The 65,366-nt window shown below is 46.2% G+C and overlaps 1 protein-coding gene across 1 annotated transcript; it reads left to right on the forward strand.

Annotated features, from left to right (window-relative positions):
* Positions 1-17,829: 17,829 nt before the first annotated feature.
* LOC146205954 (hemocyte protein-glutamine gamma-glutamyltransferase-like) lies at positions 17,830-53,809 on the forward strand. The gene is made up of 15 exons (XM_084590621.1): positions 17,830-17,975; positions 34,366-34,531; positions 35,985-36,182; positions 37,117-37,386; positions 38,095-38,213; positions 39,214-39,321; positions 46,033-46,210; positions 47,328-47,466; positions 47,730-47,833; positions 48,078-48,246; positions 49,050-49,147; positions 50,262-50,549; positions 51,896-52,056; positions 52,424-52,560; positions 53,504-53,809. Exons 2-15 carry the CDS (start codon positions 34,390-34,392, stop codon positions 53,643-53,645), a joined length of 2,253 nt encoding a protein of 750 aa, XP_084446747.1. The 5' UTR covers positions 17,830-17,975; positions 34,366-34,389; the 3' UTR covers positions 53,646-53,809.
* Positions 53,810-65,366: the final 11,557 nt, after the last annotated feature.

Genomic DNA, 65,366 nt, shown 5'->3' on the forward strand with positions numbered 1-65,366 from the left:
ATTCGATTTCTAAAATCGTATGTCATATTGCAATTTCATTAACACGGAATAGTATGTGTACCACACTGCTTGTATGTATTCATCTGTTGCTGGCGCTCTTTGGCCTTAGTTGCACCTGCAACAGAAGAAATGAAGGTCAACGCCAACGCAAGTTTTCATGCCCCAAATTGAGCGTACAGGACTAGTGTCTTAAAGAGGGCAGCGAAGCGGCTTTGCGGGCTCTTTGATTTTGGGTAGAAAAGCAGCTTCCGTCGGCACATGCATCCTAGACCATCACACGGGCGAGGGAAAAAGAAAACGCACTGTTCGTCGTTTGCTCGTCGCGTTGCAGGAGGAGTGCTCGCCGTCCGCTCCAAGCATACTTTTAACCCACTGTGAGGTATACACAAGAGGTACCGAAAATAGGCGGACATGAAGCAGGCGCCGTGGCACTGAAACCGGAAAAAAAAAAAAAAAAACACTGTAAAGAATTACTTGGGTGTAGCTGCGAATCTACTTGTTGTCAAAGTTTGTCCGTGATTTTTTTTTTTTTTAATCGTGAGAAGCAACTCAAAATTGCTTTGAATGCTCTCTGTCATTGCAGATGTGAGTAGACAGAAGAAGTAAACGACACTCTTCCCTACCCTCAAACTAAAAGCAGGAAGCGAGCAACTTCATAAATGATAATACCTCTGGGGAATTAATTTTCCCTGTCGTATTCGTTTTATCAGTATTACGGCGCAAGTGAAGTTTCACAATTCTGAATTCCTCATTGTTTCGCAGCGCCCCTCTTAGCAGCCATCTTTCCGTAGAATGTTTAAAATAAAAAAGCCCGGAACGTGTTCTTTCCGAAGCGTACATATTGCAGCTATTATTGACGGCACTGTTTTCACTTTCGCCGTGATTCCTATAGTTTCTAGCAGCAATGGTTAAATATGCCAGTAGTGGTACACTTGTTAAACCGTCATCTGCAGAGTATCTATGATACGGCAAATGATCGGGTGTAAAAGCAGCAATACGTTTATATACGAGAAATCGTCGCATATGCACACTGTCTTAATCATTTTTGCATGTGCAAAAAAAAAAAAAAAAATGTAGATGCTGTCGTTTCTTTGTGTTGCTAGTATTTGAATTTTTCTACCTTTCTAACATAAGCTGACGAAACCGTTGTGTATGCCTAAGTTTTCAGAAATATTTCCAGTCAGGGTCGCAGTGACCTGAGAATGCTGTTGTCAGTTGAGGCGCTGTGGTTACAATAGGCAGAATAAGAAAAGGAGCTTGCTCGAATAGTAATCGCTTAACGAGTGTTGCTATGTAAGAGCGAACACTTCCACGCACAAGAGCGAACCTGAAAATTTAAGATAAGGGGGCAGGACCAGAATTTCGGGTTGATTAACTTCCCTACCATATAGCTACCATATGTCCTAGGCTTCCCTTTTCTTAGACGACACCCCCCTCCCCCCGCCCCTCCTTTTCTGTGGGACGGGCCATTTGTTGCTTGGAACAAGGGCAACAGATACATTCTTCACGACAGCTAAATGGAGAATGGCAAATAATTATCTTCGCCGTAATGCCATCGGTTACAGCACACAAACACTAAATTGAGAAGCGCGCTGCAGCAGCAATTAGCAAGCCATCGGCAACAGAAACCCAGTGAGAAAAAGTTACGAAGAGCGGCCGAAAGTATGGATAAGTGCGGCCGTTAGTTCGAAGTTCGGCGAAAAAGCAATGAAAGAATGTGGTTGATATCTTGTAACGTTCTTGCGCTCGGTGAAGTCCGAGGCACAGGCAATTTGCTTCGTTTTGTAAATATGAAGACAACAGCGGAGTGATCATTGCGCATACCAAAACCACAGTTTACATTTATGCCCTGCAACATATCAGCCGGAGCATGCATGATGGCCGTGTGACCGCCGCACTCTCACATTATGGCTTATTTAGTGAGCATAGTAGTCGTTTACAACTGTCTACGTTCGACCGTATGTAGAGGAAGAGAAAGCAACAGCATCCTTCTTTTTCAAATTGACGCAGGCGGCGATGCCCCTTTTAACGCGTGGCAGACATCCTCAGCTCACCGTGGCAGGGGTCAGATTTGATTCCGGCATTACACGAAAACGCTCTCGATGCATCCAAGCGCGGATCAGCCAGCTCCGTGGCAGGCGTCCAAATCAAGGCAGCCGCTGCAGGGGTCAGAGGCGTCGCGGACCCCTCAGGCGGAACGACGAACGCCACTCTCTGTTCGTTACGTCGCCGTCCTTGGAGGACTCGAGCCTGGTGCCTCCGGCTGCCGTGGGCCGCGTCCAACTCTTACCGTACCTAACGTGACTCCGTCTTGCACAAAGCAGGCAGTTTATTTGAAACCGGGCACATATTTATGCGGAACCGGCATGTTTATGTGCGGACAGGCAACGCATTTTATGCGCTATACCCGCGAGTGATAAAGAAAATGTCGCGTGGGGAGAGCAATAACAAGGACGCAACCACCTTTTGGCTTAAGCGTCAAACTGTCCTAGAAATTAGTCCGTACCACGAACGCTAGTACCCCTTCTGCTTCGTGCAGTTAAGCGCGATCATTCTGTCAACTACCGTTTCTTTCTGATCATTCTTTCGCTATGCGTCTCAGTAAATGCATTTTCAAAGCAACGCGTCTGATGACTGATGACTGAGTGAACTTAGCTTCGCCCTCCGCAGGTGCGTAGATGCGCGTTACATGAGAATGACCTCAACGTTTCTAAGTGAAGCGTTCAATTTTAAAAGCTATGATAAACATCTTAGTCCACGAGCACCGTCAGGAGCTGCTTTACCTCTAGTTCTTTGCTTTTTTCCCTTCAGATAGGTGAACACGAGCAGTCAGACTCTGGCCCTTGTATACGGTCACGTCTTTGTTAATTAAAGTGTAGTTGCAACTCCGCAGTAGGGCCAAAAGGTGTCGATTGGGCCGTCTCTGTAGTGATTACGTCTGCGTTCCATCATCTAGCTGTTGCTATGCACACTTGTTTTTTTCTTTCTAGCAACACAGGGAGCACGATGCGCGAGTAACTTCTAGCTTCGCGGACATCCTGAGCATGGTGATATTGAAGCCGTACTATGTTGCGACATATTGGCCTTAGGCTTGTAGTTCACTCAAACAGCGATGAGACAAAGCTTTCGTGATAAAAAAAAAAAAAAAAAAAAAAGTCTTATGTATACCAGGTGGGGTGCACGTGCCGATTAACAAAACCCAGTGAGCATTCATTGCTCACGTTGCCTCGCCCGCAAGCTCAAAGAATAGAAGTAAGCAAGCAGTACGCACACTACTCGCTTTCTAGGTGAAGGTGATTTCTTCACTTTACCACAACTGCAGTTCGAAAAGGAGCTGGTTTCTCCTTCCAATTTCAGCAAGTGCAAACATAAAACAGTCCCCATGCGGCGTGCAGCGTGAATTCAGGGGACTTTCCCTTAGCCGACCTCGGATATCATAGCGGGGAGAGAAAAATGGGCTGGAGAAAGTATTGACGCCACTCGTGCAGTGCGTTCTCCGAAGCTGGAAAGACTGGAAGTTGCTCGCAAATCGTCGTGGTTCGCCGAGTGTGTCATGTCAAGACGATTTTGGTTTTTGCGTGCAACTTGCGTTAGCTATATATTCTCGTAGTCTGTATGTGGATAAAAGGAGGACCTTTAATATTCGGTGCTTGCCTTTCAGCCGGGCAACCTTGCTCGAAATTTGCGCACAGTCGCGCGCCCCATCACCCAGGACGAACAACAAGCATACAGTGGTCAGATTTCTCTGGTATAAGGGTGTGAAAGGAGACGTGAAATTCAGCCTGGACTTTTACGGTACCGGGAAAGCCATCCTACCGTTCAGGTCTCGCTCTATTCTACCTTAACCTATTTGAAAGGCTGCGGAATGCTTAGGAAGACCGTCGCTTTTTCACCCGTCTGGACCTGCGGGAAGGGGTGCGAGAGTGGATTCTCGGCCACCTGAAACTTTTCTCTTGTAAAGAATGCGCCAGTTTGTAGCCCGATGGACCAAGTACAGTGAAAAAAGACGACACAGTGCAGAACAAAGACGGGGAGTATTGTGCACCTTGTACCGTTGTGTAAATATGCGAATGGTTAGTGCACCCTCGCACTTATTAAAGGGTGCGATAAAAGTTTCGAAATATAACCAGTTTCTACAGCTTTATTCAAAAGTCAGAGAGAAAGTATGGGCACAGAATGGGCCATGATATGCATTTACATTGCACGGAATGGGTGTATTCAACGGAATACTTTTAGGATGCTGTAATAAGCAGTGCACTGACTATGAGTGCGGAAGTATTATATAGGCTTGTTCTGAAGAAGACATATTTGAAAAACCGCACACTTTAGCACGGCTTTTCCCTAATGCAATGTGTAGTGTAATAAATATGTTGTCGCGTTAACTGTTGCGACCTAGCGTCTTAAAGAAGCCCCTACCATCGCATCACTTTCGTATTGCTGTATTTGGCAGCAAAACCGAGTGAAGTCAGGGTGAAGGAGTAACTTGTGGACTTCCCCCACGGCGTCATCCGCTTACCCACTTGCATACTAAGCACAGAAGATAGCGAACAACTGGCAGGGTTATCTCCTTAAGCTGCTACTGCTCCTGTCGTGTGCTCCCTTCTGTGCGACACGAATCTTATCGCTGCTTCACTGGGAAGCGGGCAGTCGTACGTCGGCACTGCCGGACTCTTTCAATGTAACTCCGGTCGCGCCTAGGTGAACGAAAATTCTGCTTGCTTTTTAATCCTTTTCGAGCACAAAAACAAGATGGTTTCTTTCATGGGGCTTAACGTCCAAATGCGACTCAAGCTACGAGAGACCCCGTAGTGGAGGGCTCCGGAAATTGCGACCACCTAGGGTTCTTTAATGCGCACTGGCATCGCACTTCACACGGGCGCCTTGCTTTTCGCCTCCACCGAAAACTGGCCGCCGCGGCCAGGATTCGAGCAGTCGAGCGCCATAAGCACTGAACCACCGCGATGGGGCCATAAAAACAAGAAGCAACAGATGCAGGGCGACACGCTGCCAGCATGGAGTATGAGGACCGTCAGTGTCATCTCGTAGTGTAATTAGCCGCAATAACTAATTTGTATCCGCCCGAGTACAGCCAATTACAAGATTGTGAAGTCAGGAGCTCTAACTTACGACATTAGCGACCACCTCCCCATATTTTTGTTCTTACGGCGCAAAGAGCCCACGTGTAAACAGACACAACTGAGCATGCATCGTGCCATATAATATGCGTTGTGGGGCTAGTTGGTTCATACTGAGATTGGTTTTATGCGCACAAAAAGACGACACAAAAAGACGAGGGAGACAGGACGGCACGTCATGTCTCCCTCGTCTGCGTTTTCTCCACTAAAACCTTACTGTCAGCCTAGAAAGCTAGGGACCGATGGAGGGACGGGAGTTGATGAGGAAAACAAACCAAAAGAACAAACTTTATCAGCGGTTATTACAAACACGCGATCTGATAAAGTGGCTGGAATACAAAGCGTTTCGTAATGTACGAAACAGTGAAAGAGAGAAATTAAAGAAGGGACTACTACCACCGTATATGTTTGACGCTGACTGTCTACGGAAGAGCGACAAATTATGGAAGAAACTAAACAAATTACTAAACCCATCGAGCACCCTGCGCATTGATAGCCTCATCATAAATGACAAAGACACACATGACACAGAGCTTGCTGACTGCTTTAGCAATTTTTTTTTTGTAGAAATGGGTGGAAACCTCGGGTTTAACACAACCAACCACGCAAATAGCGATAAATCTCAACAGCATATTTCTTCGCCCAACCTGCGCTAGTGAAGTCAGTACTGTGTTCCAAAGCCTTAACAATAGTCGTAGCATGGACGCAGATGGTTTAGAGATAAGGCATATTAAATATGTAAATGATGACATTGCACCTGTGTTAGCCCATATATTTAATTCAGCACACTCAGCAGGTGTGTTCCCCAAGGACATGCAGTTGACGCGTGTTATCGTAATTCATAAGGGAGGTGACAGAAATAATATATATAACTACCGTCCAAGAATCATTTTACCAATATTTTCTCAACAGCAAGAAAAAGAAATTAATATTCAAAAGGATAATTTCAAAAACATAGTCTGTTAACTGAATGTCAGTTTGGATTCAGAAGAAAGCGTTCCACAGAAAATGTTTTGCTTATCAAAAAATATATTATCTTAGAAAGTATAGAAAAGAAACTAATAAGTTTGGGACTCTGTATTGATTTCAGGAAAACCTTTTGTCGTGCTAATCACAATCTAATAATAGACAAGCTAGAAAAGTATGGTTTCCATGGTATGTGCACTCGACTAATCCGTTCATACTTATCCTCACTCCTCACAGTTCGTTGAAATAATTGACCATAAGTCACAAATACGATCCATATAAAGTGGTGTGCCACAAGACAAAATCCTTGGTCCCATCGTTTTTCTATTTTATATAAATTATATAGTGCTAATTGATAATTTGTCTCAATTTGTAATCTACGCTGACGAATGTAACATATTCTTTAGTGGAAAAAATGTGACCGATATTCTATCACTCGCAATTGCAGTTTGTTTGCGGCTACAGGAGTCGACTGAGAATATTATCCTCTTATTAAATGAATCGAAAACAAAATGCATTGTGTTCTGAGAACCCAGTAAATGTCTGAAAATGCCTCAAAGTATCATCCTTGGTCCATATAAAATTAATAGAGAGACATCTGTGAAAGCACTTGGAGTTATTTTCTCTGAACACATGCTTTGGAACGACCATGTCGATCATCTTTGTTCAAAAGCGCGAAAGGTAGTTGGCATTCCCAATAGAAATCGACATTAATTTCCTAAAAAATATTATACAGTTTTTGTATAACTCCTCATTCCAGTCTGTGCTTAATTACTGCGCACTGATGTGGGCAATCACCAGTGCGCAAAATTTAAACAAACTAACCTTACTATAAAAAAAAAAAAAGCTGTTCAGGAAATAGAAAATATTTAATTCAACGATCATACTAAAACTTTATTCTACAAGTACAAAATAATGAAAGCCGATAACATATACAAGTGCAAACTAATAAAAAATTACACTGGAGCAATGCAGGGCAAGTTAGATAAATTCCTCTTACTCGTCAATCTCCATAAACAAGAATATGTATACCCTAATTGTCATAAGCTGCCATGGAAAGTTCCCGTCACGCGCACAGGTTATGGCCGCCAACGCGTTGAATACACACTCCCACACACACTCAATGACTTTGTGAAGCAAGACGTAGGCATTACGGCCCTTAACAAAGATGACATAAAGCGATTGTTTGTTAACGAGCATTCGTTTAACTAGACGCTTCTTCTTACTTTCTTTTTCGCTGCGATTTGCTCTTAATTTGTGCAGTACCTAGTAAATTGAACAAAAATCTGAAATGTTACAGTGCTGTTATTGTTGTCAGGGTGGTTGGAGCTTTGTCCAGCTGCTATTGTGAAGCTTTTTCACCTACCCTCTTTTTTCGCCATGTATATTTTTATTCGGTGAAAATAATATCGATTGAAAAAAAGAACATACGGCTACAAAGGAATAGCTATACATCCTTCACGGGGACTTCGTAGTTGATGAAAACTTGGTCCTGGTCCGTGGTTCGAACCCAGGATCACAGCCTATCGGGGGCAGCTGCTCCACCAGATAGCCTAATGAAATCCAATTTATTGACGGTATTCATCTAGGCATTGGACCAGCACCATTCCCACTTCGAGTTGTTGATCAATTCGAGCTCGCCTTTCCATCTGATATACTGGCCACCAGTTCAGCGAGACTGCTCTGGATAAGCGGAGATCCTGGGCGCGAACCCTTCGCAATAGGACAAGGTTTTCTTCAACGCTGAAGTTTCTGTGGGAACCGTACAGCTTTCCTCTGTAGTCTTATGGCTACACTTGGGTAGACGCTAATGAGCTATTACTTCTTTATTACAAATCTACTTCCACTTTGGGGATTATGCTATTGGACCAATAAGGCAAAACTTTGTATGGCAGGCATTTTAAGTTTATGGCGACATCGCAATGGGAAAAGGAGAGCGATGGAAGAGCATGCTGAACTAAGCCGCATCATTCGCTTTATATACACACACACACACACACATATATATATATATATATATATATATATATAGCTTCGAAAAAGAGTGGAATTGTAATGATTTAGTGGGTTCCCAGTGGTCGGACATCAACACTACTACATTGAAGTACTAAAAAGACTCCATGAAAAAATTAGGAAACAAAAAGGTCACAGTTGTGAAGTGGCGGATGGCTGCTGCACCAGGACAATGCACCCTCTCACACGGCCCTATCTGTCAAGCAGTTTTTGGCCATGAAAAACATTACTGTGATGGAGCATCCTCCTTATTATTCACCTGATTTGGCTCCGTGAGACTTTTTTTTTATTTCTTAAAGGTAAATCTTGCTAAAGGGAACCCATTTTACCTCAGTTGAAGAGGTTCAAGCAAAAACGGAGAATCTCCTGCAGGGCCTTCCAAAAACCTAGTTCCAGAACTGTTACCAGCAGTGGCAGCACCGAATGCAGAAGTGGGTGAATTCTGAAGGCGACTACTTTGAAGGTGATAATTCCATTCCTGTGGGGGGAGAAAACAGAAACGTTTTCGCTCCGGAGCAAGAAAGAATGGAATTGTGCTTTTTTTTTTCTTTTTTTTTTTGCGTATATGTTCGCAAGACAGGGTATGCCACCAACGCAACTTCTAATTGTGAGGCGACTGCGGGATCTTTCAAGCACCTATCTAGGTGGGATTGGTCTCGCTTTCGATGCATGGCTAAAATTTGCTTCTGATGATTGTTCTGCGATCAGGAAAAAGTAGTTCAGACTGCCATGTAAAACCAATGATGCGCGTTTATGATTATATTGCGTACCGTGTAAGGAATATTGCACGATACTTTCATGAACATATTCATAGAAATTGTTTCAGATTCCGATGCGTAGCAAAAGTTTTCTTCTGAAATTGGCCCTGTACTCACTATTGGTGATTAATAGTGCCAAAAAAATGGGCTGTGCTTCTTTCTCTCAGTAAATTGAAAACGACCCCTGCCGAAGGAGGAAACCTTTATTTTTTATTTATTTATACAATACTTCACACCTTAAATCGAAGCAGGGTGGCCTCACAATTCACTGACACACACACACACACACACACACACACACACACACACACACACACACACACACACACACACACACACACACACACACACACACACACACACACACACACACACACACACACACACACACACACACACACACACACACGCACGCACGCACGCACACACACACACACACACACACACACATACACACACACACACACACACACACACACACACACACACACACACACACACACACACACACACACACACACACACACACACACACACACACACACACACACACACACACACACACACACACACACACACACACACACACACACACACACACACACACACACACACACACACACACACACACACACACACACACACACACACACACACACACACACACACACACACACACACACACACACACACACAAAAGCAACACTTCAAAACAAGAAAATGCATTATAGCACTATTTGGTTAGACCTCATGAGGCAATGGTTCTTCTCTCATTCCAATCTGTTATTGTGCGTGGAAAAAAAGAAAAAGTTGTGTATGTTTTAGCGAATATAGGGCTAGACAACTGAGGTGCTGTTGCAGAGTTTGCCTGGTTGATGACGGCGTTAACTATAATGATATATCTAGACCAAGTTTTTTTATTTATTAATAAGAGGCAAATAAATTCTAACCTACAGTTTCTTTTCTATTCTTAAAGAGCAGTTTTAAAGTATATGAAGAAATACTTTCAGAAACTCTTTCCCAGAGTCAGTCCCAAATTTCTGGGCATGTTTCCGAAATGAAGAATGGTGAGACAGCTGCGGTAACTGTGTCATTTTGATATACATATATAATTTTGTACCTCTTGCAGCACCAAAAGCATTAAATTGAACGAAATTGCGCCTGCTGGTTTTTTTTTTTTTTTTTTTTTGCCCCGCATGTCCCGTCTTCCGTGGGTGTCAGAACATTCGAAATGGTTCTATTCCATTCGCACCACACCTACTGTATATATTCGGTGAATTGGAATTTTCGGAAATTGCGGGATTTATTTTGTGTCTGAACTCGCGGCCAATTATCGCAGTTTCTAAATGGCGTTCATTGGTTGTAGCATTTCACAATTGTCACATCAATTAACTGGCACGTCTTTCATGGGACCTACGTGTGCGGTAAAGCTACTTTTATAGGCAATAAAGCGGTGCTTTGACGGCACAGAGACCATGGAGTACTGCGGCGCAAGCGGGTGAGATGTGGGGCAGAGTTGTATACGTCATAACGTCTGGTCACAGTGCAATCAGTGAGTGGAGATAAACGGCGAATAAGGCCAGTTGGTGGCATTGCTTCGATCATTTTCGATTACTGTTACACAAGAGATGTGGCCCCATGCGGATCACGTCTTGGGAACGTCGCGAGTGCGTGCGCTGCTGTGGTTCGTTTGCGGCGACCGGTTTAATGGTACGCAAGCTTTGTAAAATATTGTCAAAAAGGCCCTCGTTAGTTACTACTACGGTGCGTGGTCCAGCCCATGCATGAATAAGATGGCGTCGGACGCTCGTTGTATCGGGCATGGCCGGGCTCGCATCAGTTAATTCGGACGGAGTGGAGTGGGTCGCATCGGTCGCATCGCACCCGCGCATGTAGTAATCGCCTATATAGCCCTCCCAAAGCTGAATTTAATGGAACAATTGTTCTCAGGCAGACACAAGTTTAAGTCCCCCGCTTCTAAAGTACAGCTGTGATCAGGCGCGCTCATCGGCCAGTCACGCCGTTTTGAATGCTACTCAGCGCGTCATCCGTTGTCGGCGACCTTAAGGAGACGCCGAGCTAACACCGAGTGCCAACGTCCGGGTACGTAACGAGATTTAACGAGATGAGTTTTTCGCTCTCTAAGTCCTCGTACAGCACCGGCATACAAACGCTATAGGCGCTGCCCAAACGAGTTAAAGATGCCATCTCAATGTTCGTTGAGATATCACTCAAGTTCTACGTTTAAAATCCGCAGGATTCTATTTTCTTATTTCTAATAACGCCGTGAAAAGGGCAGTAACATGGCACTACACACTTCATTACCCCCCGTTGGCTGTCAGGGGCCTTGAAGAGAGGAGCTCTGTGCAAAACAACGGCTTCCGCGGATAGGATAGTGCCACACAAATGCCCGACTGCTGCCATCTCGACCACCGGCATTGGACGTTCTTCTATGTGCGTCACACACTGCGTGACGCACATAGAAGAACGTCCAATGCCGGTGGTCGAGATGGCAGCAGTCGGGCATTTGAAATCAAGTATCAAGTATCCCACATTGCTAGGTGGATGTTAGAACACTCGAACGCGCTGCTTTTCCTACATTTGTTGTCAGGCCTGCGTCGTTTCCTGACCGCATACTCTTCTGCATCTTTGTACATTTCAGTGCCGTCACTGCAGCTGCTTAAGCCAAGCAATGGAGCCTGATTAAAGGAGAGGTATAAAAAGCATCTTGCCGGAAGCGATCGTTTCGCGAGCTAGATATACGTCATAGCAGAAGGCTACTCGTTCCTACCGACAACGCCATGATTATGCGGCCGCTCATGAAGGAGACAAGACTGCGATGGAGCCCTTAACCATTTTATGATATTCTCGATTACTGGTGGGGGAGCGGTTTTTCGGTAAAGAAGGCATTACATGAGCCTACGCGCGCTACAGTCCCAAAAGGGTCCCTGTAAAATATGCAATGCTACCGTTGTCAGATGGGAATGGGGCACTTGACACCCCAAATTGCTGTTCCCCACTTTCTCACCTCACATAACTCATCACATAACTCATCAGTCCGTCATCATCCATTCACACCTCTGGCAGCCGTGGCATTGAGCCAACGAGTCATTGGACCTTCATGATCATACAACAGGTGTTCCCAAGGACGACCGTTCCCTGTCATAGAATCATATCGCGCGCCAGCCATACTTGGTACGTGCACTCCACGAGCAAGAGAACGAACTGGGTAACGGCTTCGCCTGGCAACGGATTGAGGTATCGCACAGTCTGATACGGTATAGCGCGGAAGGTGGAAGACGTCAGTTACACGACGGAAGAGCGCTTCAGGAAGAAGACACTGCAAAAACATGGGCTTTGCTATGTCATATCGGTGTAATGTTCTGATCTTTCCACAACAAACTTCTTGAAATAAAATGACGACCTTAACGGACTCACGTTTGGAGAAGACAGAATTGCAGTTCAAAAATCGTCAGTTCATTAATAGTGCTGAATATGTGATCGCACAAAACCCAGCTTGCTGGGCAAAATAAGTTGTATAGTTTGTATCGCAGCACAGGTACTTTCAAACGTAGACCAGCTAAATTTTGTGAATGCAGTCTTTTATCAAGAAAGCACATGGCTGTTAGGTTATCACGACATCCTATATTGCGAGAGCAGAAAAACAAAATAACAGGTCAGGTGCAGCAACCAATTGTTTATGCAGGAAAAGAAATGAAAAACGGCGGCAAGCGTCTCTGATTCTTTTCTATTTATTTAAAGATGGTGGCATGCGTTAAAACACGCAGCCTATTTACCTAGCTTGCATCCATGTGCTTCCTCCAGTAGGCTGAAACTGCGCGCTGGTCACGCGCTTCTCACAGTCCGTGCAGAGAAGCATCCCCAGAACGCGACGGAGCCGAAGTCCAGACGACGGACCACGGACCTGTTCTGGCCCGCTGATCAAGCGTCACGTGACGTTCCACTTCCAGTTTATGAAGTCCCCGTCAGTTCCACGGACCGCAGCAGACAATAAATGGCTCAACATTTTTTTTTTTTTTTTTTTTTTTTTTTTTTTTTTTTTTTTTTTTTAAGGGGCGCGGATCACGGACTTGGCAGCGTCTGTGAACGGAGGGGGCACGCTTGCGCCCAATTAAAGCGCATAAGCTAGCCCACATCAACAAAGTGCACTTTGAGCACGTTTTCAAGAGCACCAAGTAACATAGGCAGTGTCTAGAGTGGTGTCCGACAGCGTGTTTACGCAGACTTCAAGCACCGCCCGACGGTATACGTGCAGCACTGCTGCCCCGTCGCGTCCCGCATGGTTCTTTTCAGTGGCGTGTTTAGTGAAAAATGTTGAAAAAGATCGGCTACAGCTACATCAGGAAGTAGAGAAGTTAGCAAATGAACACTTGCCACACAGAGTTCCGCGAGTTTGCTGGAAAGGGGCCGTCGCGAGCGCGGCGGACGACGGCTGCCCGCGCGCTACTCCGTAGTCGTCGTTAAGCCTATACATTGTTTCGCTCGAAGTCACAGCGAATGGTGCTTGGATTTGACCAGAGCTATAGTAATGCTCTGCTCATCGAAAAAAAAAAAGAATGTCCGCCACTATCTGGTAAAAAAAAATAAGATATGGTCATTTCGGCGAGGCCTTAGCAGCGGAGCTAGTGGCTGAGCCGGCGCTGCACAGGCGGCAGCTCCTACCAGAAACTTGCTTGTTATCGTACCTACCAGCCACTATGTATGAGCTAGCGATACCCACAAAGTCGTCAGTTGGGACACGCCTTCTTTATGCCAGGCTTCGCTACGCACGCTGACGAAGGGATATCCATCGCGTCCGTACTGTTGGCGACAGCTTGTGGGTGGCGCGGCGCGGCGGTAGGGACAGTGCGTCGGACAGTTCTTGAGTTGCCGGACAGGTCGGAAGCCACCGCACGCACGCTGTTATAAATACCTAAGACATTTGTAAATGCAGCTTCGTTATGACGATCGCCCAAGGGGCAACGGTCGCAAGCTGTGTATAACAACAGTGAACTGCCATTCGCGCTTTTGCGGTTAAGTTACGGGAGCCTCGGTTAAGCGTAACCAAGGTTAACCCGGTCGCTTATGTGATGCGGTCCTTATCGCCTTCGTGTTTGCCTCTAGAATGAAACGCAGGTACGTTGTTAGTGATCTAGGTGAGCATATGTATAGACAAAGCCATGTATACTGCACCTGAATATCGCCTAAATGTATACGCTCAACTTGCCATTGTGAAATAATGATTTTAAAAATGCGAGGCAGCGTGCTAGGAACGTATCGCGACATTGCGAGGTCAATATATAGAGCTCCATTTGGCCCGCCCCTGATCCGACTTGTCGGCTGCTATTTTGCCCGCCGTGTGGATTTTACCTCGGGCCGGGTCGTGCGCGGTCGACACCACTGGGATGGCCCGCGTCCCAGTCTGTGGTCCGTCGTCTGGATGCACCCAATTCCTCTGCGATTTTAATGAGGGATTGATCGCACTCTCTCAAGCTTCTTCAAAATGTTGATACTACTGTTACAAGATGATTACATTTCTGTTCCATAGCTGCTCCAAACGCATATTTTCTTGCCCCTGGGCTGCTCCAAAACTTGTTATGGTCGTCCCGCCCTTGTGAAGAGTTATTCGCATGTTGCGCTGTCATTGTCTCACACGAACCGAGGTTGCGAAGGAGCTTTCATGAAAAAAAGGGCGAATCTTACTGCTTAATCAGTGTCGGGCATTAACACGGGGAAGATACAAGCACAATGCGTATGCAAGAAGCTCATAGAATTAAGGAATAACGAAGGTAATGTGAACGCATCTGCGACAGACTTAAAAATAAATGGCGGGGGATTGGCGGCTTTAAACGTTTAGGGTTTCTTATAGTGTCAAGTCACTAGAATCTGTATTTGCAAAGGAGCAAATTTTATGATAGTACATTTTAAATCTGGAACAAATGGTGAAAAGAAAACCAGAGAGAGAAACCCTGAACCCGGTGCCACCAGGCGCCATTCCGTAGCGAATGAAAAGCTATTCAAATATAGTCAGGCATCAGCCCAGTGGAACCCATTATTTATTATCCAGTCAGCCAGGAGCCCACACACGATGCCAGCTCTGAAGAATGGGGAATTTTTACTTCCAGCTGCGATTACAGTCAACACAAGAACAAAAACAGAAGTCCTGTACTCCTTCATTCGAATTCCTGCGAAGACGACTTGTCACCGCTGGCGACGAGTCGCCTTTAGCTCTACCTTGTGCGCGACTGAGCGTCGCTTCGGTAGCGGTACGGCTGAAGACAAGTACATCACGTTCTGATCTACTTGAATCAGCCTCATGCGTTCTAAAAGTAAGCACTTCTTCGAAAAAAAAAAAAAACGAGCCTCGCAGTTCGTGCACCGATATAACTGCACACTCCATATCAAAATCGTACGCCAGTATATGTTCCGTATCGAGTGGGGTTTGTTCGCTCTTGATAAACGGGGTGAAGCAGACCTTATTCTGTTAAACCGACTGACTGGCTGAGGCTTTCAACGCCGCACAAAAATCTGTCGCTGTCCTCCGGCAGCTGTTCTCAATGTAGTAATCTTTGCCCCCCCCTCTCCTCTTCCTTCTTTGCGTCCTCTCCTCCTGTGAGCTGTTGCTTCCCCGAGTCCCATAGACCTCAATCGAGTTGCTTCAGTCGTCTTGCGCTTGTCCACCACAACGCGTAAAAACATCTGAAATCGCCCTGAAAACATCTCCTTTTGTGCGTGTTCGTGTCTAAATTGATTCTGATTTTCTCTGGATCTGCGAATGGTATTGCAGCAGCAATGGTCTATACACGCAAAATCTGCCGTTGACTCCACGCCTGATATTTCTGCTATCAGCCTTTCAGAGCGCACATTGTTTTTTCTTTCTTTACTTTTTTTCGACGTATTCATGGCTTAGACACTCAGTATTTCCGCTATTGTTTTTCAGATAACAATAGCATAATGTGCAGAAATTAAACATTCGGAGGCATTCGCATACGTCGGGGTGTTCTGGAAATATCGTTTTCTGGTCCTTTCTTGCGAAGTATGAGCCTGCTCGATGTTATTAGTTCGACAGCGTTGAAGGCGCTGTTCTGCTGTTAACCCGACGTCTGCGCTGTGTACGCCGCGTAAAACCACGGGCGTGAGGTGGTAGTTGGCTGGTGACATGGCCCCGCAGTACACTGATTGGCCGCTGGGTAATGTGGCAATGTGATGTCACGAAACCACATGACATGACCGAGTTGGCAAGCGCTGCCAACTTGGTCATCGCTTTTGAAATGCAGGGTGAGATTAGGGTCCAGCCTTCCAGGAACCCCGAGATTTCGAGTTGGACACGCTTCATCCTAGGCCCTTCCCTAGGCCCAGGCAGATTCGTAAAGACTGATTAAAGCTGAGATTTACACCAACACCGGCTGGTGTTTCACATCATGTGGTTGCTTATAACTGTAATGTGTATATGATTGATGGAGGCCGATATATAAGATTACGGAATAAGCGAGTGTAAAAATGCGCGCGCGTAAGAAGAGTTGGAAAATGGAAGTCATTAATGCTGTCTGGTAATACTGTTGAAGGCGCGAAGCTTAGTGGCATCCCAGTACTTTTATTTATTTATTTATTTATTTATTTATTTGTTTACCAATATAGAGCTGAAAAAAGGCATGTGATGAGCTTGAAATGTTATTTCTTCAAGGAATCCCTGCCCGTAAAAAATCCGTTCAAACTCGTCTATTTCTTTCGTCGAGTAATTTCAAGAGAGAGAGAGAGAGAGAGAGAGAGAGAGCTGTTAAGTTTTCAAAATTGAGCGCCTCTCATTCTGAGTTGCTGAGTCTGTTGGTTTCTTAAAATGGAAGAGCTGACATGTTCAGCGAAGTTACGGAATTCCCGTGAGAGTATATATGAAACAAATTCAGCAAAGTGTCCGGTCGTGCGCTTATAAGGCCAATATATGCTGACTTAAATTTATTGCTCGGTAATTTTTTTGCTGTATGATTTCTTTCACAATATTGATGAAGCTTGCTCAATATACTAAATTCATCGACATTGTCTCAATTGTCTGCATCATGGTCGTTGCTTCTAATGAAGATCAATCTCTGAGCCCGTGAAAATTGGCCATGTAAGGAGGAACAGTCGAACTTGTATGATGAGATAGAGCGAGAAAAAAAGCAAAAACAAAAGTCGTGGATAACTTGATTGGAAAAAATAATAATGAGGTGGATTACCCTATCGGTACTGCTATTGATGCCGTTTCAGGCAAAGGCTTAACACTTGGTTTTTAATGCAGTGAAGGACGCCACAGGGGAGTAAAGTGCAATGTGAATGAAATTAAAATCTATAATCCCTTATATAAGCCTTAATTATGTGCAATCTTAATCTCTTGGTTTTTTGTTGCTTTTTTTTCTTCTGGCTTAGATTCATACTGTGCGGAGCTCTATTGTTCTTGTGTACTGTCCAAGTTCGCCCATGAATCGAACTTATTACTTATAACCGAAAGTGTCAGTCTCCATGGAATAAATGAATAATAAATGCAAGTTCGAGAAGAGGTTGCTTGGAATGACTCTCGAGGTTGCGACGCCTGGCACACCTTTTCCACGTGCGTACGTGTTCACTAGCACACACGCACTCACACATAGAGAAAGATATGTCGAAAGTCAATCCAGTGACGCGCTCCAGAGATGCAGAGTGAGCCCGCGCGCCTTTCACAGGGTGCGCGAAACGCTTCGGTACATCGCACCAGAAACGGAGCCTCCCCGGCGGAGTTCGCGGTCGTGGTGCTTCCGGCGCCGTCGTTTCATTTTGCGCCTCGTGCGTCCGTGTTTTACGCCGACTTCCCCGGAACGACAACACCTTGGCCCGAATGACGGCGGGGGCCCAGCGCTCACGGGGCGCTTCCGCGACCGCGTGACGTCAGGGCGCCGCGCGATACCGGGTCGCTCATCCCGGGAGCCGCATCGCCACACCCATCGCATCGCGCACGTGACCCGCGCAAAGAGAGGGCCTCCGGCGCTTGAAAGAGACCGCGCTGCGCTTACGCTCCACACTCGACGGAAGCGTGCCGGCACGTCCATTCAGCGCGGAGGCGACCAGCAGCAACTTTCGCATCTCTGCCCAGGTGAGCCGCGCGGCGACCGCCCTTGTCAGACGGCCTTCGCTTGCAGGGTACGCCGGCCAGACGCTGTTGCTTAACCGAGGAGCAGCTTGCATGTGTCCCAAAGTGCGCTTACCGATGAGTACTCGTTTGAACGCGTAACCCTTTGGGGATGCGACGGGCTCAGACCTGCCGGCGGCATGCCCGCAGTGATCACGCGCAGACCCGTTGTGGTGTTGCGATCTGTGCGTGACCACTGCTTGTTACGAGTGTCAGCGCAGCTGGATCTGGTTCTTCGCCGAAGGACTCCCAGTCCACGGCGCACTGCTCCCGCACTTATTGTTCCCGATTGAACGGCTGTCCCGTCATGCACGGAGAATCTGTCAATGGCGGCGGGATTTTCTTTGTGGGCATTTTATGGACTGATTTCTTCCACCTGTCGCTTCTCCGCACTGCTGCGGGATTTTCCCCACGTGCCCTCAGGTGCCAAGCTCTTACAGACCACAGTCACATCCCCAGAGATTCCACTCTGCCGAATAGAGTTCTCAAAGAGAAGGGAGCTGTCACTGAAACTATAAAAAAAAAAAGGGAGGGGGGTCCTACTAGCTGCGGCGAAGAATTTTGCTCATAGGGGATGAATAATACAGATAAGGGCTTGCGTATGCGACGTTCCAAGTTTTCACATCGCGAGGATATTACACGAGAGCGCATGCAGATCGTTCGGTCGAAAAGCCGTCGCTGTACCCAGTTTCGGCTCGAGTTGTAGGAAGTGGTGAGAAAAATGAGGGCCTGTAATTGAGGCGGTGTGCCTACCTTGATGGTGCGGTTGAGGTTTGAACCGCGAACTCTGATAGATACTGCGCCTTTACTTTCCTATAAGCCAATTCATGCATTAAGCGTAGCTGTTTAGCAGAAAGTGAGAATGCATCTTCCTTCCCCAAAAGCCTGCTTCAGCAAAAAAATATTTCTTTTTAAATACCACTGAATGAAACCGCTAAAAGGCGCGCTATCTTGAGCGTCCCCCTCATTTTGATTAGCTATTGTGATATGCTGTTCTTGATCGCGCCTGGCATTTTCCAACCACCCATGAATGTTCGTGTGACGTATGCGCTGGCTACACATCTGTTACTCGCACTTGTCACACCTCCGTAACTAAGACAAAGCGCACGCTCGCTTTTCTCACCTTTATCGTTTTAGGCGCTTTTTCCTTGCACAGCTGCATTGCAGTGTTCAACCAACTGAAATGGTCTTCACGTTTTTAGAATTTCTCACAAGACTGCGCATACCTTTAGAAAACCTGTCTTAGCACAATCAGGGTAATTTTGTCTTGGCATGTTGTCATGATATGCATTAAGAAACAACTTCAGTTGGCACAGAAGGTATTCACTTGCAGTTAAATAATTTTAGGATGGCACAATTATAAAGCGTATCGGTTAACTGAAAACTATGCACTCGCAAATCACAGGGTACACGCATAGACTACAGTTTTACGTTGCAGCCCGTCGTCGCCGCGTCGCTTTCGCCGAAGTGACAAAATACACAACAACCGCATCGGAGTTTTTTTTTTTTTTTTCTCTAGACTTTTCTTCTTACCATTTAATTGTATGGATTTAACGGCATTTAATTCAGCAGTCATTCAGGAAATACATTTGGGTACCGGAATGCATTCGCTGCAGGCACCGTTCTGAGACGCACGTGTACGTATACTTAATGCGCCGGCGAAAAGCGGAACGCCATCATATACCAGTTAACTTTGTTGCCACAGGAAACGAGCCACAGTGGACATCACTAGGAAGTACTACTATTCCTGGTTTCATACACTCTCGTTTCAACTACATGGAGCACCGCAGTCGTTTAACGGTTAGCATGCTCTGCATGCTGCTGAGTACGAGGGTGCGGGATCAATTACGGCCGCGTTTCCGGCCGAGGTGAAGCGCAAGACTCCGCCCGTGCACTTTGCGATTTCAGCGAATGCTTAAGAGCTCTAAGTTGTCGAAGTTGTCAGGAGCTCTCCATTACGGCGTCCCGGTAGTCCCCGTGTATCTTCGAAATGTTAAACGCTTTCTGCCAGGTGATTCAGGTAAATGAAACAAAGCTTTTAAAAATATCGGCTTGTCCTAGCCGATTGGAATCAAGAAAGCTTTCCAGAGTAGCGTGGCCTAGACGGAAGCATTTTTTCGTTCCCCGAAGTTAATTGCTAGTAATGATTAATGAACCAACTTTTAATTCTGGGCCTAAGGACCAACGTGTCTCTTCAGAAGTTGTAGATAGTCTTGGAAAAAAAAAAAAAAAAAACAGCTGACTGCAGTGTTTGCACCAAGATATCTTGTACGCAGCTTTATTTACTGTCTTAAAAAACAAAGAAAAAAAAGCCACCACGTGACCAGCTTCTGACGCATACCTCTCGCCAAATGATCACGCAGAGCTCCATCGGCTAAAGCATTCCTCAGAAAAGCGAATTTTCTTATTTGAGACCCGTCTTTGTATGTTGCAGTAGCTCCGCTCTCACGCACAACCCTTTTACTTAGTTTTCTTTTAAAACTGGTAGCAATAACAACAACAACAACAACAACAAAAATGCTTACATGCATGCCGCGTTGATGCAAACATGTCAACTATCCGTTTTTCAAAACGATGTACAGACCTTGACACTTTGATCTTCAAGCAAATAATTACAATATTAGCTAGTTAGTTCTTACTAACCATTTACCTTTAAAGTATGCAGTTTCTCTCTTTCTGGAATATGCAGTAATATAGTGCAGGCTAAGCAACACGGCTATGAATTAGCGCTAAGTTGGTTTCACAGAGCTCAGTCAATCTGCCCTTTTTAAAATCTTGGTTTCGTTTAGTTGGGACGCCCGGTACGATCTCATCTCATCTACTGTACACAGCGTTTCGGTATATTACTGCACGGAATTAAAATAGAGAGAAGCAAGAAAATAGGACACATTGAGTTTAAATTATTGTTCTAATCAGCTGCTGGATATATCCTGGCCAAGAACTTCTATGTTTCCTGGCTTATCTTATGAAAGTTGGGCTCCTTTTTTTAGTTCTGACCGAACTAAACTTCATTCTCCGTTTGCGTATTAGCGTTTGCATTGCCGACCTTTAAAAAAAAAAAAAATTGCGACCAAGTATCGGATATTCCGTCCTCAGTACGTAAGTATCTGTTGTTTCAAAGACGAGGACGTATTGAAGAAGGACAGGCCCCATAGTTAATGCGACTTTAAAGAAGAAGCGCAGAATGTTTGATAGCGGTGCGCTTACTGAACGAATTCCGGTGACGTTTGTTGTACACTGAAATGAGATGGTCATCGTCAAATGACTAGTATCGCATTTCTTAAATGCCAAGTTTCTTGGCTGACGTATAAGGGAGATCATGTGGACCCTTTGTCACAGATACACGTACAGGCCCCAAGCTTTGCTTCTCAGTCATGCAGTGTATATATTCATGGGTATATAAAACTGGGTGAGTTGGATTGGATTCTTCTTAAAGCAGCGCGAAACACAGGACAAAAGAACAGGAGACGACACAAGTGCTTTCTAACAACTGAATTTTTATTCATAGAAAGGTATGGTTATATAGGAACCAAACACAGATAAAATCAAGACGAGACACGTGAAACCGCCGCGATGCCCTTTAAAAACAGTACGCGTGCGCAAAGTGAGGATTGAACACGTCAACACAACTAGCAAAACTATCAACCTCCCACATGACAAACACCGGCTAACATCTCGTCGCCAAATATTCACCGAGAGCGTGAATCTCTTTTTCTTCAAGATTAACGGAAGGTGTAGCTACGCACGCGTCAAACTCTTTACTTATCAGAAACGCCTCGACCAGCCCTCTGCATATCCGATCAGGGTGACTGAACAAGATATTGGTCCTGTCCAAATGGGGGTAACAATCTTTACACTCCCGGCAATGAGCGGCAAGGTTGGATGACACAGCTCCTTTTACTGATCTGCGGTGTTCAAACAAGCGCTCATTAATACATCGACCTGTCGGGCCAATGTACGATTTGCCGCACGAAAGCGGGGTGGAATATACCACAGCCATGCCGCAGTGAGCGGTTTTCTGTGCCTTACCGTGCACTTCATCCTCGCCTGGGCGCCTTGGGAATCCAGCTTCCTCCGTACTGCACTAAAAATGTTGCCCAGCTCATTTTTAGCTGGGAAAGGTACTTTTAAACCGTATCTTGCTACCACCTTTTTCAAACGCTGTGAAATTCCGTGTCAGTACGGAATCCCCTCTGTTCTTGTCTGCTATCTTTATCAAACTCTTTTGCAAGATTGGAACCCCTATTCATTAACTATTCCGATACTTGTACCAACGCAAAATTCGGAAACCCAGCGTCTCTAAACCTTTTAACTTGCTCCTGGAAGCTGGCCTCAACCATGGGAGCACGACTTCACCAATGAAGCCTTGAGACAGAAAGTCGCTATGCCTGCCTTTACCAACTTTGAATGTCCTGAATTGTATGCCTTAGGAGCGGCTTAGCTGTTCTTGGGTTATACTCTTCGGAGTATTGGGCATTGAACTACCCTTCCAACCCTGGCAAAGGCTAGAAGATGCAGCGGTGCTGCAGGAGCTCCCCAACATCACCTATATTAGCGAACCCTGTGACCTATAAGAAAGTGTATAGTACACCTCTTTGCAAGCACACCAGTTTGGAGTACTGTCCGCAGGCTTTGATACGCTATAGCGACGCATTTCGAGCTTGGTCCGGGAAACTTGCCGCACCACGAGCACGCATGGACTTCGCAAGAAATTAAGCGAACACACTGAGCCCGCCTTGCAGGCCAAGTTTCCCGGCATTCAATGGAGATAAGCTGAACGCCCCGAACCATGACCCCCCTGCCGCACAGAAATACCCATGAACCAGCCACACGACTCCGAGCCCGCGTTCTCCACGGCCTGTGCGAATGCATATCTTGGTCGACGTTGTGTCCAATGGCGTTACGATATATTGTATACATTCTCTCCTGAGCATAGATGTCGCAGTTTTGTCCCTGCAATGTGCCACATTCTGGCGTTTTGCTATTGCACAGTTATTACACTTGTCCAATTTAATGGCATTGTGCTCGAAGGTACGGCAAAACACGCGAAAAAGATGTGGCGCCGCGGGTAAGCGCCAATTTTCTCGTCGGCACACACGTTCTGTACCCTTCATTTACTCTTAATTTATTTACATGATTTGGAGTTTGTGGAGCGTAAAAGCCAGCGTCTTCTTCCCAAGACATACACAATTTAAACGTTGGCAGATGAACAGCGAATGCATTTATATGTTCTTTTGGACTCGGTCGGAAGGCAGCACAGGGGCTGACCCAGAGATTGGTTCTAAGAGGGGCAGACGGGCTCCGTTATTCTAAAAAGAAAATAAAAGCAACATTTTTTGCTTACTTTTTATTCGTACAACCATTTTTGTTCACTCTGTTCTTCAACAATAAATGGCAAACGGCATAGATGTTTTACAGCAACTCATACTTTGAATATTCACGGTTACGCGAGTAACGTTTGTATACAATAATTTTTTATTTACCTTACAATATTATAACTTGGATGATAGCGCCAGTCATGAATCGCAAAAGTAACGTGCTGTCAGCAAAAAGTAAACAACACAGCCATCTTTTCGCCTCTCTACGTGCTTCATGAAAGCCCGAAAACGGACGTTCGAGAAGATGTCCAACGGCTTCACCGAAAAGGGGGGAGGGGCGGTGTAGTTTCCCCCTTCCCTTTAGGCCGTCACTGAGGCAGCTAGATTTCTCCTCTTCATGCCACCATCTTGTGAGGGTGGAGGGTAGCAGTTGCTGGGCTGCAAAATGATTCCATGTGTAACCATATCGCTTTTCTGATTGAATAAGAGTCAGTTAGCAAGTCAGACAGAGAATGCAGTCTTACTTTCATACGCGGTCTTGCTTCCCAATATTTTCGCGAATATAATTCCGTGAAGAAAATATGTGTACTAACAGAACCAAGAGAAACAAAAAAAAAACAAAACAAATATAGCTTTTCTTCTTTTTGACGTTGCATTTTAAAACAGCTTTATAATCTCGGTTGGGAATTCAAACGTAAGTGCTACGAGAACTTCGCAACCTTTGACAAGCGAAGAATTAAGCTGCCGGGTGTGACACAGCGCCTCAGCAGACCTTGCGGGCGTATAGACTTGGCGTCTGTATTTTTCGAACACTTCACATAAATTAAGCACCTTGTTAAGTCGACTGAATTGTGACAACACCGAGAGTTGTTCTTCCTGAGTGGGATCATTGTATGACTTAAAAAGTACATTGGACTCCAAGGCGGGGCTAATATGGCAATTCCGTTTTTATTCTATGGAATGTATCTCAAAACAAAATAGAATAGGATTGAGATCAAATCATGACTTTACCTTGGCATGGCTAACTTTGCCTTTTACCATGCTTACGTAGCTTTTCTCTTTCAAAGTTTCCCAAGAAATAAAGAAATAAAGCTGGTTCATAGCTGAAAGTCTACATACCATGCCCCACATATACATAACTTATACCACTGCCTGAAGGGATCTCGACAGATATACACCGTGTCTCGCATGACTATAGGCTGATAAATTTTCATTCATTGGCAAAGGTCGCTTACTGATGTACGGGTATGTGCGTTCTGGATTTATTACCCCTACCTCGCACGTTTTCCTGATGCTTGTCAGCGAAGTTCGTCGTAAAGTGGTTATTTGGATGCGCGAAAATTAGACAAGTGCAAAATATACAGGCCGCGGCAACAGTTTATAAGTTGCTACCGCAGCAAAAATCCCGCTCGCCGAGAGGGTTTCGATCGATGACGATGGGCAGGAACTGCGTCGTGCTGCTGCACTGCCCCGACATCGTTCCCTGGAATCGAAGGAAAACAAAAAAGTAATTGCATTTCGCTTTCCTTTAGAGCAGAATAGCGCTTTGTAAAACGAGGCACGTAGCTGTGACGCCTTGAGCAACACGTTCACCCAGTTATCCTGTTACATGATGTTTCCGGCGCTCAAACAAGGCACGGGGCAACCGCCTCCGTCTCTCCGCCGCCCGCCAACGGCAGCAGCGCATGGCGACGCGGAGCCGCGGAATGCTATGGCACGGTGCCACCCGCGGGGCCCACTCGTGTTGAGGAACTAATCGCGGAGACCAATCTGCCCATTTTCCTCAAACTATACCGCACGCTCTCGGTGGGCCAAAAGCGCTTCTCGCACGCGCAGAGAGCGTCTTCGCTCTGGGCGAGATGGAAGAAAAGAAACTGCAGACTGACAGCTGTCTGGAAACACGAGACACCGGCGTCGTTGTCATGAGCGATAGCAGCAGAGGGCACGCACACTGCGAGACAGTTTGTCTTTGTTCGTTTCTTGCTTTTTTTTCTTTCTTTGTCAGTTCGCTAAAGATTCCCAGTGGGCGCACCCATCTGCATTTCGTCTGACGTCGTCGGGCTGTGCAACTCCTCACTGCGCAATGCGCTGCTTTCATAACCATTTCAATTAAGCCCGCAGTGGATGCAGTTGAGCGATACGCGTCATTATGTGCATTACATCCTTACGAGTCAGTGAGTCGTCAAGTAAGAAAGACCTCAAGCCGCGAGCAAGGCCGCTAGGTGTCACGGTTTGGTTGCGACATCAACTTGTTATAACGGGGAAACAGCTCTCTAACCGCATCCACGAACGCACACTGGGAGCGGCTCGTTCCGTGCCTCGGAGGACTCTACGGCGCGGTCGATGTGCGGTGGCAGCAGCGCCAAGGTGCACAAGCTTCCAACCTCGACGCATTGGTCGTGTTGGGGGCGCCGCGTCGCCCACGGGACGCTGGCTCGTCGGCCCACGGGTGCGCTTTGCGTGACCAGCGCGAGCACGCGGCGCCCAAGGCGGCCCATTAGGCGTGTTGGCGCGGGAGCCGGCATTAGTGCACTGATGCTCGTCACGGGTCGAGCAATAAGGCGAGCTGAAACACGTTCTCGAATATGAAAATAGCCTTGGACGGCTCGCAGATAGGCGATCAATGAGGACAAAGTACACCTGCAGGGTATGCTCGCAGAATTGAGGAAAATATATGTTCAAAGAAGAAATAACGAACCAGGGGCAAGCGTGAAATAGTTGAAGCAGCGGGTTTTCAATCTTTGCAATGGCCAAGATACCTCACCAAACTGGCAACTAAACGCTATGAACTCGGAAAAGACTGGGAGTAATCAATGAGGCAGAGCGGGAAATATCCAAAAACAAAGCGCGTATAGCAGGTGCCCTTCCGTAAGCTTAAAATGAATATTAAAAAACAAAAAAACAAATGTGGGACGTAAGTTTCTTCGCTGGTTGTTCCAGGTGAACACAATGAACGCAATTCTGACGGCAAAGCGACCAAGGACCAATAATAACGAAATAGACACTACTTCTGCACAAGTCATTGACGGGGCGGTAAGGCCATCCGATGCCTTCGTCACCATGACTGGAACTGTGAGAGTACGCTACGCGGTACACAGTGTCTGCTGCCACGGCCGCTGCAGAAAGTAATGAGAAACATGCAGAGCGGGCCTCAGGGAGAACAGCGTTACTTGACGCTGTGTGGGCATTGTTTTTTGACATTGATGAGAACATGAGATGCGCGGCCTCTTTTCGTTATATACCTTAAATGTAAAGAGATATCTCGCTAACGTGCTGCAAACCAAAAGTTCGACGTCCCAACATGGTTCACGACTTTGAGCTCGCGTGTGCACGCTATAGCGTTGTGGGCGCTTTTCCTTGTGTTGTTTTAGCAGTTCTGTCAGCGGATCTTTAAAAGGCGATTTACAATTATGCCGGCCCACACGCTTCCTCTGAATGACGACCTGCACTCTTCACTCTGCCAACGCATTGCCGCTCAGCGTTGTGGGTGCGAATCGTTGTGTGCATGTTGTATTCGCACGGTTAGTTCCATAGCAAATGTCCCAGACTTTGCGCTCTACACTACAGGGACGTCAGCACCTTCTTCGTGTCTCTGGCGAAGGACGCATTACGTTTCAGAGTTCCTGCTTGTGGAAATGTGTGCACGAAACCGTTGCGCAAGCAGTCAAGGGCGTGTCTGATAGGTACCGCGAAGTGGTCTGTTTGGTTTGCGAGTCCTTTTACTTGGACAGACTTACCATTTCACGCCTGAGTGAAAAAAAAAAAAAAAAAAGACAGCTGCAACGGAACGGGCGCAGGGCGACTACCGAGTGGGGTTTCCCAATCTGGTAGACGTCTGGGTCGGAAACCGTGTTGCGCGGCCTTTCCCGACGTCGCCGACCACCGCGGCGTTGCACCCTTGTATCCACAAGCCGATGCAGTACAGTCAACACGCTGCTACGACCTAGGCCGTGTTCCTTCACGCTGTGGGTCCCCTTCTGGCAGCGAAATAAGGAGGAGCCGTATGTACAGCATGCATCGCCTTCCACGGTGTGCCAAAAGCGCAAGCACATGCATTCTGGTGCCTAAACACAGCGGCCGCTCATTTGTTATGTCTGGGCGAGAAGTGGACAGTGATTAATGGCCTTGCGCCGATGGGGTAAGCATAGCACACAGACAACGCTCCACTGCAGGTAGAGCGGCGATGTTGACAGAAGCTAGAGTGTGCTTTCTATCCCAAACAAAAGAAGAGAGAAATGTTCACTGTAACCAATCCTTCGAATAACAAAAGAAAGGAGCACCGTGAATGAGTGCCTCTCAATTAATTCTTACTAATTATTTGAGTCCGGCTTTGTAACGTTCGTGCCATCGCTTAGTGATTTTATTAAAATGACGCAGTACTTTCACAGACATTTCAAGGTCTGTGTAAGCGACACTTGCAAATATGTCCAACAGAGAGTTTAGTTCGTCGCACATCAGAGACTCCGAAAGCAGACTGACGCAAATGGCGTTATACATTGTGTTAACGTTCTTCGTAATAACGGGCAAGAACATTGATATAAAAGCTGTAAATGAGGCCCGTTTAGTGATTTATTAGTGACTTATACTTGTGCTTGCACTCTAGCAATAGAGCGCTGATTCTAACCAAGTAACCAACACTGCTGCACTGAACTGTATTGTTCCCTGGTATAGTTGAACACTAATTCGCAACCTACGTAGCTACAACGTTCAAATTAAGGTTGTCTATGCTTGAAAGGGAAGCCTAGAGCAAAATATAATTTTAATTTGAAATATAGACTCTTAGCATATCGCACGTGAGAATTCTCAAATTCTACTTCACTTGTGGCAGAAATGTTCGTGTCAATTCTGTAAAACCAAGATGCTTCCATAGTGTCATTCGAAACTTAATAACCCTCCAAAGATATGTGGAACATATGATTTTGCATCATTCTGCGTCACGAGAAAAAAAAAAAAAAAAAAGCCACTTGCTTGAAATTCAGCCCCACGCGGTACGCTAGCTAACTTGCCTCAACATCTCCACGCTTATTCGCAATAAAGTTTTATCAGCCTCAGTCAGCCCTACGAGCTAAATTAAAACCTTATTAGCAATATTCGAGGTAATTTTCAGTCCTTCATTTGAGAAAAACACTCTTCGTTTTCAATTTTATGCCCGCCTTCCTAAAGAATTCATAAACAAAAAGGATTTCTAGGTCTGCATCGTCAAGCCTCTTACAATGCTGTTCCGGGAAAACGCAACTCGGGCTAAAAATAACGGACGCGTGCTGTTTGAACAGAATCCGGCACGGTCGAGAGCAGTGCCGGAGATGTTTGACGAAAGATGATTCATGCAGGTTTCCGTACCCTCACTCTGCACTTCGAGGGCAGCCTGCGTTTGACAACGCACCGGATTACCCTCGCTTTTGTTTGATCAGCGCGCGTCTCTCCGAGTGTGAGTGTCTGGCTTGCGCAAAGGAGGATGCGCGCGTTTGTGGGCTCGCGAGGCAGCCCACGCGCCCGGGAAAAGGCGGCGAGCGTCGCCCTGCGCGATGCGGAGGCGCGCTTCTCTCCAGCGCAGTGAGCCCCTTCGGGGAGACCCCCTCTCTGTGTCGTCACGATGTCAGGCATGCCCGTTGGCCTAATAACTGTGTTGCAGAGAGTGTACCGAGAAAAATGGAAACTTCTGCAACCATGCATATGGCAGTACAGGGTTGATATGCCAGAAGTCGGCGTCCTGCAACGTTTCCTTGAAAGTGACGTGAGGAGGGTAACTAGTGTGACGATTGAAGGGGCCCCACCGACAAGAGATGAGATTTTTTTTTTTTTCAGCCGGAGCGCTATATAAAATGGGCACCACTATATCAGACACATTGGCTTACTTTTCACTGCGAATTGCGAAGTTGAACGGCGGAACTTCATACATTGTACAGGTGAAAGCCAGCCAGCACGTTGCATTGCAAAGAGGCTATAGTCAGTTTCTCTGCGTTCTGCCTTCCGAAGAACCAAAATGTAGGTAGAGCCCCAAATTAAATGGCAGCTTTCGTAACTATTTATATGAGATGCGATACTTTTTAGGGCTCTCCCGTTACTGAACAGTTACGACAACTCAGATCGAAATTTCTACAATGCAGTCGCGGGGAGAGCTCAAGGCTAAAGTTAGCGTAGCCGGCAAGAGCATAGCTTAGAGAAACACAACCACTTTTGACGGGGTTACACATGTTAAGAAAGGGGGAGGCTTGAGCGCTTTGAGAACTTCTCTTCGTGGTTCGAGCGTCCAAAGAAACCTCAAACGGCTTGCGCCTACGAGCTAGCGATTTTTCCTGAACTAGCAACAACGCTTCTAATTTAGTGCTGGTTTTGTTTCGACAGGAATCGACATGTTTGATGCAACTTTTATGTATCTGCTGCCGTCTCTTATTAGTGTCCATGAACGAGCGCATTGTAATCGCGCTTGACGTGCCGATTGTGACTTTAAATGAACCCGGCCACTTGTGTCCTTGTGGACATTGCGGGCGTTGTAATTAATAAATGTGCGCGATAAATAACGTCTTGCTTCGTGTTAATTATTCCTAACAGAAAGGGAGCCGCGTACGTGGTTTTGTGGACGAGAACAGTGTGACTAAGCTATAACCATGTGGTCACTGGTCACGCGCAGCACTTTATACCCGCGTTATCAACGTGATTGCGGGCTCTGCACCGGAAGGTATTGCAGCACAAGGAGCCCAGCGGTGCAGGCTAATGACTTCGCAACGCGCGAAGAGAGCCCCGAAGCGGTCTGGCAGCCGGTGAGAACGAGCGATGGCGCCTCGTTAATTTATGCGAGACGGTATAATTGACGATGCCCGTCCGCTCCGTGCTCAACAAACAAGGCAACTGTTTATGCACATATCGGCCGTGACCCCTGAAAGGGGGCGCACACGTGTTTCTATGCGCGTAGGCGTCCTGCTTGTTTCTTCGGACAACGGTACCCCGAGGGGTATACCTTCGGCACTGTTCCGCGACAACAGTTCGTTTCGAAATACTCTCCAATTATTGAACGCTTAGAATGGTAGGGTAGGCAGGAACAAGTAATGAATGCTCCGGAGTAGACAGGTCATGTTAACATTGTTTAAACAAAAACACCTTTTCAGAGAAAAATACTTTTCAGCTAGAAAAGAACGACTGGGCAAGTTGATACTGATTCCTCTTGAAATTGATAATTGAAATTCAGTTCTAGTCCCTTTGGATCTTTTCACGTTGGAATTCATTTCTTAGCTTGGTCGTCAGATATAGATAAGCTGCTACATGTCTTCAAGGTAAGAAGAAAAAAAAAAACTTGGCTGCGCCGTCGCAACCGGTTTTTGTTTTTTTATTTGCGTTATATACAGCTCTGCTGATGGTTAGCTTGTGTTGCGTTATATATTTAAAAAAGGCATTCAGTTTGAGACAGTACGAACATAAATTTCAATCCTCATGAGAGTGTGTTCGTAATGTCACACTTCGTAATGTCAAAGCATCATGCAGATAAAGTTTTAGCATCCTTGGTTCGCAGTCAGCATAATTGATAATTTTGCAGCCGTTAAGCAAAACGCGACATCGCTCTTGAAGTAAACTACCTTTGTATTTCACTGACATCAAATAATAACTTGTCCGCTGCTTATAAACAGTAAGAATTGAAATTTATCGTGGATCAAACTGCATAAAGAAAGGAACTGTTGACTGTACACAGGCGAAGAAACAAAAAGTTTTCTTCCGTCCTCAATCATGAGGCTCAACTGCAGATCACAGAGAACAAGGCGAAGGGACTTTAATTCTTGTAAACCAAACCAAACCAAGACAAAGCATTCTTTAAAAGTAAAAATGCGCGAACTCAAACGGCCACACGACTTCAAGGTGACAACACGATAGATTAACTCTCGTCGATGAACGTCGTATTGTTTTTTTGTCATCGTGTAGTCACACTACATGTTCACTCATGTTCACACTTCATGTTCACACTACTTTACTTTTAAACTGTGTCGAACAAACTACTCCAGTGATACGTTTTACTGAAATGGATAACGACATACAGAGCAGACGGCTGGGACAAGATTTAAACGGGATTTCCTCTCTCGTAACATACCACTACAAATCCCAACGTGGTTTGGGAGGCAACTTGCAGTTTGGCTGCGATTTTTTTCCCACATAGGTAATAGCTGTACATGCATCTGTTGCCCTTCTCATGTAAATCTAACTGTATAAGCACCAACCGATATATCACCCCTTTTGTTCCTTGACCGCTGTCCTGCGGAGGACAGTGAGCTATTGTGCGGCTATTATGCGGGAGATAATGCACTGCCTGCGCATCTGACAGCAGCAGCAAAATCGCTTAGATGGAAGCTACTCGCACGGCAGTAGGCCAACGCTTGTAAATGTAGACGCATATGATAGGCGCGGCGATAGGCACCATTAGGAACGATTACGCGAGGGGGCCTCAGTTATCGCAGAATCTAGGCCATGAGCAGAGCGCCGTGATGGAGGACGTGGCAATGCTGCATTTGAGACAGGCTCTCTGTTCGCTCAAAATAAACTCCCTCCGGCAGCATTCCCCGTGTATGTGGCTCAGGGAGCGCCGTGGGAGAACCCCCTTTTTTAAACCTAGTTACAAGCCTTGCATCGCGGTTAGATGGCACGTGCAGGTCAACGTTTCGTTATTGCGCGGATGTTTTTGGCGTGCCGAACCAAGAATTGCGTATATTGTTGCAGAAAGTTAGGAGAAACCTTTTTCGTGAGGATTATGTCTTTTATAATTATGTTCGTGACTTCTTTACCGTACTTACCTGTCGCAGAACTACTGTTGCTCTCTTCAGAGGCAGACTTTGTAAACGACCCCGGCATCTCTTCGCCTCCCCCCCCCCCCCCGGCCAGAACCCCCCCCCCCCCCCCCCCCCCCCATGCTAAGAATTACACTCACTTCTCTGCAAGCCTTGTTACGAATATAGTCGAAGTGTGTGGACAATGTTGCATCCACTCTATGACTATACCAGTATTGGGATATGTGAGTACTCAGGACAAGTTAACGTAAACTCTTCATAAAGGCTGTCCGTGGGCCACGGGTCACGGCCCAAATAGTTGCGCCGATGTGGCAGTGATCCGTTCCGCCATCGGACAACAATAAGTCCGCCTCGCGCAGCAAAAGCCCACTATGTGGCCCTTTTTCCCAAGCATTTCACCCCAGAAGAGCCGAGCATCAGGCCGGGGGAAAGCTTGTACCCATTGAAAACCAGTGGGTACCCGGCGGTAGCAGGAATCGAACCCAGTACCTCCCGAATGCGAGGCGGATGCTCTACTACAAGGCCACCGCTTCGGTTAACGTGGTTAAGTATGTGTACTTTGAAGGAATAATTAGTTTTAATTTGCAGACTAAGGTCATTGCAGCCGACTGCTGCCGAACGAAGCTTAACCGACCGGAAACATCTATAAAACCGTGTACACAGTCAATTTGTCCCAGTTTGCTGTCCGAAATGGGCGCACTGTTCTCAAGTACATTAGCGGCAGCAATTAGCGGCGCTCTTTAGCGGTCCGTCTCACAGCAAAAGATGAGTGGAAAATGATGAAGCTGCCGCTGGCTTCCTTTCTTCACGAGGGCTGGTTCACACACATCTTGCGGCTGCGTAGAAGAAAGCACAGAAAGGGCAAATGAGAGGAGAGTGGGGATGCAGTTGATGAAGACTAATGGTGCTTTTCACTACAGGCATGAGAACATAACAGCTTTTCATTCGGGCGCGCAACCAGACGTGTAACACTTTGTGGCACTTGGCTCTAATTAGCAGTCGCATCGCATTTTAGCAGTAAGGCCAGAGCCTCATTGCACCGATCGGGCAAATGTGCATGCCTACCCAAAGGGATAGGCATAGCAATATGAATTTAATTTGACAGCATCGAAGTTGTTTCGAGAACCACATGCAAGACGGGCCCACGTCTCAACCATTTTCAATGAGCAAAGCATGCACGCCTGGTAAAGATAAAGAACATGACCTATCGCAATCACCTGTTAATAAAAATTGTACTCTGAATTCTAAACCACATTTTCGCATTCCTAGGGGTTGCTGGAGTCAAATGGCATAGTGAACGGCTACATTCGCACTATGCTTCGCTTATATATCAGAGGCAGTCGGCCACATGGTAACCCTGCTCTCCACGCAGTCCGGTTTTCGCAATTCGAGCATGATAGAAAGAATTCGGTGTAACGCATTGAGCCGGGCGGCATTGGACGGCTTCCTTAGCGGACACACCGCGCGTATATTTCAAGCACTCCAACCGACTAAGAGGGCAGGAGGTGGTCAGCAGCACGGCGGAGGCCCCGGAGCCGCGTTGGCTAGACGAAGCCAAGCGGGCACTGTTTATCTTGGATGTCTGGAGGCTGGCACGCGCGCCATGAAACATATGATCACCACGGAGCTCCTAAAATACATCTCTGCTGCGCGTTGGTTTTCGTTTGGTGCCAGCGCACGAAAAAGGGCCACTGCGGCAGAGCGGAAAGAATGCCGCGGCAATAAACAGTGAGGGAAGCGCCGCAGAAAGGAACGTAAAATAAACGTCTTGTGTTGTCCCGTAGAACACGCGAAATTAAAAAAAAAAAGAAAAAAAAATAGCTGGAAGGAAGGCGCTTTACAGGGGCCAACCGAAATATTCAACACACGTAGCAATAAACGGCTGATGTTTTCCTTGGGTGGCGGTCACACTTTGTAATTTATTGACGAGGTGTCACCTTTATTGGCTCTCTGCCGTGTTATCCGCGCGGTGGTTCATCGGAGAGGTGTCGGATAACATTCTGATAACTTATATATTGTTGGCTGAGTGTAATGTCATACAAAAAAATATGCGCCATGTGCACAAACATTTCTTTTCTTTCTGGTTGCTTCTGGACGCCGCTAATTTGGCAGCCCGTGGAAACAAACAAAACACGCAGTTTTCCACCTCAAATACAGGGTAGGGTACCTCGAGAAGAACAGAGAAGAATCCTAAACTGGTGCGATGGATTCTGATTTGTATATCCAATATGCGCCCGTTTCTCTTTTCCTATCCCCTCCTTCTTGCAGGAAAGTGACTAGAGGAGCACCAACATGTCTGGTCACGGAAGGCGCCATCTGAACGACCCAACCTCGGACGCCTACAGGGCGCACATGGCGGCCGTTCTGGAGCGCATGCGCAAAGAGTACGAGAGGAAGCAACGAGAAGAAGCGGAACGCCGAGGAAAGCACCGAGGTGATTGCGAACGATGGGAACCCTCCACGCGTGTCGCAGCTCTCCGGAAATCCTATTTGTCACAAAGCTGTTTTGACTAGTCGGTGCTGGCGTCAAAAAACAACCGTTTGCGCCGCACAGGAGGTAATCGCTGGCCACTGTGTTCGCCTCCTTAGCACTCTTTCGAGAGGCGCTTGGCTCGGCTCATTCACACTCTCCGCTCACGTAGCGAGACACTCGCGCTCTTCAGGAGAGCCCTCGCACAATGCTATCGCTTATTTCGATAGCGCGGGTGTGCTGAGTCCTTTCGTCTCAAGAGCAAACACTCTTCTTGCTCATTTTTAGCTGGCGTTAACATCTGTACACTGCGAAATACAGAGAAGCCGCTTCTGTCTGCTAAGGCAGAGACACCAACGGCAACCCTTTGATGATTTCTTTTTATTAGCGATCGCAGTGCTTTCTCGGAGTAGAAAGGTTCCAATTTTCCGAGCCAATCCAGCTAGCGCCGCGCCACACGTTTCCTCATATCGAGTTGTGCTATGTCAAGTCCACTCGAGTACGCGCGTGCAAAGCGACTTTGCGATGAACTGGAATCACGCTCCGCTTTAAGCTGTACTCGAGGTACGTAAGTGTTGCAAAATGAGCTTCGTGCCTCGTCAGGTTCTATAATATACATGCTAAATGATGACGGAGTTCTTCAGCCGCATGATGGTTTATGTGTTGTATACAACATATATGTGCTAGAAGCTGACTTCCTTTCTCATTTAAACATGCGCTAACGCTCAGCATGAGTGATTAAATGTTTGCCCGTTTGTATTTCGTCCTGGATTTAATACAAGTCAGTTTGCCTAGGTATCTCTGAGTAATGCGGCATTTCAAGAGGGCAGCTCCTGGGCAACATATACGGGCCTACGACGAAGCTGTCTTTTATTTTGCTTTTGTATGTAGCGCTGAATGTCATTAGATACGCAGGTTTAGGCTTACGTTTAGCAGGATTATTGTTAACTCAGAAATCTAACAACAGCTGCATCCTAAATATTTGTGGCGTAAACTGTTGTGCATGCAGCGGAATAACTGCTTTCGCGTTGAAAATGAAATTAAAAATAAAGCAGATATTATGCCATCCTTTAACATTAGGATGCTACTTTATAAGTATGAATGATTTTGCTACGTTTCCTTATTTTAACACGTTAAAGGTGTACCGGTTCAAGTAAAGCAAATGTCTTAATGTAGAGGAATTATGAAACACTACCCACGCGGTAAGTTATGCCCACCATTGCCAACATTGACCCAGAATGCGAGGAGGAGAAAAAGGAATAATGACTTCTCAAGCATGTAACCACGCAGAGCAGTCGTTAAAAAAAAAAAAGGGAGGGGGGAGGGGGGGGCGAAGAAAACATGAACAGTATGAAAGACACTTTAACGAGCCGATGAAAAATGACATCTGCAAACAGTGGTGGTGACCTCTGCGCAGGCGATGCGATTAAGGTGGACGCCGTGGAGATGTACGCCAAGGACAATGCGAAGCAGCACCACACGGAAATGTTCGACAACCTGGAGTCGCGCGACGCACCGCTCATTATTCGTCGAGGCCAGTCCTTCTTTCTGGCCCTGCGCTTCAAGCGGGATTACCAGCCAGGCACCGACATCGTTAACCTCGACTTCAGCATCGGTAAGATCACGTACACCTCCTGGATATTATTCTTTATGTAGGGTACTGAAAGAAAGAAACGAAAGGGTCTGTCGATAACTGATGAGAAGGCCGATATGATGCCTCATTTTGACATTACACCATACTTGCAGAATGAATTGCCTGAAGGACTGCAGTCTATGCTTGATACCTTATAAAGCCCTGCAGTTTTCTTTCTTTTTGTTGTAACGTATTAAGAGTATCTGATCAGCTAGATGAATACCTTGTACTTTTAACAACGAAGTATTTTACTAACCAACTGTACAGGTTGCAGATCGATGCATTCTACAAATCATATTGCTATTTAGTTTAATAGAGAGAAACCTGCAACGACGAATAAGATTTACAGCGTGTCGCAAATGGGCGTAAACCAAATTTTGTTTTACGGCAAGCGTTTTTGTGACTGTAACGTTCTTGCTTCGGCCGCACATGGGGTAGCGAGGACGTGGAGTATGCGTACGGGGGCGTCGTCTTGCTCGGCCTTTTCGTTTAGGACGATGCCAACTAGGCCACTGTTCCACAACCTCAATCTGTGGGGCGCCACGTTATTCCGAAAGGCCGCATCATGAGAGAAGAAATAGACCAACGCGGTTGCCGGGAATATAAGTCTTATTTGAGGTAAAAGTTCAGAAACTTCACGTTCATACGACTGGTGTGAGTAATCAGTGTGGAACAAAGTAACCTCATCCAGCCTAAGACATTATATTCTCAACCAATTCACTTGAACGCATGTTTTCAGAGCTAGTCAAGTTAAGCGGACTAGTATAATTTCGCGATGCGTGTGCGTTCCCTGCAACAGTCCACGTGCTAAATCCTGTTTTTTTGTTAGGCGATGTGTATGGCCTATTGTTGATTACCTTTATGTTTATTATTTATCGATTCTGATTGTTCGTTGGTCTCTGGCACCGTTGTGCAGGTCCCAACCCCGAGATGAGCAAAGGCACCTTCGTGAGCCTGCGTGTACCAGACACCAAGGGCGACTTCACGCGCCCCCGGCAGAGCTGGGACGTGCGCGTGACGCACCACGACCGCGCCGTGCTGTCGCTCCAGGTGTTCGTGCCTGTCGGCGTGAGCGTGGGCTTGTGGCGCATGGCCGTGTTGAGCCGGACGAGCGCCGATCCAGAGGCCAGAGACAAGTTCCGCCACCCGTTCGACATCTACGTGCTCTTCAACCCGTGGTGCAAAGGTGCGCCGTGCTTCATCTCCTAACAGCATTTTCGTTGCCCTCTTTCTCTCATCTTTCCGGAGATCAGGTTGCGTTTCAGTAGAGGTGATGCGCAACGCTGTCGCTGCCTTCAGTACGCAGCTGAAAACTATCCACGTTCATCATCCGCTGCAGCATGTATTTTCATTCCTCTTCGTTTAATTATCATTATCATTCTACTCAATCAATGATAAACCAGAATGGTGCTCCCTTTCCAGACACTTGTCGACCCATGCTAACGACGTATGCTGTCTAAAAAAATATATGAGTGGTAATTCAACCTTTCCAGTTGGCTAATGTTTCAACAAAATCCTGATAAATATCGTCCCCGTTTGTACGGTCAGAGCATGATGCAAGGCGTGTCATTCCTCTTTTTCTCACCCTGTGTATCAAGCATGTTCCTTACGTCGCTTTCCAAAAAAAGGAAAAGATTTTTGAAAAATGTATCACAAACTCACCCGCCTAGTTATCTTGCGTCGCTGCTTTCTAAATATAAAGAAGGAATAAGTAATCCGCTCAGCGTGAGAACCAATTAGAGGGCAATTCATGGACACGTAGCTAGTACCTCTGCTTGAGAAACGTTTTGCTGCGAAGAAAAAAGAGAGAAAAAAAAAAATCTGGCTTTTATAAAAGTGTAACTTGAAAAGCCTTGCGTGTGTAAGGTGTTCTAACCTCGAAACTTTGCTTCAGACGATTTGGTGTACATGGACAACGAAGACTGGCGCCGCGAGTACGTCCTGAACGACGTTGGAAAGATCTACATGGGATCCTGGAAGCAGCCAGAAGGGCGGCAATGGATTTTCGGACAGGTAAATCTGCCGACATAAATGATGCTGCACCGCACGTATTAAGACTAGCATCATCATCCAGAAATAGCTCACTTGCAAGTCATTGCATCCGCTCGTCCTTTGAAAAAGAAAAAAAAATCGAGAAAAAAGCAAAACGAAGATCCTTAACGTAACTTAGGGCATTTGCATAATCACAAATAAAACTGCCACGACATACCCTGAGTTCACTACAACAATCGTGCAAGAGGGAGCAGGCTGGAGAGCAGAGTCATAGCACTGAGCAGCACTGGGCGCATATTGAATCGACGAAAAAGACATAGGTAAAATTCTTGGCTAAGGGCGGGGGGTTTCTGTCACCTTACAAAGATCCCCGACACGCTTAAGAAAACAAAGCTGCGTTGAAGACAAAAGCCACCCCCCCCCCCCCCACACAAAAAAAAAGTAATAATGAAAAAACACATATGAAGTACTTCTCAAAAAACGTGTGAGATAGCTTGTAGGTGCAGACGAAATCCATACTCTCAAGTATATATTTCAAGTATGCCCAAACAGATATAGGCTCGAGTGCCAGTCTCACTACTGATCTTAAACCTTTTCCCGGCATTTGTGGAGTTTTCGTAGCGTAAAAAAAAAAATATATATATATATATATATATATATATATATATATATATATATATATATATATATATATATATATATATATATATATATATATATATATATATATATATATATATATCTGCATTGTGAGCTAAAGCGTTTGCGCTCATATATAGTTCGGCCATTTCTGCAAAAAAGCAAGGTTAGTCATCAATTCAAAGCAGTGTACAAAAAAAAAAAAGTTGTTCCTCTTGCATACTCAGGCACTCCGGTTCTCACTGTGAATTATAAGAGGACAAATAGCCCAATCGAAAGAGGGCAAACAAGAAAGCTGTTTATAGTCGGACAAGAAAGAGCAGCGAGTCGCAAATGCTAAGTTGTTGACGGCGCTTCCGCTTTCCTTTCGCTCACCAAACAGTTTGGAGACATGGTTTTGCCCGCGTGCTCGCTCATCCTGGACAAGTCCAACCTCACTTACGCCGCCAGGGCCAATCCGGTGAAAGTGGTTCGAACCGTCTCTGCGATGGTAAGTGGGCCTTTCTGGAAACCGATCGGCCGTTACGCCTTCACTGCCTCGCTGCCCGTTTTTGCTGACACGCGGGGGGCAAGAGCGGATGCTCCGTACGTCGCTGACCTGGGGGACCGCGCGTAGTAACTTGTGGTATAGAATGTAACGTAGGCATGTGGCAGAAAGTAACATAGAAAAATAATCGCTCTGAAACCAAATTTTTCATGACAAGCACCTTCTCATAAATCAGCCATTCACTACAGGAAATGCGCTATTTCTCGAATTTGCAAGCGACTTTGCCTTGTGTGAGAGGCAGAGATTGGTATCGCGTAAGATACGAGTAAGGAGCAAGTCGTATAAGAAGCGCGTAGCTACTCATCTTTTAGACGGCTGTTTGATTCTGCCGAAAAATGCTGGCGCATATTAGCAACGTGGCTCTGAATGTGTTGCGTCATTATTTCAAGTTTTTTCCCCCGTTTTATGATTACCCAGTCAGCGTAATATGGAGGCGCCACGTACCTGATCAGAGGGCTCTGTGAAAGCCGTCACAAAACTCTGGGACGTTATTGCCTTCCATGAAATTATTACTTTTTTTGTAGACACGTCTGCATCTCTACCGAACGTCTACGAGTTGGGTTGCGTTGACCCCGCAAGAATTATTTAAGGCAATCTCTGACATCCCTTAGCTAAATCTGCATTGCGCACTTTTTATTTATTCTTATTTTTATTTAGCGTATACTGTCAATCCCTACTGGAGATTCTTACCGGATGGGTTCATATACAAGACGTATACAAGTGTACATTAAAACCAGATGAACCAGTGTGTCATCGGGTCACGCAGGAACAGTACAATCAGGTATACAATGAAAAGAGTTGCAAAAACGTTTGTTGTTGACGTATACATCAAGTAAAAAAAAATTTACACACTGACCATCAAAGTGCGCTTTTGTGCAAGGGCTGTCCAGTATACTTAAGAACAGATGAACCGCATTTGGTGCCATCGTACTTTAAAGAATTTACCACATTTTATTTATTCAAGCTGGCCCTTTTGAGTGCATACTGAGGCAATCGTTCTAAAACTGAGTTTAGTCACATCATATAAGAATTAACCGGTATATAATGAAAACAAATTTGCCTATAATCAAGAAAAAGAAACATAAACCCTTGAGGAAGATCTACAAGAAAGCAAGAACTTTGGCTTGTTGACAGCAGCGACTCCCTAGCGAGCCTAATAAAACTTTCCAGCGTATCCTACGATGTTACAAAGCTATCCAGAGCGTTCTATTCACGCACAGCCCGAGGGAAAAAAGAATAATAGTGTACATTGTTGGTACAAGAGTACTCTTCGAGCGTGTAGTCATGGTTGAGTCTTGTTGCTCTAGAACGGCTGAAGCTGACATAAATTACAGTATTTATTTTCAGCGCATAAAGAACAAACGTATATAGGAATTTTAATCTATGCAGGGTTGCTCGGCTTGATAGTGTGGTTAGGCCTGCGCGTGAAATTAGCTCCGTGGGAGAGTCGGTGCGCCGATACTTGTTGTCGATAAAGCAAACCGCTTTCCATTGCACCGACTCGAGCATGACTATATCTTTTCGTAAAAACTGGTCGGTTTGGTCGGTTTGTGGTGTTTAACGTCCCAAAGCGACTCAGGCTATGAGAGACGCCGTAGTGGAGGACTACGGAAATTTCGACCACCTGGGGTTCTTTAACGTGCACTGACATCGCACAGCACACGGGCGCCTTGCTTTTCGCATCCACCGAAAAGCGGCCGCCGAGGCCGGGATGCGATCCCGCGTCCTTGGGTATCAGTAGTCGAGCGCCGTAACCACTGCGCCACACCGGCGGGTTTTCGTAAAAACTGGTACCAAACGATGTTCGCATACTCTAGAATTGGACGGATGAAAGCCTTGTAGCGAGCAGTTTGATTTCGTGAGTGGGGTAACATAGGACGCGTTTAAGAAAGAATAGCCTCTTCATCGCTTTTTTTTTTTTTTTTTTGGTGATATGGTGCACATGAGCATTGGAACCAAGGTCTTGTGTAATCGTTACACCCAGGTATTTCTTTTCCGTTACAATTTCAAGAAAGAGGTTGCCACAGCCATAAGAGAAGCTAAGCTTCAACTTTTGTTTTTTGTTACTGATATAGAAACAGTTTTTTTTTTTTTTAATTGATAGACATTTGCCAATTATTGCACCATCGCACGACGTTGTTGAGCTCCGTGTTCAACTTTGCCTGGTCTTTGGGAGCGTTAATTTTTTTATAAAGCACACAGTCGTCTGCGAACAATTGTATGTTAACCTCCAGGTGATGCGCTATGTCATTTAAAAAAAAATAGGAATAAGAATAGTGCCAGCACATAGCCCTGCGGAACGCCAGATTCAACCGAGACAGTATCAAAAGCGCGTGGTCTCCATATTGCACAAACTGCCGGCGTTCGGAAAGTAGTCGGCTATCCATCTGACGGGCTCAAGTGCACAGTTAAGCATAAAGAGCAATTTAGCGTGTGAGACTCGGTCGAAATAAAGGTCGAAGGCCTTCGAGTGGTCTAAAAATATTACATCTAATTGACTTTGGTTGTTGATTCCCTGTGCGAGGTCATGAAAAAATTCGACAAGTTGGGTAACAGTAGACAGACCACAGAATCGGTTTTAATCACAGCTGATGAGAGGAGGGCGTCCTGTTAGCGCAATGCATTTGTGGGTGTCTCGGCGCTGAAAAATTTGAATTTCCCATGGTTTTCTGGTGGGGGGCTTTTTCACCGAATATCCGCCACAGCGCTGGAAAAGATTTGTAATGTCTAGCCTTGCCCGAATCTCGTAAGGAATCCGTAGAACCGTAAGTGAGACTTCGATAAGCCGCTTGCGAGCTGAAGGGCGCAAAAAGAAAAAAGAAAAACAAGAGACGCCGACCTTGTCGCTGCATTCCACTGCCCTATGCATTTCAGGCTGGTGATAAGCGGTGGCTCACCCGCAGAGGCAGCCGACGCAGTTAGGAAAGGCACTACACTGTCCTTAAGTTTTAGGCATTGTCTATAGTATATTGTGTGCATATACCTGTTCGACATTCAGTGCCCTTTCTGAGCAACGAGATAACGGTGTGCGCGAACAAAAAGAGCACAGAGACTGTGGCAGTATTTAGCTGCCCTGGCCCCCTTTGCAGCATGCGCTCTTCATACAGAAATAAACGGCACGCGCCGCATTCTTTTTTAAACAAACAACTTGCCTCTGGTAAACACTTAGTGGGTGTGCAGTGTAGAAGCTAAGAATACACGAAAGATGTAATGCGCCTCTAGCGCTTTGCCATTTGTAATTTATATTTTAATGGCTTCTTCTCGAGTGTTCTGTGAGTTTCCAGAAGTTCAGTGTGTTTTCCCTCTTTTACAGCGTTAGCGCACTGTAATCCTCTTGCAAAAGGGCTGCTGTATGTGTCTCCCCTCCCTCCCTACTGTGAAGCCTCTATGTAGTAATCCTGTACGTGCTCCTGCAATGAGCATAGTTTCGCGAAAGTCCGCCGGTCGGCGGGTAAGCCGCTCCTTTCGTTGTATAGAAGGTAGGATTCGGCCATCGCCGGCAGGGTTCGGTACTTATACCTGTGCTACACGAGTATCTTCGAATGACATTCGAGTCGATTGGCATTCGAAATTTCGAATGATATTCGCGGACTCAACGGGCTCCCGCGGCGCTACACGACAGTTTTCAAACACATTTCATTCATCATTAACTCGTGGTATTGCAATGGCACTGCTGCATCGAATTTTGGTTCTTGATATTCGCTTGTTTTCAGTTCGTACAAAGTACAACGGCGCAATGACAGTGGTTCCCACGGTCACGCTAGACCGACAGCAACACCAGCACATCCTAGTATAGCGTACACAGACACACGCAGAAGAATAGCGCACGCCAAAAATATCGTGATGCGCACTGCGCATGCGCTATACGATACCCGAGACCGAGCTCTTTCGTACGATCGGCCAGCTTACACCGAAACTTGAGTTTATCGTTCCCGGCCCACACGTACGATGAGAGATCAGCGTTGACAAGATGGCGGCGTCCAAGCCGCCCGCTTCAGAGTGAATTTGTCCTCGTTACCGCGTTTTTGAGCGCGCTGCCAATTATAAATGGCACACGGAGTCTTCTCTTTGCCTCGTGTAATATTCAGCTCAAATAATTAGTGAATAATTTGCTTTGTTTTTTATTTTGAACGGCGGCAGCGCAGTCCCTAAGCCTGACGAGTAGCCTTGGTTTGACTGATTACACGCTTGTAACCGTAAAAATATGCTTGAGAGTACGGGGCTGAAAGGAGGCCGGTACTCACCATGACGGCAATACAAGGTAAAAGTATTCAACCCAGGAATACCAACGTTGGGGAGTACAACGAAACTGCCGCAGCAAAGAGACTGGCTAAGGTCCCGGTCCGACTTGGCTAGTTTTGGCTTGAGAGTTAAAAAAAAAAAAAAGCCTGAATGTGGTTTTTTTATTTTAAATCTAGATGTCGCCACCGTATATTTCGTTCGCGCTTTCGTAGGGCCAACTAAAAGCGCCGATGCAACACATGGAGTAGCGTCCCATAATTTGCTGGCATTTATCGTACGAAAGCGTCCATACGCTGCATTAGTACTGCGACATGGTTTACGACGGGCCATCGACACTGGAACGGCAGCCCTTCATGTCCTCGACAGACCGCGGTGGCTTCACGAAAACATTAGGTTGACGAGGCGACGGTGTGACGACAGCGCTTGTATCTGCGTTATACATATTGGATATAAGCGAAACGAGCGGCTATATTTTACACTTGAACACTCAACCAGCGATAAACGCATGCGGAATGATTGCATTTTGTTCGACGGCAGCCCCCTTCCCCGCGGCTATAGCCTATGATCGAGTACGCAGGGCTCGCGCTTTCGGTGACTCTCTAGAGCCAGTCCACAAGTTTTAGTGAATGCAAATGGTCATCGAGTGTATTTTTGGCAATATTGCTCTGAAAACGACTATTGCTTACATGGCAGGGCACGCATACAATGAACGGGAAACGTCGATATGACTCTGACTGCCGAGCAAGCGGCCAGCAAAAGTAGGAAACGTCACTTGCGGAGGACAAATTAGGCTGTTGCAGTGAACGCGGATGGTAACTGCACACACTTATGGCTAAAGCGATCTATATCAAGTATTGCATGGTCACGTTGGAGAAAGCAGGGAGAATCAGCGAAAGCGCCAGTTCTATGCAACGTCACCAACCCGACTGTAAACTGTTTTCAAGGAAGGCGATCGCATCAACGCTTCATACAGAGTTGTCGTACTCTGTAAACAAGGAATGGTACGAATGGTTCGAAAGTGAAGATATTACTTTATAACAGTAGAGTACAACCGTGCTTCATGTCATGTAAACGAGCGTTGGTTTTCTGTACACATCGATGTAAACAAGCGTACCGCGGGGCGCAATCGTGTGCAAATTTCGCACTAACGCGGTAAACGCCAAGCTGTGTAATATTATATTCAAGCACTCATTTAGCAAGTACACGAGCTATTCGATAAATAAGCAGCAGAAGAAAGCGGACAGCAGATATCGAAATCAACCACGAGAGATCCGAAGCGGTCGCGATACCTCGCCAGTGGGCCTCCATTGAGCGGCCGTGCCTCCTCGCCATGGTCTTGCGGCTCGGTTGTGGGCGGAGCAAAGCGAAGGCGACCTGCTATTGGTCGGCGCTTCCTCTGTTCGCATTTCAAAGGCATTCCAAAATTTCAAATGTATTCGCGTAGCTCATTCGACTCGAATGACATTTCAGTCGAATGCTTTCGAAGCACGTCGTGTAGCAGCGCAGGTTTGGCATTCAAGTCGAATGACATTCGGTTCGAAGGCATTCGAACGATGAATTAGAAAAAAAAAAATGCGTTTCCTCGGTTCATTCACAGCCTTTTGTTAAGTTCTGCTCGCAGTAGCTTGCGAATTTCTATCTCCAGGTAAGACGCAAGACGTCGGCTGTAGAGGGGCGTTTCGGTACAGCCTGCGCCTCCGGTAAATACAGAAAACCTAGTAAACCCCGCACTCAAGCAGTTTTGTCCCCGATGTTCCGGTAAAAGTAACACAGTACACAGAATGCTAAAAAGATACATTTAGCATATCGCGTACCGCTCACCGCCTGACTGTGCCAGTATACCAGGAGGCACGGGCAGATGGCCCCAGCTTGCACATGGCGCCTCATCGAGATTTGCACATGCGAAGAAACAGCGCTGCTTGTGTGGGGGCCAGCCGCGCCGAAACGATTTGGAACATTTGGGGTCATGCCAATCTTTTTCAATTGTTTTTTTTTTTTTTTTTGCGAGAATAGGGAGGGTGAGGGTGCTTAGGTTCGTGAAAATATGGCAATTTGAAAACCGTGCTCCAGAAATTTTAATCGGCGCGTCCAATTTTCTTTCATCTTTTTTTTTCTATCCATTCCTTCCCATAACAGATATCAGACACTGCCCCTTAACTGTGTTGTGTCCCTTTCTGTTGCAACTGACCAGTCGTACGCCGTCGGGCAGTCTCGATTCCTTTCTGAGCAGGCTCGCGTACTCGGTCGCTCGTTAGTTTACACCTGCTCTGGATAGTTTGCACAGCGATGCTAGCTGCTTACACCGAGAGCGGATTAAATACCATGGCTTTTGGATGCAGCAGTAGCTAGAGATCAGTGCATTCTCCAGCTCAACTGTGCGCTCAAGAAGCGGGGCATCCGATCCCGACGCAGGTGAACAGCGCTGACGACGGCGGTGTCGTCACGGGAAACTGGTCTGGCAACTACGAGGACGGCACAGCGCCCTGGATGTGGACCGGCAGCAGCGCCATCCTGGAGAAGTACGTCAAGACTGGAGGCGCCTCAGTCAACTACGGCCAGTGCTGGGTCTTCTCCGGCGTCTGCAACACCGGTGAGCTCCGAACCTGCGGCAAAATTTTCTCGGCAAATACCAGGTCTGCTGGGCACCCTCTCTTTTGCCGCGGTATAAGTAGTGGCAGGGGCGTTCTGCTACTGATACCGCGACTGCGACTTCGGGCTCATGCCGCATCGAGATAGAGGGGAACTGCACAGCAATTCCTCCACCAGGCTGCACAGCTTACGTTCGACTATATTCTGAAACCAGCTGACACCTCTTAGCCGGTTTTAATTATGACACAGGGTCTCAAAGAGGTGCTTTTTCACCTCGTAAAAACTTGTTGCACATATCGCATAAGCATTTGGTTTTCTTCAATCGGTCATTCCGCGGTGGCGGTGCATTCTCCGCCTTCGCAGAAAATAAAAGCAGTAGAAAGAAAGTACCTATATCTTGAAGCTCGGTGAGCTTGAGAGATATGGTCAACAACAGCCTCTATAACGAGAATTCAGTGCAAGTGGAATCCATTACAGTTACTACATGTAATGGAAGCCCACCATGTGGGTTACAAGCCAAGAATTTGACAAGTATAGGTCTTGGCTAAATTCTTGAATGTGTTATGCGCCCGTGTTGCTTTCCATGAAATTTCACTGCCTGTTCCTGTTACGCCAAGTGTTACGGCTCCCAATAAGGCAGCGCTGGTTTTTTGACGAGCAGGGTTGACGTTAGCACGCAACCAATGGAACTACGGAAAAGTTCACTGAGAGCTGAAAAGTATGATACTGCCTTGGTATCGAACCCGGTTAAAGTTCGTTGGCACCTTTTCAGACGGTAGCAGCATTACAATGTTTTCCTGCTGCTGTGGTATACGTTGTCATTCTTTTCTGGAGTAATGCGTCGTGACCGAACACTCCCGCTTTCACAAGCTAGGCGGGTCCAATAGGGCCTGGGTGGAGCGTGCTTCACAGCCCCAATGATGTCACCTCTCCTATAACCACGAGAAGGCGGATGGGACAGCCCCTTCATCGTAATTACTTTAGCACTGCTAAGCACAGTTCCTTGGAATCGCCTTCGTAATTATCTTCAAATCTTCAAGGTTTTCTATTGTGTTGGGAAAACTAAAAAAAACAACAACAGAGAATAACCTTTTACTCTTTATTTTCTACCCTTGCAGTATGCCGCGCCCTTGGAATTCCTTGCCGTCCGGTGACCTGCTACGCCTCGGCTCACGACACGGACGAGAGCATCACCATCGACCGTTACTTCGATAAAGATGGCGAGGAGCTGAAGAAGTACTCCAGAGATTCCATCTGGTGAGTGCATACGCTCTCCAGGACGCAGTGGTGGGTGCGCGAAGTAACCATTACTTCATCGCACTGTGAACGCTAATCATGAGAAGTGTATACTCCCCGCGCCTTCCCAGAAATTTGTGTGTTCCTATAAAACATGTCTGAAAAACACACACATCCCATATTCAGAGTACTTCAAATGAATGCTTTGAAAAAAAAAAAAAAAATGTGTGCTTCTGAAACTGCTTCTGTTGTTTAATGTGAAGTGTTTCGACCTCGTCCTCTAGGAATTTCCACGTCTGGAACGAGGTGTGGATGGCACGAAAAGACCTTCCTGCAGGATACGGTGGCTGGCAAGCCATCGACGCTACTCCGCAGGAAACTAGCGATGGTACGTGAATGCACACGAAAAATTTCTGCGCGAGAACCTTGACATCCAAAAGCAAGTGCGACTGCTTAGATATCTCTTTTAAACAGTTTTGGGCCGTATTTAAGGTCACTCGCTTCTTCCTATTGTTCTTTGTCATCAGTAGTGGCACGATATGTTGCTCAAAGCCGTCATCTCAGATGAGTGTCGTTATGTTCGGATTTACAACAAGCTCTTCCCGCATTCCGTCGCGGCTTCGAACATGCAGGTTACTACCAAGTAGGCCCATGCTCGGTGATGGCCGTCAAGAAAGGAGAGATTGGCTACATGTATGACTCACCTTTTGTGTTTGCCGAAGTCAACGCCGACATTATTCACTGGAAGGAGGATCCCGAAAGTGCCTTCGGCTGGACTCGCAACAAGACGCTCACGTACCAGTAAGTGTGTGTTGTTTCCACCACGCAGTTAAAGTGATATAGAGCAAGAGAGAGAGAGAGAGAGAGACAATGCCTTGGTACTGAATCTTTATTTTTGTACATTTGGTGAGATTTCTTTCGCGTCGACACTTTTTAGTAGCTTACAATTCTTTTGTTGCTTTATTCTCATGGTTTCGTCACAGTCCGCTGTAGCCCTCGTTGTAAGCTTTTAGTACCATGATTCATGCTCCGACTAGCCAGTCACTACTACGTTGGAAGGACAACAACGGAAACAGCATAAATAAGAGGATGCGAGCCCGACGCGTGCCAAGACGACCGCGGTCTTCAGCGCCACTTTCGCACACAGGACAAAGTCTCTGAGATTATTTTGTTTCTCTTTGTACACTCACGCACAAACGCCGCTAAAATCAAACGGGTACTTAACGGGCAAAAGCTTTAAAGCGAATTATTTGTGTCTTAGACACTGTGTTGCCTCTGGAAAAGCGCGTCCGCCCTGGCTTTCGCGGTTGACGACACCGAAGGTGGCGCTGCCAGCACCAGCGGGCATTTGTACGTGTGGTTTTAATTTCTCCGGCAACTGAGTTCCGTCGACGAGCGACAGAGTACTGTGCGGGAAGCCTATGCATACCAAATCGGCAATAATAATAATGGGCTATAGATTTCGGCCTTTACGGTCTAATCATTATGGCGCCGTTGATTAAATATAACATCTCGCTGATTAAATGTAAATTTGAACGTAACACATGCCAGAAAATGAATGGTCACTAACTTGTTGCGTTCCATTATTATATTCACTCTTACAGCGTTGGCCTGGGAATCTTGACCAAGAAGGCAGGCGTTAAGATCCAGGACGGCATGGGAGATGCTGAAGACATTACGGACACTTACAAGAGCAAAGAAGGTACGTTTCGGGACCCGTAGCGCATCTTGTGTACGCGTCTTTCCTCGCCTTGATCCTTTTGCGCTGTCCATTATGTTAGGCCTTCACCAACTCGCACAGCATTCCGTTTTAATAAACCGTTCGACTTCTCTGACACGACTATTGATCCTGGCAGAAAAATGAAGTAATCAGACTAATGCTACGCGCTGAAGCTTTGGTTGTTGCATGAGTATCGCTAGTAGCAAAGCTTATCAAGAGAGAACTCGATGTTTTCTGGGTTATTTCAGTTTTCGATCAATCGGTAAAGCGGCAACTTCACTTTGAACAATTTTGCTTATAACATTCCTGTATAGGCAAGAAGAATTTCTATTTATACTACCTTCGATTTACGAGGCTAGCATGCGCCGCGTCATTGTGTCTACGCTATTTCTACACTATGTGAACTTTCAATAATAATAATAAAAAAAAAGACCGATGTGCTCACTTTGAGTGCTTTCAGCGGAGTAAAGTTGAAATACTGCGTGGCACGAACTTCGAAGCTGTCAAGGCCAAATGGATAAATTCGAACAAAACTTTAAGCAAGCGCTCAACTAAAAATTCAGGGCACACTCACTTTCTGCCTTATAGGTATGATGTGATAGCGTCTTTGGGTCCCTTATCTGCCTATGGCCCTCATATCACTTCGCAGATATGGGCAAGAATGTTTTGTTTTTGTTTTTTACTACAAGATACACAAGACCTCTCTTTAAACAAGGCGAACGAACATGTCTCGATGGCCTAGGCTTAATGGGCAAGACTCTCGACAAAAGGGTCGCAGGATTGATTTAATTACCTCAATTTTCTATTTTGGCGCTAATATTTCAATTCATATTCAGTCGTGCCATAATGACGATTTATTCATGTTCGGGACATATAGTTAAAATTTACCTAATTCTTTAATCCCCTTCAATTTAGAGTGACGTCACGACCCTCTTGACAAACAGGATTTTTCCAACACGCCAACGCCGACTACGACGCTGGGTTCTCCTCTGAAATGGGACACTTAACGCGATCGCGATAAAAAGCAGAATGACACAAGGCACCATTGAGGTCAGACGCTTCTGAGCGGGGTTTGAAAGGCAACCAAAATGCGCAGGCACCCAGGAGGAGCGCATGGCCGTGCTGAATGCGGCGCGCAGCGGCGGCCTGACCGTGCTGTTCGATCTACCGAGCGAGGCCATGCACGACGTGTCGCTCAAGCTGCAGGACATCGAGAGCATCATGATCGGCGAACCGTTCAGCGTGACCGTGAGCATGCGCAACGAGAGCAACGAGCAGCGCACCGTCAACGCCGTGCTGTGCGCCTCGTCAGTCTACTACACGGGCATCCTGGCACGCAAGATAAAGCGCGACAAGGCCACCTTCGTGCTCCAGCCGCAAGACGGTGAGCGCCTCACGTGCACCACGGTATTGCAATTAATCACTGCGGCATATTGAGGAGCGCGTACGGTTGGATACACGACGCGGTTTATTCATTGGGCTTTTGCTATGCTTTTATGTATTCCTTTTCATTTTAGTTTTTATTTCGTATCGAAAGTGTCTGTGGGCTGATTTCATCTGGCAGCTAGCAGCTCGCCCTAATTATATGAACCTGAACGAAGTAGGGACGGCAGGAACCTATAAGAGCATTGCTTGAGGCTGCTCTCGCGCGTTGTCGAAAAATTTCGAAATGAATCCGTAAATTCACACCTAAAGGTGCCACTTTATTAAAACCAAATAATTTATTTTATTTCTGAAAAGTAAAAGAGTAAGCAAGAAGCCCAAAACTACGTAACTTTGCTATCTGACTGTAAGCCACCTTTCTTTTAAAAGTAAAAAAAAAAAAAAAAAAAAAAAAACGCGCCACATCTAATTTATCAGGATGCAGGAACGATTTTTTTTTTTTTTCAGTGTTGTGTTGCTTTTTTCCCCGTGTGGTTATAGATGTTAGCCATCTTAGTTTTAAAGGAGTTACCAGCTACCTTAGCGCCAAGTGTCACTGAAATACGTCTTTCTTTTGTCCTGTTCCGGTCGTACAAAGCGAAAAAGAAAAAGTATTTGCAGGTATCCTTCATCTGGGTAGCTGTTTACGCATTCTTTTCTATAACCAAGAAAGGAAGGGGGGGGGGGGGGCAATGACAGCCTTTTTGACTGTGCTGAAGCTGGAGAAAAAAAAATATAACACAGCAGGGAGGGGAGGGGGTAAAACTAAATAGCCAATATTGATCTACCTCCCAGAATGAGCGCGTATGTACCAAACATAGCACTGATTAGTGTTGACGTGTATCTTGCTATGGACTTAATGATACGCTGAGAGTAGAGGGAGTCACATGCACTTGAAAAAATATGCTAGCCCCTACCGCAGCGACACATTAAAAATGTGTCTTTCCAGAAGCTCCCAGCTCATTTCAAAACGTCCTGGCCGAGGCCAGAGCTTTACTTTTTCTAGAAAGCTAATTTGATGTCTCATCATTTTGTTCACAAGACTTATGTGCACTTCAACTTGATTCGAAAGCCTTTTATCCGCTTAAGAATAAATGAAGGAGGAAGTGGAGGTACGCCTTAACAAATATTAAAACACCAGTGTACACACAAAATTAAATATGGCCCGAATTTTAAAGCAACCGCGCTCTTCCATTGCAGACAGCTTTACTGCGTTTCGTGGATGAAAATTACAACGAGAGCTGAAGTTCAAAGTTAACCTAAATAAAATGTAAATAAAAGTAAAGTCAAATTTTTTCTCAATTTCAGAGGAAGTTTTGTCATTGACGGTGCGACCAGAGGAGTATCTCGATAAACTGGTCGACCACGCTATGGTGAAGATCTACGTCATCGCTAACGTCCAAGAGACACGACAAACGTGGTCTGAAGAGGACGACTTCACTATCACGAAACCGAAGCTGAACATTGAGGTGTGTGTTTAATAGTTATGATAACAGACCTAAGTTTGCTAGAAAGTGACAGAGCGCGTTCCGGAAGTCAGCTTCTAAAGAAAGAAAAAAACAAAGAAAAAAGATTACGAATTCATTGACTCTTTTTAAAAGCCCGCCGAAATCCAGAACAATCGTTCTCCTAAATTTTGAAGTTTTAAATTTTCAATTATGCCTTCATTACTATTTTGATAGGGCCGCTTATGAGCAATGTGTATCATGTAGCGGATTAAGCGTATGTTTGATGCGCATAACTTCTCCGGAGGTTTGTTAAGAGATGCATGGTGCATACTGCAGACCACGAGGGCGAACCACGGCAAATATCTCCATATGGGATTACTGCTTTCAGGTTGAGGGACCAGTGAGAGTGAACCAGCCTTTCAGGTTAGTGATGAGGTTCACAAATCCTCTCAACGTTCCACTTCAAGACTGCACCTTGTCCGTGGAAGGCCCTGGCGTCACGACTGCGCACATCGTTCACCTCTCGTAAGTGATGTATGCACTCCCACACACGCGCGCGTATACGTTCTGTCGATTACTCACTCATTTATACGCACTCATGCGCATGCGATAAGTTGGCCTGTGCGTAAGTTTTATTTGGTTCTGCCAAAATATGAGTGCGAAGCAAATTTGCTACAGGTGTTTTTGAGACAGCGTTCAGGTTCAGATTCATGTTTCACTTTGGATGCTAAGTGTAACTGACAACGAAAGTCGGGCGGCGTATTTTAAAAACCCCATTCAATCGCTTGTTTCTATTGGACTTCTTATTGTCAAAAAGCACGAAGAAAATTTACCAGTTGAATCTAGGAACTAGTGTGGTTGCCTAGGCACCTAGGAGCACTTTTGGCTTTTACCATAGAATGCGGACTGTCAGAAGTGTGTAGTAGAAAAGGGAGATGTGAACGAACTGCCCTGCGCGTTACTATATTGCCCACAGAAAGAGCGCACGCGTAGGAAACTGTAGGCTATGTTTTGGCGTGCGTGTTGCGTGGCCGCATTATATGCTGCTTAGGAATGTTCATTCCCTCATATGCAAATATTTCGCATTGCTGCCCTCCTGTTGCACCTGCACTACCCAGTCGGAAAAAAACTTCAGAAAATTTTCTGATGTTACGACAGAATTTCTGAGCGTTTTTTGACGGGAAACCTGTTGTGACAACAGAACATTCTGTAGTAACATCAGACATTTCTGTAGTTACAAGAGAAAAGTGCGACAGAACTACAGACAACAGAAATATACTACAGAAAAACTACAGAACTACAGAAAGATCTGATGGTTACGACAGAACTGTAGGATATTTTGTCGTATTTTCGACACAGTTCTGTATATTTTTTCGACTCTGTAAGTACAATTGGCTCAGTATCTAAACTTGGGCGGAGTTTTTGCGAAGAAAATGTTGCACTCTTTTTGTGCCTCTAATCAATGCAGGCAAGTGGCGCCGCGCGCTAACTGGGTGCACCGTGAAACGTTCGTCCCCGTGAAGTCCGGCCAACGCAGCATCATGGCTGTCTTCAATTGCCGGGAGCTGTTCAACATCGAAGGCTCGACGCAGGCGGTGGTCACCGAGTAGAAGTCGAGCCCCTTAACGGACGCATCGCTTGGCGCAGTGCTTGGCAGCAACTCTTATGGCAGCAGTCTTCGTTGGCAGAGACGCTTACGCTCGTGATGCCGATCGTGTTGTGCATTAGAATGATGTGCTTCGACGTCAATAAATCGTATGTGTTTGTGTATGTATACTTAGGCGCTTTCTCCAAGCCTATCTATTTATTTGAGATATTTTTATGAGCACATGACAACAGCTGGGTGCCTGAGAGTGACATCACCTACTCCTGTTAGCAGATAAGATAAGCTCACATAGACATACTACAGGGGCCTTGATATGGCCAGTTAAAGTTGCACAGTAGCACCCAGTTAACCGCACACACACTTCAACGTCGTCGTTCCTCAACACAATCGCTCAATTCTTCGTCACATGACCCCCCCCTCTCCTCCCCCCCTCCCTGGGAGCACAGTCCCGGTGCTTGCTACGGCAGAAGCGGAGAAGGCGGCTGGTAAGGCTTGAAACGGGACACATGGACGGTCTCAGACAGTGGTGCTGGTGGCAAAGAATTGGGTACCATGGGCTCGATCTCGTAAGTAACATCTGTCACTTGCGAACATCGCGGTAAGGTCCTTTGTACCGCGGTAAGAGCTTAGCACTTAGGCCGACATGACTGGACGGGAGCCACAGCAAAACAAGAGAACCAAGTGAATATTGAATGTCAAGATGGTGGCTATCCTAACGGATTTTCTGAGCTTCCTGAGAGGCAGAAAGTCGACTGCGGCCAACTTGACGGGCAGCTTATCTTATCTGCTCGGACAATTGTGCCTTGGTGTAACTGCTGACGGCACCGGAAACAGGGAAGACCGTGTCGAAGGTAAGGACTGGATTTCGTCTAAAAAGAAGACAGAAGGGAGAGTATCCAGCGGTGTCATGACGGGTTGAGTTATATGCGAAGGTCACAAAAGGTAGGCTCACATCTTAATCACGATGATCTTCTGAGACGTACATAGAAAGCATCTCCTTGAGCGTGCGGTTGAAGCGTTTCGTGAGACCATTAGTCGCTGTACTGAATTTATGATGGACAGAGCATAAACAAAGAATTTCGTTTACCACACTTGCCAGCAGAAAGGCACCGCGGTCGGTTATCAGTTGTCGGGGAGCGCCATGGTGGCATCATTCAACAGGAAGTCGGTGACGTCTGTGGCACAGCTTGTTGGTACGGCTCGGATGATGGCGTAGCGCGTCGTATATTCCGTCCCAACTGTAATCCATTTGTTTCCTGATACGGAAACTCGAAACGGTCCGAGCAGGTCAACAATGCACGAAAATGGAGTGGGCGAGATGGGAATCGGTTGAAGAGTTTCGGAGGGAAGTGCGGAGGGCTTCTTCCTGCGTTGACACAGCTCGCAAGCTGCTATATAGCGCCGCACAGATCGATACAGTCCAGGCCTGAAGAAACGTCGACGTGCGTTGTCGTAGGTACGGGTAACACCTAAGTGGCCAGCTGTGGGTGTATCATGCAGCTGCTCGAGAACAGTAGAGCGAAAGTGGTGAGACACAACTAACAAGAACTCTGAGCCATCCGAGCGCAGATTGCGGCGGTACAGAATATTCCATTGGAGCACAAACTGAATGACAGAAGGATGCGTTGAGTTGTTGGTGAGCAGGGTGATTATTCTGCCAAGGGAGACATATGAGCGATGTTCATGGGTGATATTAGAAAAACCGGCCATGGAGAGGACACAGTTGTCAACTCCGCACTTGGAAGAAGGAGGGGAATCAACTGGGTAGAGGAACAAACAGTCTGCATCACGATGATGTCGACCGGATTTATAAGTTATCGAGAAGGTGTACTCCTGGAGTCGTAACTCCGAGCGTCCAAGACGGCCAGTAGGGTCTTTAAGAGAAGAAAGCCACTAAAGAGCATGGTGGTCTGTAACAAGGGTGAAGTGTCGGCCAAATAAGTAAGGACGCAATTTGGCAACGGCCCCCACGAGAGCAAGGCATTCACGCACGGTAATTGAATAATTTCGTTCTGGATCAGATACAAGACGACTTGCATAAGCGATAACTCGGTAGTGACCACTCTGTCGCTGGATTGCTCCAATGCCATGGCCACACGCGTCGATGCGAAGTTCTGTCGGAGCGGACAGGCAGAAATGGCCTAGAACTGGTAGTGTGGTGAGTGCGGCAATAGGTGCTGTGAAAGTGTTTCCCTGGTCCGGGCTCCAGCAGAAGGGCATGCCCTTTTTCAACAGGTTCGTGAGCGGGCAGGCGATGACGGCAAAGTTGTGCACAAACCGACGAAAATAGGAGCATAAACCGATGAAACTTCAGACGTCAAGCGCAGAACTAGAAGCCAGGAAGGACTGCGCGGACGTAGTCTGGGTCGGGCCGGATGCCGTCAGCATAAACCATGTGGCCAAGAATCCTAATTATGCGGCGACCGAAGTGACATTTCTTGGCGTTGAACTGAAGGCCAGCTTGGCGAAAATTCTTGAGAATTATAGAAAGACTGTTCAGGTGACTTTCGAAAGTGGACGAAAAAACAACATCGTTTAAATAACACAGACAAGTTGTTCACTTAAAGCCCCGGAGCAACGAGTTTATCATCCATTCGAAGGTCGTGGGAGCATTACAAAGGCCGAACGGCATCACCTTGAACTGGTAGAGGCCATCAGGTGTGATGAACGCAGTTTTCTCTCGGTAGCGTTGGTTGGGGGTAATCTGCCAGTAGCCTGAACGTAGGTCAATTGATGAAACGTATTTAGCTTCATGCAAGCAGTCAAGGGCATCGTGTATTCGAGGAAGAGGATAGACATTTTTCTTTATTATGTTGTTGAGGCGTAGGTAATCACCGCAAAAACGCCATGTGTTGTCTTTCTTTTTGACGAGAACCGCAGGAGATGCCCATGGGCAACTGAAGGCTCGATGATGTCGTTGGCCAACATCTTATCAATCTCGTTTGTATTACCTGACATTCTGAAAGGCACACACTGTATGGGTGCTGGTGGGCAGGACTGGCGTAACCGGTATCTATGCGATGAGTAACGGCCGTTGTCTGACTCAGTGGACGGCGACCAATGTGGGATATGTTGCTGTACGTAAGCAGAAGCTTGTGTAGATCTTGTGCGAGATCGTGTGGTAGATCTGCCGCAGTCATCCCAGAGATAATAGCAGAACTGGAGCTCGGCTGGACGGGGACACTAGGAACTTCCAACGGAGACTCGTGCGTGAGAACAGAGACGGTGTATTCGCTCAGTGAGCACAGTTCAGCAAGTGCAATGCCTTCGGGGAGAACCTGTGGCGATAAACTAAAGTTGAGCACCGGCAGAGTGGCTTGATTTTGACAGACACGGTCGATAAGATGAGGGAGTGAAACATTACGGTGTAGAACGACATTGGTGACAGGGCAGGCAAGATAGTACCCGTCAGGAACGGTTGGATAGGGCACTAAAGGGACATAGACGGCAGCTTCCGGTGGCAGGCAACAGAATGTGGCGGATCTAAGGCGAGCTGGTCTTGACAGGTCCTTAGAGCAGATAGGCACATCGAGGTGCAGAAGAGCAGCAGAACAGTCAATGAGGGCGGAAGGAGCAGATAAAAAGTCGAGCCGAAGAATTACGTCTTGAAGGCAGCTGTGAAGAACGGTGAAAAGAACAGATCTGTATGGTGATCGCCAACACTGACACGAGCAGTACACATGACGGCTACAGCAGCACAACTGCCGTCGGCTACGCGGATGCTGGATGTCACGGTAGGGGTCATAACTTTCTTTAGGCGACGGCGAAAAGAGGAGCTCATAACTGATACTTGGGCACCAGTGTCAATGAGGGCAGGAACTGAAACACCATCCACAGAAATAATGATCAAGATATTTGGTACAGCAGAGGTCGGTAGAGGATTTGCAGCCCGGGTCGAGAATGCCGCGTCACCTCCGGTGGCTGCATTTCGTAGTTTCCCGCGAAGTGTCCGGTGTAGGAAGGCGACGAACTGCGGCGAGGAACGGGAGAGCGAGAGCGACGGAATTGCGGTGACGGTGAGCGGCTTCGGGTCGGTGCGGGAGGGACTTGGTCGGCGTAAAATTCGATGCATATGGGCGTGGTGGGTGATAGCTGTACCGATTGTTGAAGAAGCGGTGTGCTGTGTACCAACGGCGTGCGGTACAGCAGTAGCTGGAGATATGTCCCACACAATGACATAAAAAGCATATGGGACGGTCGTCAAGAGTGCGCCATTCCGCGTCATTTCGATAGTAGTACCGGGGTGGAAACCAGTCCTCGGAGTGGTAGCGGCAATAACAGGGGGTTCTCGAAGAGGGCAATGTTCCTCCATGGTGTGGCCTGTGGAGATCCTTATGTTTGCAACCTCCTGGCGGACGGCTTCTTTTATCAAGAAAACTATAGCAGCGTAGATAGAAGGTAATTGAGGAGCACTGGGGACCACAGGTGCCAGGGCCTCTAACTCTCGGCGCACGACGCGGATGAAGTTGTCTTGTGTAGACGGCTGCCTTAAAGCCGCTGAATCAGCGCAGGTGGAACTAGCAGCGGTGTTTGGCAGGCGGTCAAAACAAGGCGATATCCGACGAAGTTTAGCTTCTTTGAAGAGGCGACAGGTCTGCAATACGTCATCGACGGTTGCACAGTCTTTGCATAATAAATGATATAAGGCGTCGTCGCAAATAACTTTGAGGATATGGCCGACTTTGTCCTCTTCAGTCATGTCCTTGTCAACCTTACGGCACAAAGCGAGAACATCTTGTATGTAGGCAACGTACGGTTACGTGGCCGTTTGCGCGCGTGACGCCAGGTCTTTATTGGCGGCAAGCAGGTTTACAATGGGATTTCCAAACAGATCATGCATCTTTTGCTTGAAAACTTCCCATGAAGTTAGTTCTGGCTTGTATGTGACGTACCACTTGCGCTCTGTGCCTGTCAATAAGAAGATAAGGTTGGCTAACATCAGAGTGGCATCCCACCGATTATTCGCGCTGGCGCGCTCATACAGGTCGAGCCAGTCGTCTACGCCGACGTTGTCGTCAGTGCCACATAATGGGCCAGGGTCGTAGGCTGGACCATGACGACGGCTTACGTGGGGCCACTGAAGAGGAGGCGGTAGCTGTTGGGTCGGCGGCAGTGGACATGTTGATGGCTGCAATGTGATGGCCACAGCGGATGTCCAGTGTGGGGTACGGGAATCGAACTGCAGCCTCCACCAAGATGTTACAGGGGCCTTGATATGGCCAGTTAATGCAGCACAGCACAGTTAGCACAGTAGTGTCCAGTTAACCGCACACACACTGCAACCGTCGTCATCCCTCAGCACAATCGCTCAATTCTTCTTCGTCACAACACAACCGGATTTTAGCAAGCCGTACGAACGTGCCTGCGTCGCCAATAGTACCAGAGTGCATGACTGAGGATGCAAAGGCCCCGGAAGGTTTGATTCCTATCTCAAAGGAGCTGAGTGGGTATCTCCTGCCGTCATGTCATGTGATTTCGAGACATCACTCAACCTGCCGACCAATAAGTGCCTGGTCATGCAATCCGTCAACAACGCAACTAGGGCAACAGAGGCATGCACTTGATTTTACGCAGCCTACGCCGACGCCAGATTTTCTGGGGAATGTGGCCTTTAACGCTATCACGCAAAAAAAAAAAAAATGCCTGTTATAGAGAAGCAAATTCAAACAATCATGATCAATGGTGCAGTAACTGGGTACGCAACGAAAATATCAATAAGACAGTATACACTGCAAACTTTATTCACAAACCTCTCCATAGGAAAGACCATGGGGGGAACTAACGGTAGCTATGCGTTCCTCAAACCCTCCACTCCATCATCGTACTTGCTTCTGTCATAATTCCCTTTCTTTCTAGGCACGCGTGTGTGTGTGTGTGGGGGGGGAGGAGAGTTCAAAGTCATATTGCTTGAGACTGCCGCAATTGATGATTTCCCGGAAAAAAAAAAAGAAACAGACTATGCAACCGTGTCTAAATATCACTGCCCGCAAGCGTTTTCCTTCTTCACCTCTTCAGGTTTACGGTTACCTTCAAGGCAAGTCTTATAAAAAAATATGACCATTGCATAATGGCCGTGGGTGGCTGCTTTTTTACATCAGCAATGTGGTGCCGGTCAGGGCGCGGTTTTCATTCTGCGCATGAGAACGTCTCCCCGTGGTATCTTTAAACCTTAGCTCTTCCGCATCCCACAGAAAAGAATTTGTGACGCATTAAATGAAGCTGAAGGCAGCCTAAACCTATTTTTTTTTTTTTTTTCACCTAAGCAATGTCATAAAAATAAAAGTGGTCCTCGTATTGCGGCGCTCACCACAATCGCCGTCTTTCAGGAAAAAAAGCGAAATGAAGAAGTCTGATTTGGTTTGTAGGGTTTAACTTCCCAAAACCACTCAGGCTATGAGAGAAGTCGTAGTGGAGGGATCCGGAAATTTCGACCACCTGAGGATGCTTAACATGCATTGACAGTGGCTCAGCACATGGACGCCATGCTTTTCGTCTCCATCGAAAAGCGGCCGCCTCAGCCGTTATTCGACCTCGCGTCCTTGAGTTCAGTAGTCGAGAACCCTGACCTCTGAGCCACCCCGGCGGAACGAAAGAAAGAAAAAATTGATGAGGTTTAACTCTTCTAAATCTGGGTATACGGAACGAAAATCTGTGCTGGATGATCGGACGCAGCATGACGACGCCGCCGAAGTGGTTACGCACTCGGTCCGGAATGCGCCTCATTCAAGGCGAAACTGGAATAATATACCCTCTCCTATTCACGTGGTAACACAGCGGCGGAACAGGGAGAGTGGCTTTAGTCTAAAGTTTTGGTAGGTGTGCGAAGAAGGAACGAGCACCGCTGACTCCGCGCGTCGCACCTAAAATCACACGTGAGCTCCGCCAGCTCGAGGTCAAACACTCGCCAAAACTTTACCTTGGCAGCCATGGAGCAGTATACTCCGTTTCATATACAGCAGTTATCCAGCCAAGGCTGAGGCGCCTGTTCGAGCTCCTCGTCCGCTCCTTAATGCAGTGCATCGAGAATAAAATTACTAACGAGGTTAAAATTAATGTAAATATTGGTCGATATTGTAGTATCATAATACAAGTTTTTTATTTTTAAGAAGGTAGCTATTTGTTTGTTTGTTTTTCTTCTCCAGAACAGAGCATTTTAGTTTACTGGTTTTCTCGGGCTCCTCCTATATAAGGTTTTCGCATCTATTTCTGTGGTTTTTAATTCTGCGAAAATGGCGTCGCTATCTCCTACTCGCTTGTTTCCTTGCCCACCTGCAACTGCAACTTCGTAAACAACTCCTGCTCGCCTTTTTTCCAAGCTGAAGTCGGGGAAGATTTCGAAAGATTGCAAAAGGTGATAGTCAACGTCTACGCTAGCATAAGGGAGCGTTTTCCTGAGAAAATTGGACACGAAGTTCTCGCAATTGTGGGCGAAGTGTTCGGGGTGAGCGCTCGAACCGCTGCGAGGTTCAAGAAAGAAGCTGTCTCTAGCGGAATAAACTCACGCAAAAAAGACCTAGCAAGGTGAAAGCACTCAGTTTTTACAGTGTGAGGTATGACAGCTTCACACACAACGCCAGCAGACTCGCATTTTTGTATGGCGAACGCCAAATCTTTACTTTAAAAATAGTATTCACTGTAAAATCTCCAAATCTCCAACAAAGTTTTTACTGTAAAAAACTCTCCTGTACTGTAACACTGCTATGTTTTTCAAAGCAATCATTCCAGTTTGATGAAAAACGGGCTGTTATGCACAATGCGCTTTCGAGTTTGTGCCTAGCCATTCCTAAATAAAAAGCTGTACAATAAAATACACATAGGCTTGGAGTCGAACCTCGGACCTTCACAGAATGAACAAATATGCCCGTGCTTCATACCATGAGCCACGACGCGATTTTTCTTCGTTTCCTATTAACAATGATATTTACAGTGGGGAAAAGTCAAAGTATAGTGCCACTACTTTTGCTTTGAGCCACGACGCGAGACCGAGTGGCACGTTTGGCTTGGTTTTGTGGAGCGGGCTATTTCCGTACCTTCCGCAGCGTTGATTGCGACGTATGAAATGGAGTATAAAGTTTTTCGCTCCAAAATGAGGAAAGTACGAAAGGGGATGCCATTTGCTTCAGTCAAGGTTGCCACGCTTAGAATGGCGAATGTAGCGTACCAAATGCGTACGCTCCTGGCGGGAACTCTTCACGATGATTCAACTTGAAACGTTGCAGACAATGGACATGCACGTGTGTGCTGCTGAGCAGGCGCCGAAAACCACCCGCTGAACACGCGACTGTTTCTAGAGTCTAGTGATGGAGAGAGCGTCACGAACCGCATGTTCTCGGGAGCTATCTGTACCACAAGAATGTACAACCATACTAGACACAGCGGAAATTTACGGTGGCAGAGTAACTTTCTCAAGAATGCCACGGCTCGAGAAGGCCCCGCGTCCACTGCCATGCAATCCCTCCCAACGACAAAAAGTGCATTACACAGTCTCGAATCTTCTTCTATACCCGGTTGTAAAATCATTCGCCGGAACAAGATCTCTTCAGAGACCATTCCTTCGGTTTCGCATCGTTGTATTAGTACTAACAGTAGTGGTGTCGTACAACAATAATTTTTTTTTTTCATTAATTCACTTTACTGAGTGCTACAATCTTTAAACATACATTATTTAGTGGATCTGTAGCCGAAGGCTAGTTTCGCATTCATGTTCGTAAATATGACTGAGTGAGGCGGAAGACTGGTCACGAAAGCGAAAAAAAAAATTGATTACACACTTCATGACACTATCACACTTACCCAAAACTAAATTGCTACATCTTCATATCATAGAAACATTATATTCTTTTGGAAATGAATTAGAGAAAGTAATATGATGACTCATACAGAATACCCTTTTGGCAACATTAGAAGAAAAAAAAAAAAGGTCTACATCATCCATGTCTTGACCTATAAGAAGACGGCACATAGCACGTAACTGTGCTCCATGCAAACAATATATACACTCCAATATATATATATATATATATATATATATATATATATATATATATATATATATATATATATATATATATATATATATATATATATATATATATATATATGCATGAACATACATACACATTGCCACATATAGTTTAGAGCTTGCACGAAAGAAGGAAAGTTAAAAATCCTTTGCCCAGAAATATTTCTGTAATGCTGTTGTGTTTGGGGTGTAAGAGGTAGGAAAAATATCTTGCGGAAGAGAGTTCCATGCTTTCACACCTGTGTGATAAGGCGCCGCTGGCCATAGTCGTTATGAGAAATCGGCAGTAAAAATTGTATCTCGGGAGCAGCGCGTGATCTACAACTGGAAGAAGTAAGCACGGTTGAAGGAAATGGCATCTTATTATCTATTATTCTGCAAACATATTGATAAGTGGCAGAAGGCTAGTACAGGAAACCAAAACAGGGGATAAGAGACGTAAGTGTTCAGGCAAGCAGCAACCATTGCTTCAGCTTCGTCGTTTCTCACTCTGTAGTCCATCGTCGTCCTCTTCAGTGGCATACAGGTAACAATATAAAGTGGTGCGGTAATCACGCAAAGTGTGTATAGTCATTATTTTCGATTCTGTGAACACAGGTCGTGACGTTGGGTTAGTTTCTGCGGAGTTAATACATCCCAAAGCTCTCTTTTGTAATAGTATGAGAGGTTCAAGATATGTTCGATATGTGAATCACCAGGCCTCAATGCAATACGCGATGTGCGACTGAAAAACGCAAAAGTAAATTGTCCTTAAAAGTTTTATATCGGAGCACTTTCTTGCTTTAGACAGGATAAAACATGAATAAAATAGCTTTTTGACGAGAATATTCAAATGTCGTTTCCAGTTCATTTCACTGTCCAGAGTAATGCCTAGGTAGGGAATTGTTTGGACTTGTTCTAAACGGTACATGTTATGGTACGGTATGGTATGGTATGGTATGGTATGGTATGGTATGGTATGGTATGGTATGGTATGGTATGGTATGGTATGGTATGGTATGGTATGGTATGGTATGGTATGGTATGGTATGGTATGGTATGGTAAGGCGTGGCACGGCATGGCGTGGCATGGCGTGACATGGCGTGGTATGGCACGGTATGGTATGGTATCGTATGTGGGACTTAGGCACACGATGCCGCTGATGATATGAAGAACGTCATAGTGACCAAGAGTCAGATTACAGCACCTGAGGTTCTTTAGCGATCACTGACATCGAATAGTACACGGGAGTCTTTGGCGTTTCGCCTCCATTGAAGCGCGGCAGCCGAGGCCGAGTTCGAACCCGCCTACTCAGACTCAGTAGCCGCAGCACCTAACCACCACTGATGGCACCGCAAGTAGTAGTGGCGGTGGTAGTTGTAGTTGTAGTATGCCAGTAGTAATGACTAGTAATAACAGTAGTAGTAGTAGTAGCAGTAGTAGCAGTAGTAGTAGTAGTGGTAGTAGTAGTAGTAGTAGTAGCAGTAGTAGCAGTAAGTAGTAGTAGTAGTAGTAGTAGCAGTAGTAGCAGTATTAGCAGTAGTAGCAGTAGTAGTAGTAGTAGTAGCAGTAGTAGTAGTAGTAGTAGTAGCAGTAGTAGTAGTAGTAGTAGTAGTAGTAGTAGTAGTAGTAGTAGTAGTAGTAGTAGTAAGTAGTAGTAGTAAGTAGTAGTAGTAGTAGTAAGTAGTAGTAGTAGTAGTAGTAGTAGTAGTAGTAGTAGTAGTAGTAGTAGTAGTAGTAGTAGTAGTAGTAGTAGTGGTGGTAGTAGTAGTAGTAGTAGTAGTAGACAGAAATGCGACAGATGCTATTTTATGAATGTGCGATGCCAAAAAGCCGAATCGACGAGCTTTCAAACGCATTTTTTTTTTTTGTAACTTCGATTTTTCGAATAACACAGCAAATTAAGAAAATTTAGAAACGGAGCTCTTCGCGATGTAGTATTTTCCTTTAAAATTCAAAGTAAAAAAGTTGGTTAGGTCATTTCAGTTACTCGTCTAATAATCAAGCTGCCATGCATATGGTGTCCGCCTTGATGCAAAAGCCCACCTGCACAGACTGCACAGGAGCATTTCTCAGTTTCAAAATACGAGTTTGAGAACTGCAAGAAAAAAAAAAAAAATAAAAAAATCACCTTGTATATGCATGTCGCCTTTAAATTATTTACCGGAATAAATCGCGGAATAAGGAATATACCCGAGCAGCTGTCGTTGAATATCGCGTCACATAATGATAGCGGTTCTGTGAATATTTTCTTTGTTTGAAGCTTTCCTAATTTATGCTTCAAATCGTCGTCACTTCTTACTGCGTATCTTGGTCGCATGGTGCATTCTATCTCTGACGGTTGCTGCAGCATAAAACCCCAATTTTTCTTCTTTTTTTTTCGCTACATGTAGTTCACACACAGAATCAAAACTAAAATTGAGTAACGAACAGGTAATCTACACGTCGGAAAGGGATTACAAATGTCGCATGGAACGGCCGCACTCTAAGAAACAATAGAAAAAAACTAACTCTCAGGTCTACTTGTGAGATCTAAGAGATGGCCACGACAGTAACTTTTGACCGATGAGCCCAGTACCTCGAACCGCAACCTCTGGACGCGTTTCCTCGTCACACTCAAACATGGTGCGAGACTGGAGGAGTTCCTCTCAGACACTGCTATTGAAGACAAATGGCCTGTAAGAAGGAAGAGAGTGCAGATGTCATACACGCTGAAAGAGCAT

The sequence above is a fragment of the Amblyomma maculatum genome, chromosome 1 (genome assembly GCF_055883805.1).
Source record: "Amblyomma maculatum isolate TAMU_Amacu chromosome 1, ASM5588380v1, whole genome shotgun sequence".
In the NCBI taxonomy this organism is placed as follows: Eukaryota; Metazoa; Arthropoda; class Arachnida; order Ixodida; family Ixodidae; genus Amblyomma; species Amblyomma maculatum.

Bases quoted from the DNA above. Each gene is read 5' to 3' on its own strand.
- LOC146205954 (XM_084590621.1), top strand. From the start codon at position 34,390: ATGTCTGGTCACGGAAGGCGCCATCTGAACGACCCAACCTCGGACGCC. The intron at 36,183-37,116 runs GTAAGATCACGT...ACCGTTGTGCAG, and splicing joins TAACCTCGACTTCAGCATCG to GTCCCAACCCCGAGATGAGC. The intron at 52,057-52,423 runs GTGTGTGTTTAA...TACTGCTTTCAG, and splicing joins AACCGAAGCTGAACATTGAG to GTTGAGGGACCAGTGAGAGT.